Here is a 72,089-nt window from a genome sequence, read left to right as displayed (position 1 = left end):
TGGTGGGCTGCCATCTATGGGGTCGTGCAGAGTCAGACACGACTGAAGTGACTTAGCAGTAGCAGTAGCAGGAACATAGCAAAGGTACAGGTAGAAGGCAAGGAGACCAAACCAGTCAATCCTAAAGGAAATCAACCCAAATATTCACTGGAAGGACTGATGCTGAAGCTGAAGCTTCAGTTCTTTGGCCACCTGATGCAAAGAGACAACTCACTGAAAAAGACCCTCATGCTGAGAAAGACTGAAGGCAAAGAAGAAGAGGGCAGCAGAAGATTGTTAGGTAGCATCCCAACATAATGGACATGAATTTGCAAACTCTAAGAGACAGTAGAGGACAGAGTCATCTGGCATTCTGCAGTCCATGGGGTCACAAAGAGTTAGACAAGACTTAGCTACTGAACAACAATAGGTGTGATCACTCACCTAGAGCCAGACATTTTGGAGTGCGAAGTCAAGTGGGCCTTAGGAAGCATCAATAGGTAGAAGGTGGATTAAGAGACTTTCAGGGACTTCTCTGGCAGTCCAGTGGTTAAGAATCTGCCTGCCATTGCAGGGAACATAGATTTGATCCTCGCTCAGGAAAGATTTCACAAGCTACAGAGCAACCAAGCCCACCTGTCACAACTACCAAATCCTGCGCACTTTAGAACCCACTCTGCAACAGAGAGGCCACCCTAATGGAAGCCCAAGCACCACAGCTAGAGAGTAGCTCTCACTCGCCGCAACCTGAGAAAACCCACGAGTAGAAACCAAGACCCAGTGCAGCCAAAAATAAATACACAGATTTTTTTTAATTTAAAAAAAAAAATGTCTTTCAGGCATCCTGCCTCACTTTAACTAGGGCATGCTTTTGCTTAGTTGCCCAGTCATGTCCGACTCTTTGTGACCCAGGGACTGTAGCCTGCCAGGCTCCTCTCTCTACGGAAATTACTTTCCAGGCAAGAATACTGGAGTGGGTTGCCATTTCCTCTGCCAGAGAATCTTCCTGACCCAGGTATTGAACCCAAGATCCTGAGGCTCTTGAATTGCCAGTGGGTTCTTTATTACTGAGCCACCTGGGAAGCCCTTTACCTAGGGCAGGTCCATTCTAACCCAGTGGCTGTTATGGTAGCTATTCCTATTTTCCTGGCTTATTCCCAGCCAAAAGTGAATGAAACAGATTTCTTGATGCTGCTCAGTGCCTTCCAATACACACGCAGCGTCAAACTCAGAGCTCTGTCACAATTGTCTTCATACCCTCCTTCACGCTCTCCCACCTTCAGTCTCTCAAACTGCCCTAAGAGTCCCCGATGTACCATGCACGATAGATAGGCAACTTTATAAAAATCACCTTCCTCTACAGCAGCTCAGTTCTTATACTTTTAAATTACTGTACTTTAATAAGGAGAAAGGAAGTTTGTACCCTCAGCAATATTAGAAGATTTTTTAAAAGGCAGGAAGCAACTGACTTTTATTAATAACTTTGCTGAAAAGCAGCAAGGCGACATCTGGAATACTTATTACCTATTTGGCATGCTGTTCATCTCCAGGGATAAGATTCAACATGACAAGCTCTGTCAAAAGGAAATAAGCTCTATCTAGTTAAATTAGAATGATTAGGGTCATTTAGACAGAGGAAGTTTAATTTGTATGGGTCCAGAAATTTTATACAAACTGAAATAAATACCTAAGTATTTAATCTTCCCTGAAGCTCAATTTAAATTGAAAGAGGAGATTCCATAGGTCTATAATGAGATGAGACATATTAGAAATTAATCTATTACTGTGCTGTGACCATGCAACCCAAGAAATCAAAGAATGTTTCACTAGCAGTTTGTACACAATAATAGAAGAAAATGTTCCACTACAATGCATTAAACATTGTATTCTTTTATGAAGTCCTTAAATGGAAATGTGAGCATCCAATGAACTCGAATTTTTTTCTGCTGCTTTTTAAAAATTCTTTTTCCAGATTTATGCTGCAAAGTAAATGTTGACAGAATTCAATCCTAACCTTACCTCCTACCTCAGAGGCCTTGACCTTTCTGATATCATGGATGCTCTTCACAGTCTGTTGAAGCCTGTGGATTCCTTCTCAGAATAGCATTTTAAATATATAAAATAAAATACATAGGTTTTTTAAACATATGTAAATAACATTTTAACATATAGGATTATAAAGGACATAGACTACACTGAAATACAGATAACAAAAGAGTTTTAAACGTGATGCAGTACATGTGCTTCTACATGAAGACATCTAATAACAAAATCTGGTGATACATCTAAAAACCATTGTAATATTGAAGCACTGATGAATAGAAATAACTGCTATCATATGCTATAAAAATATGGGTGATTTCAATCAATTATAAGACCTCAGGTAGTACAAAGACAATTGTGTCTGTTGTCTACATTAACAACTGAAGGAAATGCTTAATTTCAGTGAAAACTTGGTGAAAATTCATGCATGACTGTTTTCAATCCATGTTTGCAGATCAACAAATCTATTTAATGACCACCAAGGGCTGGTCAGTAAAAGTGTTAGTCACTCCATTGTTTCCGACTCTGTGACCCATGGACTGTAGCCCACCAGGCTTCTCTGTCCATGGGATTTCCTAGGGAAGATTACTGGAGTAGGCTGACATTTCCTTCTCCAGGGGTTCACAACCCAGGGATCAAACCTGTCTCCTGCATTTGTGGCTCAGATGGAAAAGAATCTGCCAGCAATGGAGGAGACCTGGATTCGAACCCTGGCTTGGGAAGATCCTTGAAGAAGGGAGTGGCTACCCACTCCAGTATTCTTGCCTGAAGAATTCCATGGACAGAGGAGCCTGGCAGGCTACAGTCCATGGGATCACAAAGAGTCAGACACAACTGAGCAACTAACACTTTTAAGGGTTGGTCAAGAACTCCGATTCTATAGTAAAATGGGTATGAGGCAGTTAAGAGGACTAAGGGGTGCTTGCTGGCACATGTTGACAGCAAAATTAGGATGCAAATATGGACTGGCAATTTCTTAGTTAGCTAATTAACAACCTGGACAGATATGAGGGTTAAATTACCCATCTTGATCACAGAATTACCAAATCTCTATTTCACTTTGTGTCATGTAGTCCAACCCAGACTGATGCTAATTACCTGTTTTAAAGAACTGATAAGAATCCCTAAGTCATTTAGCTATTTCTATATCTTAGGGTAGTCTCTTATTTAAAATATCCTTTTCATCTGTAATGAAGCAGTAATAAATCTGGAAGTGTTCCTGTAAACTCTTTATTACCTTCTTTAGTGTAAGCAGCATAATACCATCCTAGAAAAGGTGGTATTTCATTCATCAACATTTATTCAGTCCCTATTCTATGCTAATGCTGTGAGGGCTGAGTGCTAAGGAGTGACAGCTGACTTTGGTACTACCCTGCCTTTAGAGAACTCATAAATTACTGGAAGAATCAAATGGGTAAGCAAACAAATCCAACACTAATTTGTAATTCTCATAGTAAATATTATTAAACATGATCGTACTATTTTACTATTAGTACTATTGTACGAATAATATTAACTATAAGAGAGACAGTCCTTCTGAGGCTGGATGACTGCAGAAATGAAAGCCAGGATAGTTATCACAAATGTAGAGAAATGTGGAAGACAGAAGGGATGGACAGACCAGTCAAGGGGGTTAGGACATTTAGGGGCCATGCAAAGATGTGAAAAAAGGATTTCCCTGGTGATCCAGGAGTTAAGAATCTGCCTGCCAATGTAGAGGACAGTGGTTCCATCCCTGGTCAGGGAACAAGATCCCACATGCCATGGGGTAACTAAGCCTGTGTGTCATGACTACTCAGCCACCACTTTAGAGCTCGTGCTTGCTCTGAAGAGAGAGAAGCCTGTGCACCACACCAAGAGTAGCCCCATTCACTGCAACTGGGGAAAGCCTGTGTGCAGCAATGAAGACCCAGTACCGCCATAAATCAATAAATAAAAGATGTGAAAAAAGATGGCATGTTTGAGGAAAGGGGCCAGGTGGGAGGTGAGCCCAAGGACGTAATTGTAAAAGGGTCTTAGGTTTATTCTTAAGGAATCTGGATATTGTCTTGTCTGCCAGTGGTTATCTGAACCAGCATCATCAGTATCACCTGGGAATTTGTTGGAAGTACATGCTCTAGGACCCCATCACAGACCTGCACTGTGCTGGACTTAGTCATTCAGTCATATCCAATTCTTTGTGACCCCATGGACTATAGCCCCCCAGGTTCCTCTGTCCATGGAGATTCTCCAGGCAAGAATACTGGAGTGGGTTGCCATGTCCTCCTCCAGGGGATCTTCCCAACACAGGTCTCCTGAATTGCAAGCAGATTCTTTACTGTCTGAGCCACCAGGAAAGCCCAAGAATACTGGAGTGGGTAGCCTATCCTTTCTCCAGGGAATCTTCCCAACCCAGGAGTCGAACCAGGGTCTCCTGCATTGCAGGTGGATTTTTTACCAGCTGAGCTACCAAGGAAGCCCCCATCACAGACCTACTAACTCCAAAATCTAGTGGGGAGTTGGGGAGAACCTATCAATCTGTGGTTTAATAGGCCCTTCATCTGATTCCAATTTATCGTAATTTGAGAACTGTTGTGATCTATATTAGGGGGCCATAATATCAATCATAGGTTTTCAGAAAAACCATCAAAATATAGAAAAACCATCCTCTTTTTTTTCTTCAGCAGAGTGAAAGATAAGGCTAGATTTGCAAATGGAAGACTTATGCATCCACATGGAAGATGAGTGAAGGAAATGAATTTGTGAGGATGGATGGCAGCCAGTCAGACATGGGAAAGGAAGCAAGGAAAATGTCAAGGAGGATCTATTTCTTTAACTTCCTTGAGAATCTTGTGTGGAGGCTAGCACACTTGGTTTTTAATAGTGTGGCCAGAACTCACATCCCAGTTTCTTTTATTTTGCAATTACAATTTAGAAAAGGATTACACAAGCCCAGTCTTAGTGATCAATAATGCATATATTTGTGCTACTTTAGGAAACAGCCTATCCAAGACCCAAAGAACAACATACTAATCAAAAAGACCTGATATTGGGCTTCTTGTGGAAGTGATCAATTCCAGGGCAAGGGAAAAGAAATACAAGAGGATCCTGGAACATCCTTTGGTGCCACAAAGCAAAGAAATGCTTGAAAAAAGGTTGTGGGAACACTGACATGACACAGAAGTCACAACTCCTAAGAGCCATATGCTGAAACAATTTAGCAAGAAAATAATAGTACAAGTGTAACTCAGAGATAATTTGGGTTTGGTTCCAGGCCACTGCAATAAGGTGAGTGTCACAAAGCAAACCACACTTTTTCCAGTTTTTCAGTGCATATAAAAGTTATGTTTACACCATACTCTCTTAAGTGTGTACTCTTAAGTGTGCATAGTCTTAAGTGCATACTCTGTTAAGTGTACAATAACATTTTGTCTAGAAAAAATGTACATACCTTAATTAAAACATACTTTATTAGAAGTTGTGGCACATATATACAATGATACATTCGGTTCGGTTCAGTTCAGTCACTCAGTCATGTCCGACTCTGCAACCCCATGAATTGCAGCACACCAGGCCTCACTGTCCATCACCAACTCCCAGAGTTCACTCAGACTCACATCCATCGAGTCTGTGATGCCATCCAGCCATCTCATCCTAGGTCGTCCCCTTCTCCTCCTGCCTCCAGTCTCTCCCAGCATCAGAGTCTTTTCCAATGAGTCAACTCTTGGCATGAGGTGGCCAAAGTACTGGAGCTTCAGCTTTAGCATCATTCCTTCCAAAGAAATCCCAGGGTTGATCTCCTTCAGAATGGACTGGTTGGATCTCCTTGCAGTCCAAGGGACCCTCAAGAGTCTTCTCCAACACCACAGTTCAAATGCATCAATTCTTCGGCGCTCAGCCTTCTTCACAGTCCAACTCTCACATCCATACATGACCACAGGAAAAATGGTACATTACTCAGCCACAGAAAGGAGAGGATTGGAGTCAGTTCTAATGGTATGGATGAACCTAGAGCCTGTTATCAGAGAAGGCAATGGCCAGTGTTCTTGCCTTGAGAATCCCAGGGACGGGGGTGGGGCGGGGGGGGGGGGGGTGGGTGCTGGTGGGCTGCCTTCTATGGGGTCACACAGAGTCGGACATGACTGAAGTGACTTAGCAGCAGCAGAGCCTGTTATACTGATTGAAGGAAGTCAGAAACCGAAAAACAAATATCATATATTAACGCATATATATGGAATCTAGAAAGATGGTACTGATGGACTTAGTTGCAGGACAGCAGTAGAGATGCAGACAGAGAACAGGCTTGTGGACACAGTGGGGGAGGAGAGGGTGGGACAGACTGTGAGAGTAGCATTGAAATATATACAACCACCACTGTAAAACAGATAGCCATGGGAATTGGCTGTGTGACACAGGGAGCTCAAACCCAGAGCTCCGTGACAGCCTAGAGCGGTGGGATGGGGTAGGACATGGCAGGGAGATTCGAGAGGGAGGGAACATATATATCCCTATGGCCGATTCATGTTGATGTATGACAGACACCAACACGACATTGTTAAGCAATTATCCTCCAATTAAAAATAAATTTTCAAAAAGAAAAAATATTTTATTGCTGAAAAATTCTAATCAGCATCTGAGCCTTCCATAAGTTATGGTAGTAACATCAAAGTTCACTGACCACAGATCACCACAAAACAATAAAACATTTAAAAGTTTGAAATATTGTGAGACTGACCAATAGAAGTCAGCAAATGCTGTGGGAAAAGTGGTACCAATAGATGTACTTGATGCAGGGTTGCCACAAACCTTCAATTTGTAAAAGAAAACGTGATATCCTTAAATTACAATAAAGCAAAAGTTCAATAAAATGAGGTATGCTTGTACTGGATGATGATCCAGGAGCACATCACTTTTGTTGTATTCTTGCCAGAAATACACACACACACACACACACACATATAAATATATATACACACATATATATACATAAAACCTCAATCTGTATATATATATATATATATATATACACACACACATATATATACATAAAACCTCAATCTAATTATGAGAAAACATTGTACAACACATACTGAGAGCCTTCTACAATATACTGAGCAGTACTTTCATAAGTATCAAGGTCATGAAAGTAAAAAAGAGACTGAGGGCCTATCACACAAATAGGAAGAGACTAAAGCAACATGCCCACCAAATGTGTGGGATCCTGAACTACATCCTAAAGTAGAAATAAACTACTGGTGAAAATTTGGTGAAAAACAGGTGAAATGTTAAGAAAGTCTGTACTTCAGTAAATAGTATTGTAAGAGTGTTAACTCTCTGGTGTCAGTAATTGTACATTGTAAGTTTCCATGTTAGGGGAAGGTGGACAAAGACTACACAGGTGCTCTGCCTACTATTTTTACAATCTTCCTTTTAAGTCTAAATTTATTTCAAAATTAAAATTTTAAATGAAATAAATAACTTTCATCATTTGAATCCTCTTGCTGACATGCAGTTAGATGAATAACACCAGTAGTTCTTTTCTTGGGAGGTCTAATGGCTACAGCCTACTATAATTATTTGGAAGCTGCGAAGTGGAAGTGGGAAGTGTTAGTTGTTCAGTCGTGTCTGACTCTTTGTGACCCTGTGGACGTAGCCCACCAGACTCCTCTGGCCACGGAATTCTCCAGGTAAGAATACTGGAATAGGTTGCCATGCCCTTCTTCTGGGGATCTTCCTGACCCATAGATCAAACCAATGTCTCCTGCATTGTAGGCAGATTCCTTACCATCTGAGCCACAAAGGAAGACCATGAGGCTGGGAACCCTACCCAATGTTTCTTGATTTCCTAAAACCCTAGAGGCAGATTTACTTTGCAGCTTCATGAAGCTTAAACTTCAGAGCTGCTCACTTAAACAGGTCCCACTAAGTGCTAGGAGTAGCTGGGAACTGTACAATGTTCTGTCTAAGTGAGGAGAAAGCCAGGTTTCATTCACAAGCATTTCTATGTAAGCAATTTTGGTAAATTGCCTAAAGAGAGCTCAGAAGAAAGTTAAATCTCAAAGCTTCAGTAACTTGTTATGATTTCTCACTCTGAATATTCACTTGTTCACCTAAGCTTGTGTTTCTAATTGCATTTTTATAAATTGAGTTCCCAAATTATAGAAGATTCAGTTCCAACAAACCTGAATAAACTTTTGTACCTAGCACAGGTGCTCAATAAATATTTCAATTAAATTATTAGAAAAATAACCTCCACTTCTAAAATGGAGTTGATTAGTCAACTAACAGCAGACTTGGAAAGGATTAATTTGAGGAAGATTTTTGTACAATAACAATTGGCCACACAAATCCTTTAATCTTTAAAGGTACTTTTACATTTATACTCATAGCATGTTAGCACTTTCAAGATCCTTAGAGATCTTTGAACGCTTCCTTTTACAAATGTGTGAAGTCAGTCCCAAGGAGGGTAAACAATTCAAGGACACACAGCTAGTGGCAGATTGCTTGGGGGTGGAGGGGTACAAAGTACTGATTTCAGAGAAGGTCAGAGGAGGGTTGTCAGAATTTGTAATCACTCCCTGGAACAAAGTCTACTATTTTTTATTCCTCTTACTGATAACTACTATCCCAGAATAGCACAGGGTAGCTCTGTCCCTCTTTTTATGCTTTACACAATATAATGCAAGTTTGAGGGAAACAAATATTAAGCTAGCCTAGTACACCAAACTAGCTTAGCCACCAAGGTCTTTGCAAAACTCTAAAGTTTAAGCAATCAGTACAGCTGTATTCAGAGAATGAAGCAGACTAATATAGGGTAGGATTTGGAGTTGCCTCGAGATTAGAGTTAGAGGAACGTTCCTTAGAGGCTGTGCAACCTCCTCCAGGGCGGTATGTGCTCTGGAGAACACTTGATGCCCCTAGACTTTTGCAGTGACTGCAGTCTGTCACCATCTCCCAGTGACTCCAGGCTGAAACCAAATCCGCCGTGACTTCCTCCCCCCTCAGTCTGGAGCCAAGCCTAGAAATAGTTCCACTGCTGCTTGATGGCGTTTGGGAAGGGAGCAAATGTTCTACACAGTGGCGCCTGTTGGCTCTAATCAGATAAATTAAGGGGTCGAGCATGTTTCCACCATTTGGTTTAGTTTTATTTTAGTCCCAAGTCCCCTCGCTCCCATTTTAAGGCCTGGCACTTTCTCACTGGCGAAGCCCACGCTGCCTTGTCACTGAGAGAAGCTTCCTCAAGTAGAAGTACCACATACCATAGCCACCGTGAGGGACACCAAGGTCCTGCAAACCAATTGTGCAGCTGTTCTGTAACATCACAGAAGACACTTCTTTGTCTTCACATGCTTACAATCATCACCCTTCAAAAATAAACTAATGAGGTCTTCTTGGGAGAGAGAGAGCACGCTGGGTGACTTTTTAGAGTAAAAGGGCATTTCTTAAGAACGGGAGGTCAAATGGGAAGTTTGGGCAAACAGACTCTGGCTCTGTTTGTAGAGAGGATATAAGGTTAGAATTTAAGAAGAATATCTAATTTCATCTTTGAAGATAGTTGCAACTCAAATCACAATTTTTCATCCATTGCAGTAACACTCAGTTGAACCACATTCTGCTGCTATTCTGATGCTAAGTCGCTTCAGTCGTGTCCGACTCTGTGCGACCCCATAGATGGCAGCCCACCAGGCTCCTCCATTCCTGGGACTCTCCAGGCAAGAACACTGGAGTGGGTTGCCATTTCCTTCTCCAATGCATGAAAGTGAAAAGTGAAAGTGAAGTCACTCAGTCGTGTCCAACTCTTAGCAACCCCATGGACTGCAGCCCACCAGGCTCCTTTGCCCATGGGATTTGCCAGGCAAGAGTACTGGAGTGGGGTGCCATTGCCTTCTCCATGAATCACATTACCGTGATGATATTCTACTGTTTCTGACCTACAAAACTATAATTTTATATAGTTCACATAAACATGTATTTGTGTCTTCAGATAATTGGTTCAGCTCTCTCCTTTTCCTTCCCTATGTACATACGTCTTGGAATTCCTAACTGCAGGAAAAATCCCCCAAACCACAAAAAACTGCAAATGACATTGTTCTGAGGTTACTAGATTACTAAGAACCTTCCTTCTGTCATTGTAGTTGATTCAGTGCTGACATGAAACAGCTTCCCTCTGTAAATTCATATACTGCCCTCAAATATATAGAGAGAAAATACCAGCAGGTAAACATGGAATAAAAGAAAGCAATACTAATTGCCATTAGTTTTGTTTTCTCTCTCTTCCTATCTGCCTAGTTAGCTATAAACCGTGAACCGGTGATACTGACTAGAGAAAATCTTATGCCAATAAACTCATTTCATCAGTGATAAATCCACCTTTTATTTTAGAGATGAAACATTGGCATTGGAACAGCACTTAAATTTCTAGCAGAAGATTGGTTACAATGGCAGAAAAGATTGCAATTCTTGTTCCAATACATACAAGTTGTGTGTTTTAGGACAAACTGCTTAACATTTCTGGGACTTTTCAGATTCCCCAGGTGCAAAATGGAGACAATGACTGTTCTCCACTTTATAAGGCAGTTGTAAGGGTTTGATAAGATAATATACAAGTCTAACGTGATGTCTGGCCCCAGGCTCCTGGTGACCATCATTTTTTCTTCCTCTTTTTTTCTTTATTTTTGCCTGCCTTCTTTCTTTCCTTTGTTTCTTTTATAGAGTACTATGTAAAACACAAACAGCTGGCTGTTTACCCTTTCTGAAAAGAGTGAGGAGAAAGAAAAGCTGGATGGTACTTATTCCTCTATGTGTATCCCACTATCTCTCTGCTTGTATTTTCCCCATTCTGCTTCTTTGCTACCTTCCTTGGAGTTATGGAAAGAGATTATCGATCCCTGCTGCTATAGCAATTTCATGATCCTTTGAATTCAAAGGATTTGAAACCAGATAGAAAACTTGACAGTGAATCTTGATAATCAACTTTGTCTGAAAATCATTCAAAACAGCTTTCCAGAGAGGCATAAAAGACCCTCTGAGGTGTCAAGAGTATTCTATAACTTGATCTAGATGATAATAAAAATTCATTGCGCACTTTAAGTAAGTCATACCTCAATTTAAAAAAAAAAAAAAGAAAATTAGGGGAAAAAAAGCCAATTTAAGCTTCACAATTTGTTGGTTCTTTGGATAGATATCAGTAGCCTCTGACAGTGAAAGAGACAGGTAAGAGCCAAATCTTCTGGTAACCTGGCTAACTAGGTTGGAATATTATCTAAGAAGCAAATCTCAGACAGAATTCTGTCATTCATATAGACATCGATTAATCAGCAATCACAAAAGCATCCATACAGTCATACAGCCGGTTCAGGGAAGCTCTGTGAAGTCCAATACCCTGTCCTTTAGGCACAAATGAGCACATAGTGCAAATGGTGTCCCAAGTCAGATACAATGATGCTCTAGAGGCAGGATCAGCAACTTTCTGGTCAGGGCAGTCAACTCAATTCCAGGTTAATTTGTAGGGACTGGCAAAAAATCAGTCCTTGAAATAGAGCACCTTCCAAAGGGTGTGAATTATTGATTTTACCATATTTATAAACTTTTCAGAAGCCCCTGTTCTATATTTCCAGCTAAACCACATATGTTTAGGGCTTCCCTGGTGACTCAGATGGTAAAGAATCTGCTTGCAATGCAGGAGACCTGGGTTTGATCCCTGGGTCAGGAAGATCCCCACATATCTTTAACACCACTCAATAATCATTGAAAAAGTATCTCTAACTCTCCTTACAAAAAAAAGTCTTAATGACCTGAATAACTGTGATGGTGTGGTCACTCACCTAGAGGCAGACATCCTGGAGTGTGAAGTCAAGTGGGCCTTAAGAAACATTACTACAAACAAACCTAATGGATGTGATGGAATTCCAACTCAGCTATTTCAATTGCTAAAAGATGATGCTGTTAAAGTGCTGCACTCAATATGCCAGCAAATTTGGAAAACTCTGCAGTGGCAACAGGACTGGAAAAGGTCAGTTTTCATTCCAATCCCATACAAGGGCAATGCCAAAGAATGTCCAAACTACCACACAATTGCACTCATTTCACATGGTAGCAAGATAACGTCCAAAATCTTTCAAGCTAGGCTTCAACAGTATGTGAACCGAGAACTTCCAGATGTTCAAACTGGATTTAGAAAAGGTGGACAAACCAGAGATCAAACTGCCAACATCTGTTGGATCATAGAAAAGCAAGGGAATTCTAGAAGAAACATCTACTCCTGCTTCATTGACTACACTAAAGCCTTTGATGTGTGGATCACAACAAACCGGAAAATTCTTAAAGAGATGGGAATACCAGACCTCCTTACCTGCCTCCCAGAAACCTATATTCAGATCAAGATGCAACAGTTAAAACCAGACATGGAACAATGGACTGGTTCCAAAGTGAGAAAGGAGTACCTCAAGGTTGTATATTGTTACCTTCATATCACAAGTTTATAAAGGAGTTTATAAATATGGTAAAAATCAATAATTCACATCCTTTAGAAGGTACTCTATTTCAAGGACCGATTTTTCGCTAGTCCCTACAAATGAACCTGGTATTCAGTTGACTGCCCTGACCAGAAAGTTGCTGATCTTGCCTCTAGAGCATCGTTGTATCTGTCTTGGGACACCGTTTGCACTACGTGCTCATTCGTACCTAAAGGACAGGGAATTGGACTTCACAGAGCTTCCCTGAACCGGCTGTATGACTGTATGGATGCTTTTGTGATTGCTGATTAATCGATGTCCTTTTAACTTATATGCAGAGTACATCATGTGAAATGCCGGGCTGGATGAAGTACAAGTTGGAATCAAGACTCTAGGGAGAAATATCAACAACCTCAGGGACGTAGATGACACCACCCTAAAGGCAGACAGTTTAGAGGAACTAAAGAGCCTCTTGATGAAGGTGAAAGAAGAAAGTGAAAAAGATGGCCTAAAACTCAACATATAGAAAACTAAGATCATGGCATCTGGTCCCATCACTTCATGGCAAATTGATGAGGAAAAACTGGAAATAGTCACAGAGTTTATTTTCCTGGACTCCAAAATCACTGCAGACAGTGACTGCAGCCACAAAATTAAAAGATGCTTCCTCCTTGGAAGAAAAGCTATAACATAGACAGTGTATTAAAAAGCAGAGACATCACTTTGCTGACAAAGGTCCATCTGTTCAAAGCAATGGTTTTCCCAGTAATTATGTAAAGGTATAAGAGTTGGGTTATACAGAAGGCTGAGCACCAAAGAACTGATGCTTTCGAACTGGTGCTGGGGAAGACTCCCGAGAGTCCCTTGAACTTCAAGGAGATCAAACCAGCCAATCCTAAAGGAAATCAACCCTGATATTCATTGGAAGGACTGATGTTGAAGGTGAAGCTCCAATATTATGGGCCACCTGATGAGAGGAGCCAACTCATTGGAAAAGACCTTGATGGGGGCAGGAGGAGAAGCGGACAGGAGAGGACGAGATCATTGAATGGTATCATTGACTCAAGGGACATGAGTTTGAACAAACTCTGGCAGATAGTGAAGGACAATGAAGCTTTATGTGCTGCAGTCCATGGGGTCGCAAAGAGTCAGACACAACTGAGTGACCGAACAACTCCCCTTACACAAGTTAATGAACTCTCTAATGTGAATTCAAAGAGCCACATTTGCAGGCTTTATTGTCCCTGGAATCCACACTCATTGAAGTTTCAAATGCTAAGGAACAATTTCTTAGCATTCCTGCTCCTAAGAAATACATTAAAAGAAACTATGTGCAAGTGTATCATACTCCCTGTTGTAAAGTATTTAAGTATTTAAAATTAAACATGAACAATACATTTGGTATGTGTTATATATCTATAAAGTCTGCATTTCATACTCAAGTACACACCTTGGACTGTTGAAACAGCAATAAAAATGACTCTCCAAGCATCAACATTGACTCCCATTCTCCCCTCCTCTACCCTGCTCTCCAGGAACAGAAGTTTAGATCTAAACCTTGGGCAAAATGGAGTCATAAGACACATATACCTGAACCCATAAATTATAAAGATTTAGTAAAAAAAAAAAAAAAAAGCACTAGAACAAACACTTTCTCGTAGTACTTTGTGTTCCTCCTAGAATTCTCCTCTATAAGTGCTTTTTCTCTCTCCTCTTTCTCCCCTGCAGCTGGCTGGTATGGTAAATGGGACTTGGAAGCATCTCCCGTCCTATTTTGGATGTCAGATGAGACCTGAAAGTGAAAGTCACTCAGTCCTGTCTGACTCTTTGCAACCCCAAGGACTATACAGTCCATGGAATCTCCAGGCCAGACTACTGGAGTGGGTAGCCGTTCCCTTCTCCAGGGGATTGTCCCAACCCAGGGATTGAACCCAGGTCTTCCGCATTACAGGCAAATTATTTATCAGCTGAGTCGCCAGGGAACCCAAGAATACTGTAGTGGGTAGCCTATCCCTTCTCCAGCAGATCTTTCTGACCCAGGAGTCAAACCAGTGACTTGGAATCATTGTAGGCAGATTCTTTACCAGCTGAGCTACCAGGGAAGCCTGAGACCTAGTAGAACCAAACAAAGGTCAACTAAGGTTCAGGCCAGTTCTGATTGGGGAATTAAGGATACAGTCTCCATTTTCTGTATGTTTCCTTACCTCCTTCTCTATTAATTAAATGTAAGCTGCAAAGCCTCATTAAGACCTCAGCAAAAGGAAAACAGAAGCAGGTTCTTTTCACCTGCATCAAATCTTAAGGTAAAAAATTAAAAGCAAATCTAAGGTAAAAGAGTCATCAAACTCATATTGATTGGACAAAGTAAGATAAAAGATCACAGGGATTCAGAGGGATTCAAAATCAAATCCCTAAAGACAAAGAAGTTGTATGCAAACTTGGAGCATTTCTCAGGATTCTAGCAAGAGTGGCTATGCAGTGTCATCAAGACCCAAGTTTGCACCCACACACCTAGACACTTATCCTATCAACTATTTATAGTTTTTGCCATTTATCATCTGTCTGAACAAGAATTATAACAAAGAAGAGAGAGAAAACAAACTGGTATATCCACTAGTAAAATTCATACTCAAACTTGGCAGGGCAAGTACAAAATTTTACAAATTCTACCATAACATTAACATTGCCTTTGTTGAAACAATGAATAAATGGGTGACATCAGTTCCAAAAGATATTTCACTGAGATCAGGCACTTAAAAACCTCTACACTGAAGTCTGCTTCAAATAAAGCACTATATTTTTGAGCAATCTAGATTTCTAGTTGGAAAGTCTTCCTGGTTGCAGATGTCCCATTTCCCAGCACCGTTTTCCTGGAATTTTTCCTCATTCATTTTATTCTGAACTGCTCAGGAGAAAAGAATATTGTTCACATAATCTCTGAGAATGGAGAACAAACAGATTCAGAAATGAGAGTTTGGAAATATTCTGCTGGTGTTCAGCTTAATACCAGAGTTGAAGCTTTGTCCCTTTCCCTTTTAATCCTTCACACAATCAACAAGATGTGTTTCAGGACTAATTACACAAATACCAGCCTAAAAGCCTCATTATACTTTACAATAACCTTCAATTAAATGCAATGGTATTGAATTTGAAAGAGAGCTTTGCACTGACTCAAAAGCTCCAGTTGGAAACAAAATGTGCTTGTCCAGAGAGGTCCATGCGAAATGTTAGGTCTTAATAATTTCAAAGAGACCCTCAGATCTTTACAAACATTTGTCATTAAATTTAGTTATTAAAAGCACTAAATTTTTAAAATATTTAAATCATTCTGGGTGCATGTTAATTCTTATTATGAGTTACTTATTTGATTTGCAGCATTTACTAAATAAACTGATATTTACACTTTAAAGAAAAACCCTGCAACTGTTGGATAATAAAATCATTATGAAATTAATTAAGATTAAAATCAGAAACCCATCAATAAGGAAAGTAGCAAAACTGAGTTGAGGCATTTCTCATGAGCTGGTGTTTCCTCAGTGTAGGAAACACTAGAATGTGGCTTAGTCCTCTACCCCTACTCTAATTGGAACTCATCTACTATTTATGCAATAAATGTTTACTAAACACTTCTGCCAGGTGTATCCGAGTTCTGACACCCACAATCCAGTGTGACAGTAGCTTTACCAATAACTGGAAACCCCTGAGACATTCCCCTACTATATGAATGACGCTTACTACCTTTGAAGGAAATTAGAACCCCACCAAGAACAGGACATTTGGAGTAAATTCCATGGGAAATATAGGAACTATGGGGAAGCAACACTAGTCACTATTTATCACAATCATGGAAGAAGTCAACCAGAAGGGGAAAAAAAATTTCTCCTGTCCCTGACCCATTCACTAAAATCCCCTCAATCAGAAGATAAGATGGAAATGACAAAAGGATGGAGCAGTAACTGTGGGAATAACTCCAATCTTGCCTGAATCTCCAGGTTAGTACAGGAGTCTACACTGAATGGGGATCCATGAACTTTCTACAACCCACATGTAAAGGCTGGATGGTTAGGTAAAATTGCTAGAAATCTTGTTTTGAAATTTTCATTCAAGGACATGAACCATAAATCCAAATAAAGATTTAAAGGGGCATAAGAAACCTTAGGTGTAACGGATATACTTATTATATTGACTGAGGTGGTTTCACAGATACAGATGTGGATAGATATATACATTGATAACACACTGTACATTTAAACATATTCAGTCTATTACTTACCAATTAAGCCTATTAAAGCAGCTTTAAAAAGTAATTTGATGTAGATTAATAACATGGAAAAGTAATTTGAGGAAGAAGACAAAATTTTCAATGGATTTTAGAGTTATGTGAATAATTATTAATATAAAAATGTTTTTTGAAGAAGATTCATAATAAAAGATAATGCTCTGAATCTTCAATTCCAGATTGCATCAACAAATTCTAGGAAATGAGAAGGTAAATGTGTACTTAAATGTTTAGACATCAGGGGGAAGCCAGTAAAACTGCTTAATTGTTAAAGTTCACAATGAAATATATTTGTAAGTATCTTTAATGTAAAGTTATCCAATGAGGAGTATAAAACTCCTAACTAGCAAAAAAAGACAAAAAAAATTTTTTAAATGATCAACTTTCAAAGACAGAAGGGTTTATGTACACTAGATTCATTTTTAATAAAATTATAGTGAAAAGATAAAATATATATAGTTGATACTAGCGACACTAATCTCCCTTCTTTAATGTGATTTTATTGGGAACACTTAATACTACCAGAAAGCACTACAACATTGGCTTCCAGAATATTTTACAATCATGTCACTTAGCATAGGCATGTTCTGTGAATATTAATAGCCTGATTCCAAGCTGTTCATCAGCAGTGACCTTCAAGCATGCTAAGTACCCTTTGCAAAGCTTGAATTTAGAGAAAGAGATCTTATAGCTGAGAATTTAATTTTTTCTTTACAATATAAAAATGAGAGAACTGGAAGGAATAAGGAGGTACCTGGCTTCTTCTTTTTATCATAAAATTAGCACTAAATGTATTTTAATTTAAATATAACCATCAACACATTTGAAAAGATACTTCTCCAAAATGGAATCATTGGAAAAAACATCCTTCTGCATAGCATGGTTACTGTACAACTACAGAGGCTGTCCCTTGAGATTTTAGCATAGGCATAGAGAAATAGATCAAAAGGAAACAGTAAAAACTCCAGAAACATTACAAAGTATATGGAAACTTGTTTATAGTGGGAAAAACAGACTGTTCAATACGTAGACTCGACATTTTATTTCTATGTAAAGAAAAATCACTATTTTACACCCAAAAACACAGAAATATAGAAGACAATATAGGAAATATTAATACCTTAAAGAATTTGGATTAGGAAATAATTTCTTTCGAATGATTTCTTAACCAAAAACCACACCCTTTAAAAGAAATGGTTAGTAAAACTGACAACTTCGAAATTAGAAACCTGTATACAACAACATATGAATAAAAAGGTCTATCACAAGGAGAGCATATTTACAAGCCATATAATAATTATTTGTATTCAGAATAAAGAGCTCATTCAAATGGATAAGAAAAAGGCAAAAAAACCTAACCATAAAATGGGCAAAGGTTATATACATACAATTCACAAAAGATAACTCTAAATGGCCAATAAGCATATCAATAGTAATGTTCAACCTCATTAATAATTAAAATGCTAAGTAAAGTAAGAATATTAATTTATCCTATTCAGATTGAAATATATTTTTAAAATCTAATTATTTCCCAAGTTTTAGTGAGAACTTGGAACTCTCAAATATGACAGGACAATGAAGTCTGTCTTAGGAGATCAATCCAACAATATGTAGTAAAGTTAATACCTGTATCCTATGAACTAGCAAGTCCATTCTATATATCTTAAAGAAACTCTTGCAGGTATACAAAGACATATATATAAGAATGCTCAAACAGCTTCAACAGGAGAACAGATAAATAAATTATGTGATATTTGACCAGTGAAATATTATAGTCATGAAAATGACTGATTTGAGCATCATGTATCAATATGGATAAATCTCAAACAATGCTAAATGTATGAAGCAAGATACAGAAGTGTATGCATAATTTATTATAGGTCCCTATATTTTTATATGCATTCAGTTCAGTTCAATCACTCAGTCGTGTCTGACTATTTGCAACCCCATGGACTGCAGCACACCCTGTCCATCACCAACTCCCGGAGTCCACCCAAACCCATGTCCATTGAGTCGGTGATGCCATCCAGCCATCTCATTCTCTATCATCCCCTTCTCCTCCTGCCCTCAATCTTTCCCAGCATCAGGGTCTTTTCAAATGAGTCAGCCCTTCGCATCAGGTGGCCAAAGTATTGGAGTTTCAGCTTCAACATCAGTCCTTCCAATGAACACCCAGGACTGATCTCCTTTAGGACGGATTGGTTGGATCTCCTCACAGTCCAAGGAACTCTCAAGAGTCTTCTTCAACACCACAGTTCAAAAGCATCAATTCTTCAGCGTTCAGCTTTCTTTATAGTCCAACTCTCACATCCTTACATGACTCCTGGAAAAACCATAGCTTTGACTAGATGGACCTTTGTTGGCAAAGTAACGTCTCTGCTTTTTAATATGCTGCCTAGGTTGGTCATAAATTTTTTGGCTGCAATCACTGCAGTGATTTTGGAGCCCCCCCAAAAAATTAAGTCTCTCACTGTTTCCACTGTTTCCCCATCTATTTGCCATGAAGTGTTTGGACTGTATGCCATGATTCTAGTTTTCTGAATGTTGAGCTTTAAGCCAACTTTTTCACTCTCCTCTTTCACTTTCATCAAGAGGCTCTTTACTTTTTCTTCGCTTTCTGCCACAGGGTGGTGTCATTTGCATATCTGTGGTTGTTGATATTTCTCCCGGCAATCTTGCTTCCAGCTTGTGCTTCATCCAGCCCAGCTGGATATGCATTAAATACTTTACAATTTTATAGGCAAGGAAACAGAATAAAGACCTTTATTATGAATACAGAAAGTAAACAACCAGTATTCTTTTTCACTGTGTCCTATGACAGCTATAATAGGCACGGAGTTAACTCAAAGTCCAGAATGGGTTTTATGTTAACCAAAATTTCTTGAGAGAGAATTTATATTTACATAAGAGTTGACTCATTGGAAAAGACTCTGATGCTGGGAGGGATTGGGGGCAGGAGGAGAAGGGCAAGACAGGGAATGAGATGGCTGGATGGCATCACTGACACGATGGGCGTGAGTCTGAGTGAACTCCGGCAGTTGGTGATGGACAGGGAGGCCTGGCGTGCTGCGATTCATGGGGTCGCAAAGAGTCGGACACGACTGAGTGACTGAACTAAACTGAAGTGATGGTTATCTGTTTTAAACCACACACAAACAATCTCCTTTCCCAAAGAGGTAGGAGTCTGACAACATTAAAAGCAAGCAAGTAATGCAGAGGCCTCGAGAATATCCCTTTAAAGTTGCTCAGTGAATCACAGTGTTTTGTGGCACATCTGTTAGAGGCTGCATTTGAAAGTGTTAAAAAAAAAAATCGAAAGAAAGGGAAAAAAGATATCAACTGGACGAACTAGGGAAGGCTAACTCTATGTAAGTAGGGTTGCAAGATTTAGCAGGTGCTTCGTTAAGATTGAATTTCAGATAAAATAATTTTCTAGTATAAGTATATCCTAATATAAAGCCTCCCTCATAACTCAGAAATTCATTCTAAACATGGGAATTTCTGCTAGGAAGTAATGTGGAGTTCAGTTCAGTTCAGTTCAGTCGCTCAGTCATGTCTGACCATTTGCAACCCCATGAACCGCAGACAGGCCTCCCTGTCCATCATCAACTCCTGGAGTCCACGCAAACCCATGTCCACTGAGTCGGTGATGCCATCCAGCCATCTCATCTTCTGTCATCCCCTTCTCCCACCCTCAATCTTTCCCAGTATCAGGGTCTTTTCAAATGAGTCAGCTCTTCACATCAGGTGGCCACAGTATTGGAGTTTTCAGCTTCAACATCAGTCCTTCCAGTGAACACCCAGGACTGATCTCCTTTAGGATGGACTGGTTGGATCTCCTTGCAGTCCAGGGGACTCTCAAGAGTCTTCTCCAACACCACAGTTCAAAAGTGTCAGTTCTTCACCTCTCAGCTTTCTTCACAGTCCAACTCTCACATCCATACATGACCACTAGAAAAACCATAGCCTTGACTAGACAGACCTTTGTTGGCAAAGTAATGTCTCTGCTTTTGAATATGCTCTCTAGGTTGGTCATAACTTTCCTTCCAATGTGGAGTAGAAAAGAAAAATATAAAGTAGACAGGAAAAACAGAGCTTGACTACTTATAAGAGTGACTAAGACAGGATGTGTTAAGAACCTGACTCACAGCAGTTACTCACTGAATAGCTTTTAAAAACCAATTTAACATTATGAATACGCAATACGACAGCTGCTTTACCAATATTGGGGCTATAAAGATGAATTGTTTAAAATGATCTCTTGTTCCAAAAGAGCTCACTTTTTGTGTGCGGAAGATATTTACAAATCACATAAGTAAACAATCACAGCACAGCTTGCAACGTTCTGTAACAGAGTTGTGTGTGAAATATGTAGTCAACCACCCAATCAGAGATCATCAACAGACTTTCCATTTCTTTTACGTCAAATGCCTAAGCCTTCCATTTAAGGGCCTCCAGGATCTAGCCTGGAGATATCTCTGTGGCTTCATATTCTACCGCTTGCTCTGTACACGTTCTTCAACTCTCACATTTCCTTGAACATATCATGTCTTTTAGGGTCACGTGCTTTAGGTCACACTGTTCGCACCAGACCTTTTTCTTACTCTCTAATCAAAATCCAACACAACCTTTGAGGTCTAATGCAAACCACACTTCCTTCCCAAAATTTCACCCATTCCCCTCAGTCAGAATTAGTCTCTCCCTCCCCTATTCTACTCAGAAAGTTCACTTAGACCACTGTTGGGGAACTTAAAACTCAATGGCTTTAAGAATATTTAACCCTCTCTGTTACCTGCACTAGACCATGAGCAGGCACACAATTTATTCATCTTTGTACCACCCTACACACAGCAGATGTGCGTGTTCAGTAAATGCTTGTGGTGCCTTTCCAGATGGATCTAGGCTATTATTTCTGTGCATGCAAATAAACAGTCATGATGACAAAAATCCTTTCTCAGGTGCCGAAGGATAAAGTTTTTTAATCCAGTTGAAACATGAAAATTTGACATACATTTTTATATGAAGTAATTTAAAACTGACAATATAATATATCCCCATATAGATGGAAAGATAACTAGTATATATTGTGAAACAAAACCAAAAAATATCACATAATATGTAAAATATAATCTTGTTTTTATAAAAAATACCATTTTTAAATTATTACTAATATTAGGCTATATATAGAAAATATGAAAAATATATGCTAAAATATTATTACTGGGAATGGAATTATGGGAAATATATTTTTTCTAAATTATAGACTTCTACAGTATTTAAATGTACAGGTGTTAGTTACACGAAAGAAAAACAACAAAAATTTTAATAAAATACATTAACCCAAAGACTCACATCGTGGAGTCTTATGCCCACTATTGCTTTTTTTCTTTTTTTTTTAATTGCAAGATAATTTGCTTACAATGTTGTGTTAGCCTCTGCCATACATCAACAAGAATCAGCCACAGGTCCACTATTGTTTTCATGTTAAAATTTTTACTTTTGTCTGGCATTAAAAATAAGACTTTTCTGAAGGTAAATGAGTGGCAATAATTTTACTGTTTAAAAAACCCAAACACTTCCTCTTCCTTTCTTCTCTTCCCTGTTGGAGTCCCCAAGGAAACGACCACCTGGTATCAGGACCTTAGGACTCATACAAAACACAAAAATAGTCAACTAAAATTTACTTCCTGGGTTTTTTTTTTTTTCCCTGTGCTTATTAGTCTGACCTTATTAGGTACCTGTATTTTGGTCCAATCCTCCTTAACGTTAGTTGAAAGAAATTTTTCTCTAATACTCACATAATGAGTCAAGGGCAGTATTGATTTAGCAGAAGGATGAGGAAAGCACTTCAATATCTCCCTACCTCCCCTGGGCAGGTTAAGGAGAACTTAATTTCAACCTGAAGTGGTGAACTATCCTGAGATGAAGCCCCTTTAACTGAATTGATGGAAGCAAGCTAACTGCGGTCTCAAAGAGAAAGTACATCTTCTGTGAACCAGTTCACAAGAGTTTGGCACAGAGGGCAGGGGCGCCAATGTAGGGGAGTGAAAAGCAGAACAGCTTCCTGAGCTGATAAGGAAATTAAAAATCATCCCAGAACTATCACCTATCAAATGCTCTTTTCAATACTTAAGGTATTGCTGAGAAAGTAAAAAAAGAAGTATATCTCATCTTGAAATGTTCTTGAATGTTCAGTGTTTAATTTGGGGAACCTCTTGATTTTGGGACAGGCTTCCCTGATGGCTCAGACAGTAAGGAATCTGTCTGCAATGAAAGAGACACCAGTTCGATCCCTGGGTTGGGAAGATTCCCTGGAGAAGGAAATAGTAACCCACTCCAGTATTCTTGCCTGGAGAATCCCATAGACAGAGGAGCCTGGTGGGCTACAGTCCATAGGGTCACAAAGAGTCAGAAACGACTGAATGACAAACACTTTACTTTTGATCTTGGACAGCTGTGAAGAGTTTCCCTCTCCCAGTGTCCTGCGAGGGAACTGAATGACAGGTGAATTCCAACTGGAACTGAGATGATCAGCAATCTCTCTCCCACTTAAGATTAGGAAGAATCAACATTACAAAAATATAGCTCCTTTCAACAAATGCCATGGGAATAAATAGAATAGAGATGTGGGACATTCAACTTTTTTTCAGAAGTGTTATAGAATCGCTAGATGATTTTGGTTCTCACCAACATGATACTTTCACTGAGTATTCCTTGTATTCAAAGCTCCCTTCATTTATTAATGTATTCATCCCTTTATTCGGTGAATATATATTCAGTGCTCACTATGTCCAAAGCACTGCTAAGTACTCATGATACCATTTCACAGATGCTTTTAACCCACAGACACCAATTATAAGTTTTTGCTTCTACTCAATTGTTACTATTTAGTCACTAAGTCATTTCTGACTCTTCTTCAAGGAGAGGGAAAAATGGATATTATTCCTTCTCCTTTGCATCCTGGCTGCCAGCTCTCATTTCGGTGTGCATGGGTCTGGCTAGCAATAGCACTGATTTAATTAGTTACCTTTAATCTGTATAAACTGATTCAATGGTGGGTAGGAATATTTGTGAATTGAGAGTCAATAAGTTTTCAATTGCACTTTCAGGCCCTCTCATACAGGAAAAATATTCTTTAATTTAATGCAGTAAGTAGTTCATAAACTTTACATTAGAATCACCTGGAAGATTCTTTAAAATTCTGATGTCCAGAAGCAATGGAGAGCAGACAGAGAGAACAAATTTATGGACACGGGGCTGGAGGGTATGGAGAGGGTAGTGAGTAGCATGGAAACATATACAACTGCCCATGGTAATTTGCTGTATGACTCAGAGAAATGAATTGGGATTCTGTAACAATCTAGAGGGGTAGGAACAGGTGGGAGGAAGGTTCAAGAGGGAGGTAACATATGTATACCTATGGCTGACTCAAGTTGATATATGGCAGAAACCAATACAACATTGTAAAGCAATTATCCTTTGATTAAAAGTAAATAATTAAAAAAAGATTCTGATGCCCAGGCTGTAATCAGAATTTCTGGGAATGAGACCAAGCATCAGTGTTTTTTAACAACTCCCCAAGTAATTCCAATGTGCAGTCAAGGTTGAGAACCAATGGTTCAATGAAACTTGGGACAACTATATTTTTGCATCTGGGATTTATTTTTCCTTTTTTTCATTTGCAGGGTTTGGTTTTTGTTTTGTCTGTTTGTTTACCATATTGCTGACAGCTAGAATGCTAGAAATTTCACCCCATAATATTGAGATGTCATTTTCTTAAAATCATAGAGATTTAAATATAGTCATTAGAATAGGATAGCCACTCCAGCATAGCCAATACCCAGTGTCAAAACCTGTATTTCTGCAACTAAGGGTAGTATCCTCACAGACTATATGAGGGAACTTTCAAAGTACTTGCAGAAAATTAATCTGTAGATCTCTGAGCACCTGCCTGGTGATAAAAGTGCAGTAACTCTACCACATACAGGAAAAAAACTAGCCACTATTGGAACGTCCCTTCCTTTATCTTTTCTTTCTTTCTTTTGCTGAACTATTCTGTAACACTAGAAAGGCAAACAGAGCAGAAGAGCAAATAACTGTTAAATGTTTGTGCTTCAAAGATTATTTAGAATATGTGAGGAAGCAGTTTAGAAATTTTTAATTCTCCCTTTTGTGAACCTAGATTTCTTCTTCAAGGTCTTTATTTTTAATACTCATGTTTTTATACTTCAACCAAGCATTATAGCCATACAAAACATTAGACCAAAAATGACTTGATGCAACCAATGCAGTTTTACAGATCAAAGAGAGAAAGGGGCACATTTGATTTCAGTCAAAATGATCACTTGGATAAAAGGAGAAATCAATGTTGTCAGCAGCAGAGGCATATATAAAAACATGGAAACTCCGATTTTAAAAATCACATAAAATGTTGTTTGCACTCATGTTGACTGTTGTTATATTAATATCTCAGTTCTCACCATCAAGTAGCCAAACTATGATTCTCAAAAGATCTCACCATTTCACTCAAATTTTTAAAATTATGAATTGTTTTGCAAAGTACAAATAGTAAAACAAAAATCTATATAAGTACCATATAGCTCAAGATATAAAACATTACAACTACAACTAAATCCATCTATCTACCCCCCATATCTTATTCACCGCCACTCCTTCTTAGAAGGAACATTACTATATTAAATTTGAGGTTTGTAATTTTCATGTATATTGTGTTTTCATTCTGTCTGTTTAGACCATAGACAATATAATACTGGTTGGACGTTTTAGGCTATAAATGGAGTCAGACACTGTGTATGCTTGTATAAACTGCTTTTTATCTTTCAGCATAATGCTTGTGAGATTCACCTAAGTTGATGTATGTACTATTTTATTGATTTTTGCTTCTGTAGAATATTCTGTTATATGAATTATATCAATATTTTATGTTGGTAATGGTTTATGTTGTCATCCATTTGTGCTTTTGCTTTTATGCTTTCCGAATTTTTCACTCCAACAACGTTGCAGTACACATTTTTGCATATGAGGTAATATATAAATACCCAGGACTGGAATTACTGGTCCATAGAAAGTACACAATTTCAACTCCAATCCACAAAGTAGTTATACCATAAATGTACACTCCCACAAGCACTGGATCAGAGTTCTTGGTTTTAATTTTCTGGTAGTGCTCTAAAATTATCTTTAGCAAAGCCTAGCCACCAAATCATGTAAATGAGAATCACAATAAATGGTATTTTTAAGATATAAACTGTCACTTGATACTCCATTGTTAAAGAAGGATCTTATGTGTTTTGAACCTTTTAAGGAAAAATAACTTGTGTAGGCATTACTGGAGTGTGGATATTTTTTAAATTCCAAAATTTTACAGATAAGTAAGATATAAATTTAACAACAGTAGTTAGGTCCATAGGGACAACATTTATAGAATAGTTCTGGAAATGGATTCTAACTAATGTAAGTAGGTAAAGGATTAAAATGCCTATTCTGTGTATTAGGCATTAAACTTAATGGCCAGAATAAATTTCAACAAATGCAAATTCTTAAAAAAAGAGAGAGAAGAAGAAAGGGATAAAACTGCCCATTTGTGAAAGTGAAAGAATTGTCTGGTTTGTGTTGAATGGGTTTCAAGTCTGATAGGCATCTACCCAGACTATGAAAGTTAAAAATTAACAGCATGTTTTTTTTTATTATTAAAATTGATGTGTATTTCTGAAGGCTGAAAATTGTGTAAGTCACAGCACAAAACCAGACCTCAGGTTCATGAGGGGAAAAAACAGATTCCTTTATTTTTTTCATTCTTTCACTCAAAAAAAAAAAATGTTACTGGAGAACTTCCTGTGTTTTTCCATTGTGTAGGTACAGTGGGCCCAAGGGGAGCTCTGTGCATGCAGAAATTGATTTTAGTAAGCACAAACAATGTTTTTTTCTCACATGCAGATGTCTATTACATTGTCTCTGGGTCCTGAGATATTTTCTTATGAGAGAGCTGATGTTGCTATTAGCTGACTGAGGGAGAGAAACAGAAACAAGAGGGAAAAACCCAGAAACTAAAAAACACAACCACATTGGGATTTGAAGAAGCTGGCCTCCAAAATGGCCTCCAATGATTCTTACCTCCTGGTTTTCACACCTTATGTAGTCCCCTCCCGCATCAAATAGGACTGACATAAATAACTATGTTGAGGATAAAAGTGTGTGACACCTGAGGCTAAGCTATGAAAGACTTTGCAGCTTCAGCTTCCTGTCTTGAATCACTTGCTGTGTGGGAAGCCAGCAGTCATTTTGTGAAAACACTCATCCAGCCACACAGAAAACCCACATGGCAGGGAACTGAGAGCTCCTGTCAACATCCCTACTAGCTAGCCATAGGCGTGGACCACCGGCGCCTTTGCAGATGACTGCAGCCCCAGACGCCATCTTAGTTAAAACTTTATGAGAGTCTCTGAGCCAGAAATACTCATTTAAGCTGGTTGTGAGTTCCCAATTCATGGAAACTATGTGAGATGAATGTTTATTGTTGCTTCAAGCTGTTACACATGTTGGGGTAGTTTGCGATACAGCAACAGATGACTAATACAAGGTTGGAAAGATAAATAAGACCAACTCTCTTTCTTCCTGTCTCCAAAACTGTAATATATGTTTCTCTTGGCTTCCCTGGTGGCCCAGACAGTAAAGAGTCTGCCTGCAATGCAGGAGACCTGGGTTCAGTCTCTGGGTCAGGAAGATCCCCTGGAGAGGAAATGGCAACCCACTCCAGTATTCTTGCCTGGAAAATCCCATGGATAGAGGAGCCTGGAGGGCTACAGTCCATGGTGTCTCTAACAGTTGGACACGACTGAACAACTATCATTTACTTTTTCTATTTAAAGGATTATAGGACTTCCCTAGTGGCCCAGTGATTAAGAATCTGCTTGCCAATGCAAGAAACACAGGTTCAACCCCTGGTCTGGGAAGATCCACATGCCACAGGGTAAATAAACTCGTGTGCCATAACGACTGAAGCCTACCCTAGAGCCCGTGTTCACCAAGAGAAGCCATTGTAATGAGATATCCATGCACCACAAGAGAGTATCCCTGCTCAACACAACTAGAGAAAGCCTGCACAGCAACAGACCCAGCACAGTCAAATATTAGTTAGTTAATATTTGAAAAAGGATTATAAGTCTCTAAGAGAGAAAAATATCTAAGACATTAGCCTCAGGAAAAAACCTTGCACAGTACAAAGAAAAATGTATCACCCAAAATAAGCCTATTCATTTATTTACTCAACAAATATTTATTGAGCATAATACAAGAAGACTCTACACATGGACATCACCAGATGGTCAACAATGAAATCAGATTGATTATATTCTTTGCAGCCAAAGACAGAGAAGCTCTATACACTCAGCAAAAACAAGACCAGGAGCTGACTGTGGCTCAGATCATGAACTCCTTATTACCAAATGCAGACTTAAATTGAAGAAAGTAGGGAAAACTGCTAGACCATTCAGGTATGACCTATATCAAATCCCTTATGATTATACAGTGGAAGTGAGAAATAGATTTAAGGGCCTAGATCTGATAGATAGAGTGCCTGATGAATTTTGGAATGAGGTTCGTGACATTGTACAAGAGACAGGGATCAAGACCATCCCCATGGAAAAGAAATGCAAAAAAGCAAAATGGCTGTCTGGGGAGGCCTTACAAATAGCTGTGAAAAGAAGAGAGGTGAAAAGCAAAGGAGAAAAGGAAAGATATAAGCATCTGAATGCAGAGTTCCAAAGAATAGCAAGAAGAGATAAGAAAGCCTTCCTCAGTGATCAATGCAAAGAAATAGAGGAAAACAACAGAATGGGAAAGACTAGAGATCTCTTCAAGAAAATTAGAGATACCAAGGGAACATTTCATGCAAAGATGGGCTCGATAAAGGACAGAAATGGTATGGACCTAACAGAAGCAGAAGATATTAAGAAGAGGTGGCAAGAATACATGGAAGAACTGTACAAAAAAGATCTTCACAACCCAGATAATCACGATGGTGTAATCACTCATCTAGAGCCAGACATCTTGGAAAGTGAAGTCAAGTGGGGCCTTAGAAAGCATCACTATGAACAAAGCTAGTGGAGGTGATGGCATTCCAGTTGAGCTGTTTCAAATCCTGAAAAATGATGCTATGAAAGTGCTGCACTCAATATGCCAGCAAATGTGGAAAACTCAGCAGTGGCCACAGGACTGGAAAAGGTCAGTTTTCACTCCAATTTCAAAGAGAGGAAATGCAAAAGAATGCTCAAACTACCGCACAGTTGTACTCATCTCACATGCTAGTAAAGTAACGCTCAAAATTCTCCAAGCCAGGCTTCAGCAATACGTGAACCATGAACTTCCTGATATTCAAGCTGGTTTTAGAAAAGGCAGAGGAACCAGAGATCAAATTGCCAACATCCGCTGGATCATGGAAAAAGCAAGAGAGTTCCAGAAAAACATCTATTTCTGCTTTATTGACTATGCCAAAGCCTTTGACTGTGTGGATCACAATAAACTGTGGAAAATTCTGAAAGAGATGGGAATACCAGACCACCTGACCTGCCTCTTGAGAAATCTGTATGTAGGTCATGAAGCAACAGTTAGAACTGGACATGGAACAACAGACTGGTTCCAAATAGGAAAAGGAGTATGTCAAGGCTGTATATTGTCACCCTGCTTATTTAACTTATATGCAGAGTACATCATGAGAAACGCTGGACTGGAAGAAACACAAGCTGGAATTAAGATTGCCGGGAGAAATATCAATAACCTCAGATATGCAGATGACACCACCCTTATGGCAGGAAGTGAAGAGGAACTAAAAAGCCTCTTGACGAAAGTGAAAGAGGAGAGTGAAAAAGTTGGCTTAAAGCTCAACATTCAGAAAACGAAGATCATGGCATCCAGTCCCATCACTTCATGGCAAATAGATGGGGAAACAGTGGAAACAGTGTCAGACTTTATTTTTTTGGGCTCCAAAATCACTGCAGATGGTGACTGCAGCCATGAAATTAAAAGACGCTTACTCCTTAGAAGAAAAGTTATGACCAACCTAGATATTATGTTCAAAAGCAGAGACATTACTTTGCCGACTAAGGTCCGTCTAGTCAAGGCTATGGTTTTTCCTGTAGTCATGTATGGATGTGAGAGTTGGACTGTGAAGAAAGCTGAGCCTCAAAGAACTGACGCTTTTGAACTGTGGTATTGGAGAAGACACTTGAGAGTCCCTTGGACTGCAAGGAGATCCAACCAGTCCATTCTGAAGGAGATCAACCCTGGGATTTCTTTGGAAGGAATGATGCTAAAGCTGAAACTCCAGTACTTTGGCCACCTCATGCAAAATGTTGACTCATTGGAAAAGACTGATGCTGGGAGGGATTGAGGGCAGGAGGAGAAGGGGACGACAGAGGATGAGATGGCTGGATGGCATCATGGACTCGATGGATGTGAGTCTGAGTGAACTCCGGGAGTTGGTGATGGACAGGGAGGCCTGGCATGCTGCGATTCATCGGGTTGCAAAGAGTCGGACACAACTGAGCGACTGAACTGATCTGATAATACTATATATTAGATACTATTCCACGTTAGAGAAGTACAACAGTAAACAAGATAGCCATGAATGCTGCCTCACAGAATTTACATAATAATAGGTAAAATTGCACAATAATCAGGTAATTAAATACTCAAATTCTTATAAATACCATGAATCCATCAAATGAAGTGTTGCAATAAGGAATAGGGGAAGTAAAACCTACTTTGGATAGTGTGATAGATAAGGTTTCTCTGAGGAGATGACATCTAAGCTAATACTTGCTGGACGGGAAAATACAGTCACTGAAAGAAAGGTGGAAAGGTCAGTGCAGGGAGAGACAATAGCATTTTCAAAGGTCCTGAGGCACAGAAACATAATGAGTAACCTGAAGAGTCAAATGACAAGAGTCCATGAATGAGGAGGAGGTTAGCAGGGATAAGGTGGGAGTTCATCCATTTTTTTTCAATATTCTAGGAAAAATAGGTTCACTGTGAGAAGGCAAACTATAAAAATAATTCCACTCACACACAAGGCCTGCTTTAGATACTCCCCTTCCTTCACACCTAAAGAAATATAAACTGAGAAAGAAATGGGACAGAAAGATTAAACCAGTCAATCCTAAAGGAAATCAACCCTGAATATTCACTGAAAGGACTGATGCTGAAGCTCCAATACTTTGGCCACCTGATGCGAAGAGCCAATTCATTGCAAAAGACCCTGATGCTGGGAAAGATTGAGGGCAAGAGGAGAAGGGGGAGAAAGAGGATGAGACGGTTGGATGGCATCACTGACGCAATGGTCATGAGTCTGAGCAAACTCAGGGAGATAGTGAAGGACAGGGAAGCCTGGCATGCAGCAGTCCATGGGGTCACAAAGAGTCGGACACACCTTAGCGACTGAACAACAATGAAGAAATGGGACCAAACCACACATCAAACTTGAGCACTCAGATTTCCCACTCCTCCAAGCCCCAGCCAAAGGTCTTTCTCCCTCTACCAGGATATCTTGGATTTCTAGACTTGTAGTATCAATGCACAGCCCTATAGAGGGTTTTCATATGCCTCCGATGGTGGAGTCCAGTCTTAAAGTTGGAGAAATGTACAGGAATATATATGTAGCTCAAAGACTGAATTTGAGGGGAAACCTAAGGCATATTGGATTTAACAATTACTGAAGACATAAAAAGTTTAGTTGGAAAGTTTCTGACATCTCTCAGGGGATTATACGACAGCTTTGGAGTTCGAAGACCAAGTTTTCCTGAGTGTTCAGACTTAAAATTCTGCCTCTGTGTAAGACCTTTCAGACTCTGTTTGCTGAAGAAAGAGACTGTGAAATGTAAAGGCTGGAAGTCACATTGTAGCTCTGCTTGCTGGCTAGGTGCCGAGGGGCCTCATGCTATTTATTTAGCCTCGTTGTAATGCCCTTTCCAATCCAAAATTCATTCTCGCCTCCAGAAGATTATTGAAATGGGACTTGTGAGATATACAGTCTATTTCAACAAACAGCAATCTAATTCTTCCTTTACACATTCCTGGGAAGGAAAAAAAAAATCACCTTGCCAGCTGGTACACAGTCTGCAGTGCACTGAAGCTACAAGCATCTTAACTGCCAAAAGGACACCGCGGGGATTTTCATATATACAGTGTGGATGTGTCAGAAGAAGCATCTTATGAGGAGTTTAATCTGTTTGTTTGAAAGAGTGCAGCAGGAACAGTCCCATGGGGCTCACCTCAGGGCAGGCGAGGCTTTCACTCTGCAAAGAAATCTCACTTGATGAGAATCAATAAGCGTGCTTGGTCTTGACTGCAAATAGTTCATTACAAGCTGAGGAAGAGGCCACTGCAGTTCCATTTTGCCTTCTTCCCAGCTTTCATGGTCCTAACTTCCTCCATGTCAGAAAAGCCCACAGTTGTGTGATATACAAGAATGTATGGGGCAATTTAAAAGCAAGAAATCTCACATTGAAGTTTATTATTATGGGGAACAGGCGTCTGGCATCTTTTAGATCCCGGTGCCGTTTTGGAGTGGGCCCAGCATGCTCTTTGTGCTATCCTCTCTTCTAGAACTCCTCCAAACACACAGGCTAAGGCTGCCAGTCCCTAGAGAATGTTTAACGTGCCACAGTGTGGCCTCCTGGAGTCACAGATACTCTCCTGGCCTGAATTAGAAAACCTTGACCGGGAGAAGTAGCAAATGCACTGTCAGCCATGGCTATTCCTGTCCCTGCAGTTGCTGCCCATCCTCCAAATGGAGACAGCGACACTCACGCCCCCTGAAGCCCCTAAAACACACTTGAAAACAGCAGCCCTCAGTTCCTTCGACTTCATCTGTGGTTCAATTGCTAAGTCATGGCCGACTCTGTAACCCCATGGACTGCAACACACCAGGCTTCCCTGTCCTTCACTATCTCTTGGAATTCACTCAAATTCATGTCCACTGAGTCAGTCTACTCTCACTCATTTTACTTTGAAGGGCAGTATTACTTCTTTTCATTACTGAGCTTGTTATTAAGTTATATATTTGGGACGGTGGCAAAATAAGTGTACAGCTTGATGAATAATCACAAAGTGAATATATTCATGCAGCTACCAATCTCTCCACTCACCACCACTACCCGACCCTCCTCTCCGAGTTAACCACCACCCTATCTTCTTATGCAATCAGTCCATTTCACTTGGTCTTGAACTTCTTATAAATAGAATCATATTATATATACTGTTTTTTCTAATCAGCATTCTTGAAGTCAACACTACATGAGACTGATCGCGTTATTATATATACCTGTAGTTCGTTCCTTCTTACTGCTGTGTAACGCATCATTATATGAATACACTGTGCTTTACATGTCCTCTCTACTGTTGATGGATATCTGAATTGTTTTCACCTTTGTGCTACTATGAATAATGTTGCTAAGAAGGTTTATGCCCACATGTAGACATTGTGGTAAGGTATGTTTATAGCAGCAGAATTACTGGTTTTTAAGGTAGGCACATAATTAGTATTTCTTCTTAACGTTTTTGCCCTGGGAGTTACTTTGTACTTTATTTCCCAGAAAAACAGCAAATGCTTATTTTGCCAGTTTGTTCTTGGAACGATGGTTTAAGTATTATAGAATGACAGTGAGCTAACAGACAGTCGCTGTCCTTGGGCATTTGTGCTCTCGGCTGTCCTTCTCCGGAGATGACCAGCAGGCATTTCTGACCCGGAGTCTGACCAATCGGCTCCTGTGCGTCTGCTGCCGCAGACCCTTTACTTGAGGTAGCGCCTACTCCATGTGCCCTTCTATGTCACCGTCTGGGATTTTCTGTCCCTTTCATACTCCCCTCTTGCCAAAATCACATACTACAGTATCAGGATTACACAATGAAGCAAGCTCTGAGCAATTTTAATCACTATAAATGTCCTTCCTTAAGAAACCTTACACCCCGCCCCCAAGGGAAGCAGCATGCTAACCATGCAAGGAATCGCGCTGACTCCTTTTCCACATGGCTCACCATCTCCCTCTGAAGGAAGGATTCCTAAGCACTGATCCCGGCTTGCCCTGGATGTGGCATGACCTCTGGCAAGGTAACTCTAAGAGCAGTAGAAGAAAAAAACACCAGCTCCTATTTACACAAGGATGGGATTTACTGAGAGTTAAATAAATAACACTGATTAAAAACTTAGTGATGAAAGGAGTGTAAATATCAAAAAGAAAAACACATTATCTTTATTATCCACTCCTAGTCCCTTAAAAAGCCTGCAGTTAAATACCTATCTGCTCTTAAAACGAAACTGTTTACAACATTTCAGAACACTTTTAAGAGTATCTCTTAATCCTCAGTTGGTGAATTATTTATTTTTTTCAGAAAGTCTCTTCACTCATCCTACTTAGTTTCATATTAAGAAGCACTAATGAATGTTCTCTGGTTACATTTTACATAATTAAAATTGTTTTTTAGTCACTGTTGTCCCTTCCTTCCACTAAATAATGCCAAAGTCTTTATCATCTCAGAATGGGTTCTGATAGTCAATTTTCTATTCATTGCCTTTCTAATCTAGCTATCCAAGTTCTTCCAAGCTCTCAAACATTAGAGCTCCAAACTGCCTGAGTCATTTAATTATCATTAGCCAATGTCAAAACCCATACCACTCACTTATTTATTCATTCATTCATTCAATAAATACTTGTTTTGAGCTTACTATGAGTTGAGAGCTTGAGGTTTGCTGTAGAACCAGACAGATGAGTCCCTGATCTCATGGAGTAGCACACTTCCTAAAATACATTAGAAGACAAATTATAAAATATGAAATTTATAAAGGCTATGCGGAAAATCAAATACTGGCCTAGATAATGACTGAAATGGGGACTCCTTATGATAACATGACTGGGGAAGGTCTTTCTAAAGAGGCAACACTAAAGACTGAAATCTCAGTGATCCCAGGAGACTGGCATGAAAAGCTGTGTGGAAAAGTATTGCACGCAAAGATATAGCAACAACAGCCTACATACAACAAAATGCACCCCTAAGGTGGAATGGTCAGTATGACTACAGTGTTACATGCAAAGATAAAAGTAGTGAAGGGAGGCAGGTGGGAATTAGGTCAAATCCACCTTGTTGAACAATGTTAGGAGTTCATCTTGCAAGTTCCATAGGTCATAATTCCATTATTAAAAGATCCCATAAATGTTTTTCTCTGGATAATAAATGCCAGGAGAATGACTTTCCTAGTGGTCCAGTGATTAAGACTCTGCACTCCCAATGCAGAGGGCACAGGTTTGATCCCTGGTTGGGGAACTCAGATCCCATGTGCCTCATGGTGAGTCAATAAGTAAATAAATATAAATAAAATGCACACTCCCATTCATTAAAGCATTAAAAAATATGCCAGGAGGATGATCCTATCACTACTTTATACTCTGTTCCACTTTGTGTTTCCCAGTACTCCCAAGATTTCTCAGACATTGGAGTCTCTAGCCTTTGGGTAGTTATTTTCCCTCTTTGAGTCTCTCTTCTCAAACATAGCATTCAAATGGATCAACAAGATTTAATTCTAACATAACTGGACAGCTGATGTGTAATCCACATAGTTTTTCACACATAACTTCTCTTCTCTCAGTCAGTAGGAAGCAATAGTTAAGAGCTTAGGCTTTTAATTATCAAAACCAGATTCTATTTCTGTTTTTGACGCTTTTACTGTGTGTAACTAATACATTATTTTACCTTGCTGAGTCTTTCGGTCTGTAAAATGGAGAGTAGGATATATCTCTACCTCAAAACCGTTGCAAGTTTTGATGAAGATAATACACAATAACCATCCATGGATTGCCACTATAATAATGCTGTTCACAAGCAAAATTCATAGAACTTTGTAGTAAAAAGAGATGATGGATTGTACCTTATCAATTTCTCTTATTTTGTATTTAAGCCTCTCTAAAACTAAAACAACTGTCAATGGTAACTTCCTTCCTTCCTCTATTCCTTCCTTTCTTTCTTCCTTCCTTGGAAGTAAACCAGACTTCCCTAGTTAATATTCTCAAGGAGAAATAATTCAACAATTCATTGCTTGCTTTAGCTTTGAGGTTGGACTATATGAACTACACAATCATTACCTAAATAAGTCACAGGTACAGTCTTATTCCTGTTGGGGCAAATTGTGATTGGAGAAGTGGATGATTTAATGCATGCTACTTATGAAGGCTTGAGAGACTCCGAAACATGAACTCTACTTTCTATTCAATTCGTTAAGTGGGAAAAGCCAATAAGAAGATATGATTTCCATACATTTCTCACCCACCAAATGTGGATTGTAATTTATAGACAAAGCTCAAGCAAGGAAGTAAATTGTAGGTGATGGAAGAGCTATAATAGGCAAATATTGGGGTCTTGCGGATATGTCAATTAAAATCTAGATAAGTAGCCGTTGGGGCATGGAATTAGGTGAAGCCCCCTTATTCCACATGCCTGTCATTGACAAGTTTTCATATAGTCATCACACGGACATGAGCTTAGCTCTATACGCATAAAGGGAAAAAATTCCTGAATCTTAATTGAAAGTTTAACAAGTGGGCTTTTATGTGAATTCTTTGTATTGTACCCATATAAAATCCTTATTTTTGGCTTTTTGAATTATGTTATCATTTATGTATTACATAAACAAACTGCAACCACAGAAGAAAAATAGAAAATATACGTTACCAAAAGGAAACTCATTCATACTGTTCTCACTCAGAAATAACTATTATTAACACTGTGCTCTTTATCCACACACATACACACAGTAATTCTTCACACATCCAAGCTAATTCTTATTTTACCTAAAGAGGCATAACAAAGGAAATTGAGACAAACTTCTAAACCTAATATAGTACTTTGTTACACGAAAAAATAATTATCACAAATGAAAAGGACGTTTCATATGGAGAAATTAAAATTTTCACAATTTTTGTTTACTACATACAGTCATCTTTCAGTCTCCAAGGGAGAATGATTCGGGAACCCCTCCTTCTCCAAAGATACCAAACTCTGTAGATGCTCCAGTCTCCTATAAAATGGTGTGTTATTTGCATATGCTACAGCCTGGTGTGCTGCAGTCCATAGGGTCACAAAGAGTCAGACACAGCTTAATGACTGAACAACAACAATCTGCATATAACCTATGTGCATCCTCCCATATATTTTATATCACCTCTAGATTACTTATAATACCTAATTCAATGGAAATGCTATGTAAATTGTTCCTGCGTTGTTTAGTGGCTAAGTCATGTCAGACTCTTTTGTGACCTCATTGACTGTAGCCCACCAGGCTCCTCTGCCCATGGAATTTACCAAGCAAGAATACTGGGGAGGGTTGCCATTTCCTTCTCCAAAAATGTTGCTGTCATGCAGCAAGTTGGAAATTTCTGGAATTTTTTTCAAATATTTTTGATCCACAGTTGGTTGAATCCAAGGATTCAGAACCCATGGATATGAAGAGCCAATTGTACTCAATTAATTAACAAATTTTCTTCAGGATTGTATAAGGGAGTTATGACAACAAATTCCATTCTACTTCAACAAGACTTTACTAAAAACTTTTAATGGTCCCTATATGTGGGGAAATATAAAATAATTGTCTATGCTTCTGAGGAATTATATCTTCAGGGAACACACACACACACAAACTTTCTGATTACTTGGGCAAAATAATTGGTAGGAGGCAAGAAAACACATTGAGTTTTGGGAGCTGATGAGGTCAATGTGTCTTTTTCAAAGTCCTTGCTATGAAGCTGGAGTAATATTACCTGTCTCCTCCTTTCCACAGGGCCTCCCTGGTGGCTTAGGTGGTAAATAATCCACCTGCAATGCAGAAGACCCAGGTTCGATCCCTGGGTTGGGAAAATCCCCTGGAGAAGGGAACAGCTACCCACTCCAGCATTCTGGCCTGGAGAATTCCATAGACTGTGTAGTCCATGAGGTCGCAAAGAGTAGGACACAACTGAGCAACTTTCACTTTCACGTCATTTCCATAAAAATAAAGATAGGCAAAATCCATCATATACTTTGCATTCTCAAGATTTCTCTGAGTTTTCTGTCACCTACTTTTATTCTAGTTGGCTGGACAGATGGGATTTCTAAGTTACTTTGCAGATACAGACTCAGCCAAGAAGGCAAATCTTTGAAACTCGAATGTCTTTTTGATTTGTTATGAAGGACAATTGATGGGGCCACTTTCCATTTCTTTTTAATTGTGATCCTCATTTAATTTTTTTCATTTGCTTTAATATTTATTTATACAGATATTTTGTTGTTGTGTATGGCAACTCTTGTTAAGGTGGCTTGTGCACTGCCATTTCTGTTGGCTAGAATCTTCATCCCTGCTCCCTTCATGTATTACTGCCTTTCTTCCTGTTCTCAATCCAATTATCCTTTCCTTAGGGAAGACTTCACTGATACCTTCAAGTTTTTCCAACTCCATATTCTCCTAACCCTGCTTATATACTCTTTCAAATACCCATCTCAGTATAATTTTAGATTTATGTGGGTGATGCACCAGTGCTTTTCTCCCTCAACAGACTATAACCTCAAGTTTTTGCTCACAATTGTACTCAGAGTGCCTAACGTGGTACACAAGACATGGTAAATATTTAGTGTTTGTGGAATAAAATTTCCTGAGAATATATTTTTTACCTAATTTGATTGCAACTCCTAGAGATAGTGAAGGACAGGGGAGCCTGGCATAATGTAGCCCATGGGGTTGCAGAGTCAGACATGACTTAGTAACTGAACACACACACAGTTTTTCAAGACTCATAAATAATACCATTTTTACCCATTCTATGTCCAAAGTGAGTAATTCCTCTTTAATAACAGCTTGCTATAAACCCAGTTCATAGTAATATATATATAACAGGCTCTGTATACTGTATTATCATCAAAACAGGAATATAAAGTAAATCTTTACTCTCTGTCCATGGCTTAAGGAAAGATTTGACTCTGAATTCAGCAACAATATAGCCTATACCTAAGAAATAGGTGTACCAAATTAGATCCCAGCCCTAATACAAAACAGAAATCCAAAAATTCTGCTGAAGGTTGTTGCATTTACTCACTTGCTAGTTGACACATTTTTAATTAAACTGACTTTATAGAAGTCAATTTGTGTTTCCTTGTGGTTTCAAACAAGATTCATTTAATTATTACATGCTATTACCCCAAATTATCTATTCATTATAAATTTTGAGCATCTAATATAAATCAGCCACAACACTGAGCGTTGGGGCTGCTGCTGCTAAGTCGCATTAGTCATGTCCAACTCTGTGCGACCCCATAGATGGCAGCCCACCAGGCTCCTCTCTCCCCAGGATTCTCCAGGTAAGAATACTGGAGTGAGTTGCTATTTCCTTCTCAATGCATGCATGCAAAGTCGCTTCAGTCATGTCAGTTAAAGAAATCCAGTCAAACAATCATTTCTACATTTTATCATTTCTCTTTCTCTAAAACATCAAAAAATAAAACTCCAAGAGCTAAGTCCATTACAACTCTTATTACAATTTTTTGTCATTTCATTCTCTAGTACTTCAAAACTCCCAAGTCTCTTCCTCTCTCACTCCTAGAGAATATTATAAGCATTCAAAACTCATCTCCTTTGATAAGTAGTAAGAAGCTCTTAGCATGATCTAATTCTTCAGGGCTATGTTTGGTTGCTGAAGAAAGGTGTGTATGAGTATGTGTGTCCTTGTAGCTGTGTGTGTGTGTGAGAGAGAGACAGAGAGAGAGAGAGTGTGTGTGTCCTTGTAAGGGTGTGTGTGTGAGTGTGTGTGTGTGTGTGTGTGTGTGTGTGTGTGTGTGTGGAGAGTATGTATCCCCGAGATCCACAGTTCAGGCACAAATGAGAAAGAGTAGAGAGGAAGGAACAGTGCCATCAAAGAGAGCATCACAACAAATGAGATTGCAAAAGTGAGTCTCTGTAGCTTCTCTTCACGGATCTCAAGCCCCCCTATACTATTACCTTTCTTCTGCAACATACACAGTCATGAGCATTTTGAGAAGCACAGGAAAGTCATCTTTCAAGTCGTATCCTAAATCAGGATAACAGCTTCAGTGTTCAGAAGAGGAGTAATGGGAAGTAGTCTTCCTAATCTTTCTCTACAATCCCTCCATCAGCACTCAGTTTGAGCTTTCTGTGTATGCTCAGTCATTTCAATCCCGTCTGACTCTTTGCAACCCCATGGATTGTAGCCAGCAAGGTTCCTCTGTCAGGGGATTTTCCCAGCAAGAATACTAGAGTAGGTTGCCATGCCCTTCTCCAAGGGGTCTTCCCAACCCAGGAATCAAGCCTGCATGCCTTGTGTCTCCTGCATTGCTGGCAGATTCTTTACCCGCTAGACCTTTGGGGAAGTCCCTTGAAATTTTTGCAGTCCTCTTAACTCATTTCTCACCTGTCTCAACAGGAATCAACCTAGACATGTATTTATACATACAAAGGTAATTATGTAGATTTTTGTGGATATATTTACATATATGGTATCAAATTCTGTAACTTGCTATTTTCATTTCTTACAGATCTTTCCTTATCCCATGGAACCGTATAGAAAAACACCACATGGACCATGTCAATTTAATCAATATTCATTGATAGGCATTTTTGTTGTGATCTTTTTCCTGTTAGAAACAATGCTGTACAGGATCTTGGTTCATAGGCATGAGTGTTTCACTGTGGCTAGTGTTTCTCAAAACGAGCTTTACATAAGAATCATCCACGGAGCTTTTAAAAAAATACTGCTGCCCATGCTCTGCTGCCCCTTCCCCACACCAGACCCATTAGATCAGAATTTCTGGAAGAAATTCTGAAAGAAACAATTTCTTGAACCCAGGCATGGGAATTTAATAAAATCTTCACAAGCAATTTTAATATCCAACCAGTCATCCAATTAGTCATTACTAATTGTGAAGAATTAGCATTGCAGAGTTGAAGGATATATACATTTTACACTTTGGACTCATTTTGTAAATGGTTAAATTCCATATAATTGCAAATTTTATAATATCATTACTTCTTCTGTTCTAAGTTTCAGAAAATCTAAAAGTATAAATCAAGTACAAGGAAAGGGTCTCCTTTTAAGCTAAAATGGCATCTCCTCAAATATACAAGTGAGTGTCCACTCCACTTAAGATAATTATTTTCACAGCACTTGGTTTTCTTTATCCCTTGTGACAATTTGCCATCCTTTCATTTACTTGATTACTGTTTTTCACAGCCCCCATCTCCAGCAAAACTCCAAGAGAACAGGAACCAAATCCATCTTGTTCACCCGCTAAGCCTAATGAATGCTATTATAAAAGCACCTAGCATATTATAAGTGATCAGTATGTGTGATAAATAAGTCCCTGTGGTTGCCTGGTCGGTGGATGGGATTGTTAGGCTATTATAAGGACCAGGGCAGAGAAGGGGAAATACTGCTTCCTCTCATTTTCCAGGCTCTACATTTCCAAATAGAAAACAAATACTTTATCTTAGTCCAAAAGAACCTAAAAACCTACACCATTACATAAGAAAAAGATTGGTGTGTATCAAATCTTGACCGTGTAGTTAAAAAAAAAAAAATACAAAGGGTTTAGAAGGTAGGATATGACAGTCCACCTTTAGTAGTGAATTTATCCCTTCTCTACTATTCCCCTGCACTTTGGTAAGCCTCAAAAAAACTTATACAGCAAATGGTACAGTTAAGCATGAAGAACACTTGGAGATCTGCTCACTGGCAAATCAGCTGTCACTGAGAACATGACTCCTCAGCTGTTGCCCTTCTTTCTCCTTACAAGTAAACCTTGTCACATGGCCTATAAAAAGGAAGAGTCAAGAGAGAAATTTCACTTTGATTTTAATTACTGTATTAAATTACTCAAGATCATAGTTACAGAAAGGCTCTAAATTCTTCTTTCTCCACAGATAATTTCTCTGTCTGGTTAGTAACATCTATCAAAGTAACGTATACATCATGTCCAATAGACTAACCATTTCAGAAAAGGCCTCAGGGCTGTAAATGGTGTGCGTGTTTAGGCTTCCCTTCTATAATATGCCTGACCAAAACACAATGATTGTTGACTAAGTATGAATGAGATCTTACAATTCCTTTCTTTGAAGTTTCAGGGTGAATTAGTTTTAGGGTTTTTCATTCTTGGGATTTTTAAATAAAGTATTTATTTTAGGGTAGTTGTAGATTTATAGAAAAGTTGAGGGGAGATCCCATGTACTCCACACCCAGTTTCTTCTATTGTTAGCATCTTGGTTTAATATGGTACATTTGTTATGAACCAGTTCTGATATACTAGCATTAACTAAAGTCTATGCTTTATTCAGATTTCCTTGGTTTCTACCCAATGTCCCTGTTTTATTCTAGGTTTCCATCTTGGATACCACATTCATTTACTCATCATGTGTCCTTAGTCTCCTCTAGGTTCTGAAAGTTTCTCAGACTTTCCTTGATTTTAATAATCTTGACTGTTTTTTAAAGTGCTCTTCAAAAATTTTGTACAGTATCCCTCAATTGGGGCTTAGATTTTTCACATGATTAGACTAGGTTATGGGTTTTGAGGAACAGCCTGTCAAACACCATCTCACCCTCTTGGTCAACATTAATATCATGAGTAATGTCATGTTTTGACAGCATATACCCTTGATAAGATATGAATGACATTATACCTTTGTGATTTCCACTTCTCAAGCAGAAAATTCTACACCAATATATTTTTCCTCTGTGAATTCATAAACCATGATATTTATTTGATAACAAGAAAGGATTTAGACATATAGTGAGATCAAGCCATTTCCCCCTTATCATGAAATAAAGTATTCCAATTTCAAATTGATTTGCTCAGAGCCCATAAAGTTCTTTTACTTGTAAGCTTGTCACAGATTTTAAGGGGTTTCTGCACATGAAGCAAAGTATTAATACAGGCTATGAGTTAAAGGAAGAACATTTCCATTATTCAGTGCTTTCTCTGATAATCTGAAGGAAAAGAAAGTGGTAGACAAAATTTCTGCTATTTACAAAAATAGTTTCTATTACAAATATAGCATTATTTTTTGAATTCTAATTATTTTAATTTGAGACAAGCAATATGCTTAGGTAAAATATGTTCAGATTCTCATGACTCTCTTGTCTATAAGAAATGAGTAACATAATTTAGGTAATGATTGAGTTGTTGATGTGGGACAGCAAGGAGGAGGGAGTAACAAAAAAGCTTCCCTTGAACCTATGTGGATAATATAATCCAGTGGGTCAGGCCACGATGTGAAATCAGACTAACTGTGGATCAGCTATGACTTAATGAATTATTGCTAATATGAGTCTCAATCCTTCTTAGCAATAGAGAGGAACAGTGACCAAGTTGGGGAATGCTTTTAATCAGACCAAAAGAAAATGGCTAAAATCTATAAGCAAGCACAATTATATTCAACAATTAGAATATATATCATCTGTTTACATGTTTTATATATATATATAATATGTATACATATAAATATATATATAATCTTATACATCTAATGTGTAAATATATATAACATGTAAAAAACTCCAATACTTCGGCCATCTGATGCAAAGAGCCGACTCATTGGAAAAGACCCTGATGCTGGGAACGATGGAGGGCAGGAAGAGAAGGGGTGACAGAGGATAAGATGGTTGGATGGCATCACCGACTCAATGGACCTGAGCTTGAGCAAACTCTGTGAGACAGTGAAGGACAGGGAAGCCTGGCGTGCTGCAGTTGGAGCTTGACGTGACTGAGCAACTGAACAACAACAATGCGTAAATATGCTCTTTTAAAATCTCAGACTTGCTATTGGGTTTTTTTCTGACTAATTAATAACCACTCAGTAATTAGATATCTCACAAATTAACAGGAGTGAGGATGGTACATTGGCTAATCATGCTTCTTAATATGAGTCTAGTCTTGTTAACTGAGAAAGTCAAGGACAGAAAAGGAAAAACTTACAAGTTACTCACCAAAATTTCCACCTAATGATAAAGTCTTTTTCTCTCTTTATCTCTCTGGTCATTTAAGTAAATTTAAAATTTCATCTTATGTTCCTAGTATGGATGAAAAAATTAGACGATAAATAATTAGACTTGGTTCCATTTAGGAAGTAAAATGGATTAAGTATCTACTGTGATTGAAAGTTACTTTACTCTTAGAAAAAGTGTTTGGCAAGAGGGTAAATCTTCCTATTATTTCCTCCCCATTTGATATTTTTCATTATAGAAAAAAGTTAAGTGATAGGAAGCAGCTGCGAATTATTCGTTTTAGCATACTGTTCACCACAGTTTAAGAGAGAGGGAGTCAGAGTTTGTGCTCCCTAGAAGGGAAGCCACTTTAAGACTTAATGGGCTTTCCTTATACGTCTGCTTTTTATTTTTAAACACCACTACCTTTCTGCTGACAAACACTTTCTTACAAATTATGGCAAGAGAGGAGGAGCATGCACAAAGAAGCTGGGTGAAAGTTGGTGATACTCTGCCAAAATTCTAAGCTGAAACCAAATCCTTCACTAAAGTTTCTTAGGCATAGGAAAAAAAAAAAAATGATTTACAACTTCAGCAGAACTGTAATTCTATGAAGAGAAAGTATCAATCAATCTACTTTACTGTCATCAAAGGATCTAAAGCTGGCTGGCTTTGTCATACTTCTTTCTCCTTTATATATGAAGGTGGTGGGGGCAGGGGGGGTGGGGTGGAAAGCAAGAGGAGTTAAAAAAATTGATGAAGCCTTGACCCTTTTGATTCCATTTATAGTCTGAGCCGGAATGCCATCCCCCTGGACTAGGGAACTGTCCAATCCAGCCCCAAGTGTCAAGATTCTGTTAGGCACTAAGTGAAATATATATGCATGCCCTTATACCGTTTAACACTCTGGGTCCACCTGCAAGACACTGGGCTGTGGATCAACCGAACCACCACTCCTCTTCCAAGAATCACTTTGACAGGTTCTTTTGGAGGTGCTCCTTCTCTCTCATTTTTTTTAACCCATCCTTTTAAACAAAATGGCACCAAAGAAGGACGTAAAGAAACCTGCTGCTGCTGCTGCCCCCGCCCCGGCCCCTGCCCCAGCACCTGCACCTGCCCCACCCAAAGAAGAAAAGATTGACCTCTCTGCCATTAAGGTAACAAAAAGGGTGAATTGTTTGGTCACTGAAACATCTCTTAACAGTGGGGAACACTAGGGACTTGCAGAGGGGGCATGTTTTTCATTGAGAGGAATGGAATTACTAAGCAAACTGATAGATCTGGGTAGAGGAGACTCCTGATTTTAAAAAACTTAAAACTGCAGCATACAATTTCAGTAAATTATTACAAGTATGGCATTATATTTGAAACCTGTGTTTGCTGTACTCTTTGTTTTCTGTTTCTTTTTTTCCCTCAATTGTCAAAGTCTATGTTTTACAAACATTTAAACCAATGGTTTCTTTTTTTTTAATAAAATCTCTGGAAACTGAAACTCTTCCTTAAAGCTACATTAAAAAGAGAGTTTTAGTCCCTACTTGTTTCCAAAAGTTTAAAAACAGCTGATGACCCAGTTGTCCTAGATGTATATGACAGCTGCTGTATTTCATCTGAAAAAGAGATTTTTGCAACTCAAGTTAATTCCCCCTTCAGCTTTGCTTAATAAAATTTGATACAACACTAAATGAGATCTCAGTGCAGATAACTACGCACTCAAGTGTTTCAGTGACTATAACTGTCATCTTGCTTATTTATATACAGCATTTAATTCAAAATGTGAGTTGCTTCTAAATGAAACTAACCTCCCCCACCACCAATATTGTAAAACTTGTTAGTTATATGGCTTTGAGCTTCTGTCTTTGAGCTCTTCCTTGCATACTGATCTTGAACTAAGGAGAATGTGATTGATTTTTGTGTCAACGTTTTGCTGTGATCAAAGTTCTCGACTGCTGAAAGGTTATCGGGTTTTGGAAAAATGATGCTATGGATGTGCCTGTTACTTCTCAGTAATATGACCTATCAAATGTGCACTGTCTCTTCATTCACTGGGCTCTGATTGGTCCAAATGACAGTTTGAAAATCTTCATCAAAGGAACCCTGCCTTATATGGAAAACTAGTAGCTGAAGTGCCTAGGAGGTGATCATTTCACTGAAGCCAACAGTTCTATGCTTAATAAATCTGAATTTTGCTAACTTAATCCTTGTTAGTATTTAATATGTTGTTTAGTTATAACAATCAAGCTAACCTATTAAAAAATAATTCATTGACTATTTTAGTATAATTGTAGATATTTAAAATATTTTGACAAAAATATTGAATTAGATTACCCTTAGATGTATGTGATAACATTAAGTAAATATATTTAAAATTTTTACAATAGTACAGTTAAACATGAAATTTTATATTTCAAAGTAGAAGTAGATCATCATAGATATTTTATCTTGAGTTTGTAAGTCACTGAAGTCATATTTGAAAAAAGTTCATCATAGAATCTAATATTGGTTAGGAACTATTCTTAATGAATATCCACTTAGGAGAAGAAATGAATGTTATATCTTCCAATAAATGTTTTTCTATCTTGAGAACTGTATGCATACAGTTCATTAGGAGAAAATCAAATTTTTCATCTCTAGCAATACTGGTTAATGTATCTTATACATGCACACTGATTACATTGTACAATAAGCAAGATTACAGACACTACAATAATTTCGACTGCCTCTATTCTTTGACTCTCCATTTTATATTAACACTAAAGATATGAATCACTGTCAAAGTGATTCCTCTTTATATTTATCGTGATTTATAAGACAATATCACCCTTTTGTATCTGGGACTCCAAGCATTTGGAAAGGAAAAAAATGTGCCTTCTTAAGGAGAAAATGAAGTATCCCACTAATGAAAACAGGCATTAATTTTCTTCCCCAAGGAACTGTGTAAGAATAAGTAAGTAAATAAAATTTTAGTTTGGCAGGTAAAAGTCTCCAAGACAAGACAAGTAAGGAATCATTTTTTAAATCCAAAAATTAAACTGATTGCTTCTTTGTAGCAGAGAAGTGATGCTTTTCTGTATCTTGAAAACTGGTTTATCCTTTCATCTGTATCTTGAATTAATGCTACTGTGAGCTAGCACACACACACAAAAAGAAGGAATTTCTCCTAGAGAGTCTCTGTAAGGATAGGATATACTCCATCTTCACTATTTCATTGTAGAATGAGAGAGGTGATGGATTTTAATAAGGGACACAAACTGAAAAGGGACGTTAAATGAATCTAGAAGAAACATTATCTTTTATTCAGAGAGCTCATTCTTAACAGAAAGAGAAAAAAGAATAAAACAGAATTGAAATATATTTTTGTAAAAGAATTTAAATGGCTTTAATGATATGTATTCAACACTATGAAATCAGAACATATTTATACATATGATCACATAGCCAAAGAATGTGATGCAACTTGAGAAATTTATAAAATCTAATTTCATCCCAATAGGTAAGAAGGCTAATTAAGATGTGCATTAAAACATTTCATATTATGATTTTTTAATCACTCAATGATATTTCTAAATATAGTACCTCATATAAGTTATAAACTTTTTTTCAAGCAGAGAAAATGGACTTTAAAGAAATTAATAGAGCTATTATATGCGTTCATTAACTTCCTGAAAACTCGATAAAGGGAAAAAGAGTTAATTGGATTTTACACTGTCTTTCATAAATCATATAAGATTAGAAATCTAGCTGTTCCTTATACTTTGATTAGGGCTGAAGTTTAAGTGGAACTATCTTTGTGTAGTGTAATCATAGCAGTCATAATATTTAATCCCTCAGTACTATCCCAGTTATGTTACTAGCCATATATTTGACTCTCCATAAACTATGAACAATATGAACTGGTTTTATCCATTTCTTAAATGTGTTTTCCAACCTATTTCCCACATTATTGGTTATTTGTTTAGGACATTTCTTTTGTTGTTCTGACATTAAACCTTTGATATTTTCTGAGGGATGGCTTACCTGATATGCTCTTGCCCCATGGATTTTTTATGAGTATCCTTTTCAAGCATCAGCTATGCCGATATCTGAGCATTAAAGCTATTGTCCTGGGTGGTTCTAAGCACTCTTTGCTTTCAGAGAGTGATACTGTAGAACATTGCCTGGCAGAATTGCAAATGTAGGAAGTAAAACCCACCATGAGTTTAACTGCAAATACAAACAAGATTTAACACCTGTCACCCAAAACTACAACCAAATGAAATAACAGAAGTAGATGAGCAATGAGATGATCATTTGCCTAGATTTTAGAAGATCTTCACTTTAAGCAAATTTTTTGCATGATGCATGCCTTGGCTGGTATGTTGGGATTGCTCTGAAGTGATGAGATTTTGAATATGTCTGTCATTGTGCTGTTTAAATTTTAATTCTTGTTGTAGTCATCACTCAGTCAGGTCATCCCTGACAATATACTGTGGGCAACGTTTAAAAAAAGTTGTAAAGGTACAGAATGCATTGACAGAAACTCGTCAATAACAAGTCTCACAGCAACAATTGACCATGTGTTTGGGAAGCCTTAAACTTTCAATTTAATGGATAAGGTGGAAATATAACATTCCCAATAAATGTATCTCTTTACTGGTGAGTATTCGGTGGAGGCAAATATTATGTATTCATTGCAACATCTGACATGTTCTGGTCCAGGTATAGGATTGTTGGTGTTAATCTATAAGTTATTTTTTCTCATCCCTAACAAAGCTAGGACTTCCCTTGTGGCTCAGCTGGTAAAGAATCCACCTGCAATGCGGGAGACCTGGGTTAAATCCCTGGGTTAGGAAGATCCCCTGGAGAAGGGAAAGGCTACCCACTCCAGTATTCTGGCCTGAAGAATTCCATGGACTGTATAGTCCGTGCAACGGTATAGTCCATGGGGTCGCAAAGAGTCGGACATGACTGAGCGACTTTCACTAACAACCACAAACCCAGTCCCACTTAGAAGAATTGTTGGAAAAATAAATGAGCTCATAGCTTATGAAAAGGTTTGAATATTATAAAGCTCTTTTAATAATCAATATTTATTATGAATTTATTCTGTACCTAATTATAATATTTAATAGTCAAAACATTGCACTTAGGTGGTTTTTAGCTACATTTTGCAAGAAACCAAGCCTAAATGAGGTCCAGTGTCAAGTCCATGTTCAAATAACAAGTATGTAATAGACCTAGGATAACCTACCAAGATAAATCCAGAGTCAACTGTATTAACCATTTCCTAAACTACCTCCTGTTATAAAGGGTAAGTTGCTGTTTCTAAGAATGTGAAAAGAAGACTTTTTCGCTCTTAAAGATGAGGGTAAGAGTGATCAGTGTAAGAGTGACTCTCATGTTGCCCTGCACAGCCCTCTACAGCCAGGGGAGGGGGTTACTGGCACCCATCAGAGCTAGTTCATTGAGACCTTTCATCTTGGCAATTCATTACTGCTCTGTTTTCCTCAGCTTTCCCTTATCTTAGCACATGTTGCTGACAGGTTGGGTGTTCTCATTTACAGATGGAAGGTGAGATATTAGAATCCCAGAAAGACACCCTAATCACTTTGGTCCAGCTTCCTGTAAAAAGTTGTAAATGGAACATGGATATCAAAAATGCTGTTAGGAGAGTAGACTGGTAATTGCCAGGGTAGGGTGGGGATGGGAGAAAAGAGTGAATATTATCAGAGGGTACAAACGTGCAGTTAAAAGATTACTGAGTTCTAAGGATCTAAAATACAATGTAATGACTATAGTTAACAGTGCCATGTTGTATACTTGAAAATTGCTAAGAGAGCAAATTATGTGGTTTTCACCACAAAAAAGATAACTATGCAATATGATGGTTATATTAACCAACTAAACTTATTGTGGTAATCATCAAAATCATCATGTGTTAAATCATCATGTTATACACGTTAAACTTATACAATATTATATGTCAATCATATTTCAATAAAGCTGGAAAAAATTATACCAAAGTATATTTAAATGTTGTTAAAAGTAGTGAAACTTATTGAATTTTAGAATAATTTTGCTTTTGTTTAATTAAACATGAACTTATGTCAAATCTGACATGCAAATTTTGCCATTAGACTAATATTCTAAGAATAGTATGGGTTTATATTTTGTTTACAAACAACTGGAAATCTCAACCAAATATTCTTTGGGGTGATATAAAGGAACATAATGCCACATGTATGATTAAATCGTAACTAGTCTGAGGAAAAGAAAGAGAGAAAGGAGACATATAGTCAATTTCTAATTAGAAGGAATATGTGAAGATGTAAGTTGTTTCTAAGTTTTCTTCATATAATTTTAAGAATCTGTCTTATTTTACCCTGGCCTTTTAATACAACTAGAATGTCAACCAGTTGCAATATTCATCCATTTGTGGCATGATTATAACTTCAGGAGCAAATCAAAAATTATTTGAGACTATCACTAAGTATTGGTATCAAGTTTCCACTTTGAAACATCTACCCTGCAAAAGAAGAGAACAGGTGGAGTGGAGTGAGAAAATATTAAAGGGCATTCTGTAACTCTGTCTAAAATTATATTTTAAATAATATTTAACTAGATAATGTCTTTGCAAAGTAAAGGCAGTTTGGAAAGGAATAGGAATGTTTACCAATAATTAGTGAATAGCACTTTTAATTTTAAAGATAATGAAATTTTTGCAAGACAAGGAGACCACAAAGTGACAGTGCCAAATTTAGCCTCTTGACATTTTAGTGCTGCGAATGAACCCCCTGGCAAGTTGTCTTTAGAAGCCTTTCCATAATTACCTAGCATTAAACACCATCTGACTCATGGAAATTGTGGCAAGGATTATATTTAGTCTGCTGATACTACACTTTTTTCTTCTTCTCTTTATACTAGAATACTTTTAGTATGAAAAGGAGATCTTCTATAATTTGTTCCTGTATCAAGTTCTACAGTTTGTTTCTCCTCCCAAATCAGAATCTGGAAGACAAAAATTGCAATATATATAAGTAGTAATGGCTTCAAGTATACTGGTGAAAATGTCAATTATATAGATGATAAACCCTTGTCATCTTGATCATAAATCAATAATAGTGGATTGAAGCCAGAGCAGAAAATTTTTTCCTTAAGATAAAACTACATCTTATTCAACTTGACTTTCTTCCTTTCACTGTGGCAAGTGAGGTTCTTTTTCCTAGTTAGGTACCCAATGATATACCATCTTCTGATATAAGTAAGATATAAAACACTCATTAGAACAGTGTTACAAAATTTTGTTTTGCTCAACTTCTCTTTATCTAAACTGGTTCAAAGTAATATATCAAATTTTTAGGCAATTTTTTTTCCATGGAAAAAAGCGACTTGCTGTAGATACTACTGAGAAAAGGATCAAAAACTCAAAACATTATAAAACCACAAGCAATCCTAGAAACCATGCAGAATAATATTTCTTATTTGAGGAAGCGATAACTCAGAGATATTACTTTACCAACAAAGGTCTGTCTAGTCAAAGCGATGGTTTTTCCAGTAGTCACATATGGATGTGAGAGTTGGACTATAAAGAAAGCTGAGCGCAGAAGAGTTGATGCTTTTGAACTGTGGTGTTGGAGAAGACTCTTGAGAGTCCCTTGGACTGCAAGGAGATCCAACCAGTCAATCCTAAAGGAGATCAGTTCTGAATATTTATTGGAAGGACTGATGTTGAAGCTGAAGTCCCAATACTTTGGCCACCTGAGGCAAAGAATTGACTCATTGGAAAAGACCCTGATGCTGGGAAAGATTGAAGGCAGGAGGAGAAGGGGATGACAGAGGATGAAATGGCTGGATGGCATCACCAACACGATGGACATGAGTTTGAGTAGGCTCAGGGAGTTGGTGATGGACAGGGAAGCCTGGCGTGCCGCAGTCCATGGGGTAGCAAAGAGCAGACACGACTGAGTAACTGAACTGAACTGATAACCCAGATAAGAGAAGTTATTTAATCAAAAGACATGATTCATTACAGAAGCACCAGAGCAAAATTTTGAATACCTCAAACCCCTCTAGGACTTTTTCCACCGTATCGAAAGACCTGAAATCACCATAATAATAATGTCAATATTCACATATCCATGTTGTTACAAAAGGAAGTTCTACTCCAGAAAAGTAGGAAAAAGAAGATACTTATAATTCCTTAAAATACATACACAAAGACTTTTATTCTAATGCTCTTATTTTAAAAATAAAAAAAGGAACGAAAGAACATAAACACAACTTGGATTTTTAATTAAATTACGCACAAATGCACAAAGTAGAACAGGAGCAACTCAAGAAATCTTAGATTTGTTTATCAACTATTAACAATGGGAAAGCTGATGAGAAATCCAAAGAAGTACAGACTTAGGTCACATTTTAAAATTTTTATTAAAATTCACTTAAACTTCTCTGTTAATTCCTGTAGGTCTAAAATGCATTGTTTTAATAATCCAGCCTTTGCTCTAATGTGAGTGAATTCAGGTGACTAGTTTAGGCATCCTAAGCACAGAATTACTCATTTCTTCTTCTGTTCGGATCAATTTATCCAATACAGCCATCTCTTCGATCTTATATAGACAACTCAGGCTGGTACTATATTCTCGTTGCTCTTAATTTCTCCTTTTTACACCATATTAGAGTCACCAAGCTAAATATATCCTTTGTTGAAATAAAAAGTGCGATAAAATAAATTAAATTAAGTGAACTGTTCTGAAGCACAAAACTCTCAGAGTTCCAAAATGGTACTTCTGCCTGCCTTTTACAATAATTCCTCACAACTCTAAGGTTAGAGTAAAAATAATTAAGTTTTTGTTAGGGTTTGCTTACATCCAGGTCTTTGTTTTCCCCACCAGGCATGCAACAACTTTTTCTAGATTGAAAAGCAGTTAGAGTAAGGTCTTTAGTTAACTTCACCAGTCGTTCTCCTTTGTATCTAGCAGTGATGATTAAGCTCTTTAAAAACTACAGTCTATCTTCCTTCTTAGGGCATTAGCCCTCAGCACTCAACATCACGTATCTCCCAGATCATCTTTAATTATAGCTCTTCGTATTATACTTATATCAGTCCAACAGTCTGTTTGAGTAAATGCATGTTAATATTTTTCCTATAAATCAACTCTTTCTATATACCAGCAGCTTTGTCTTGTCTTTAATCAGTTAACTAAACCTCATGATTACTATTAGAAAAATATTTCTCGAAGTAAGAAACAATCTGCAAACATTGCAATAAAAATCTTTTTTAGTACCAGTATCTTGTCTACTACATATCTAAATTCAATACTGTTTACTATATGAATCATAAAAATGTGGAATGTAGTTATTTTACCAACAGTCATTTTAGTATGTAGACTAAAATGAAAAAAAAAAAAAGCTTTAAAAAAATAAGGGATGGTCACTTAGAAGTCCTGATCATAACATTTATATAAAATCTAAGATATGTTCTGGAAAGATAAAGGCATATACATCAATAAGGGCTTCCCTTTGGCTCCGCGGGAAAGAATCTGCCTGCAGTGCAGGATACGCAGGAGATGCGGGTTAATTCCCTGGGTCAGGAAGATCCCCTGGAGAAGGGCATGGCAACCCACTCCAATATTCTTGCCTGGAGAATCCATGGACAGAGGAGCCTGGCCAGCTGACAGTCCATAGAGTCGCAAAGAGTCAAACACGATTAAAGTGATTTAACGTGCACACATGCGCATAATATCAATAATTTTAAATGAGCATGCCTACTATGTGCCTGGCAGTTCTAGGTGCTGGAGATGCAGTACCAGAGGAGAATGAGTGCATGAGTGCCCCTTCCTCTAGAATATAAGCTCTTTAAAGGAACTGACACAGTCTCTCCCCTCCAGGAAGATAATATTCTAGAGGAGGAAACATGTTTGAAGGAGGAGCTTACTGTACACCTGTTCTGTGCTGTGCTACATGCTAAGTCGCTTCAGTCGTGTCTGACTCTGCGACCCCATGGACTGTAGCCGGCCAGTCTCCTCTGTCCATAGGATTCTCCAGGCAAGAATACTGGAGTGGGCTGCTGTTTCCTTCTCCAGGGGATCTTCCTGACCCAGGAATCGAACCTAGGTCTCCTGCATTGGCAGGCAGATTCTTTACCACTAGTGCCGCCTGGGAAGTCCCTGTTCTAAAGATTTTAATTTAACGAAAATTCTGTTGAGTATCTAATGTTGACAAGGTATTGTGTAGGATCATGGGGGACATGATCTAAGAATAAGGCAGGGGCAGCACTCCAGGAGGGAATGGTTGGCTCACACTCAGGTTCACATCATGGGCCAAGGGAACTGGTCTCCAGCAGCAGCCTGTGCTCCCCAGAAGTTTACAATCAGGAAGGTTAAACATACTGATGTGGGAGAAAGGAGTTAGACAAATAGAAAAGGTTCTTTCAAGGGTTTTGAAGGATAATTAATTTCCAAGAAACAGAGATGAAAGGAGAACATTCCAGATAGAAGAGACTTAAATCTAATTTTCAAAATAAAATGATGCCATAGCAAACCGAGTCCAAAATCAACTGACATTTCGTATCCATATCATGCCTTTGTGCAAAGGGTTGATTACTCCATCATTATAACACCCAGGAAGAGATACAAGTGAAAGTTTTTACCATTTGTCAAAGTGTAAAAGTGTACCAGAGAATAAATATCACCTTCCATTTATTCTATGAGGCCAGTGTCTAGGTCTTTTGACTTCTAAACTATAATTTATTCTCTAGACTAGACTAGACTGTAGCCTTCTCTAGCATTATCAATAACTTTTAAAAATGTTTTCTTTCCTCAATAAGCATTAAAAAAAATCAAACTCTCATTCTTCATGTGATAAATATATGAATTAAAAACTAAAGTGAAGTAGTGTAATAACTGCCTCCATTGTATTTTAATAAATAATAAACTTTTACATAGTATGCAAGTGGCTATGAATAACTTGTTTATAACATAAATACAGCTATTAAACTGACTTTCCAGTTTATACGACAGATTTTACACACATTGTATTTTATATGTATTCAAGGACTCATTTTTCTATCTGAGAAAAAGAAAATGAGCATTATGTAGGGTATATGATGAGTATTATATAGGGTAACTTTGACGATTTAATAAAGAATACGACAGTTCTCAATGCTGATCATAGGGCGATTCAAATGCAATGACTCAATACCTAAAACTAAAACAGAGAAAGATGGTATGCTGTAATGGCTTTGATTTGTGCATCAAAAGTCACGAGACTCCAATTATAGTTATCGAAGGTGACAAATTCCCACCTTGGTCCCTCTCTTTCATTTTCCCCTAATGATTCAAAGGATTTAAATTTTTTTATTAACTTCTATTTCCCAACAACCTTTCAAAATGTCAATCTATTCATGAAAATGTGTTTATATGGCTTCTAATACTCTTTAAGTTATACTTTCAAGCCTCATTTTGGGATTCAGATTCTATCAGATTTTCTTCACTACTTGCAGACTTTGGACAAAAAAAAAAAAAAAAAAGAATGACATACATTTAAATGTTGATTTCTTTCCAAATGGCTTGGGGAAAGTTGCAAAGTATACCTCTGTCTAGCAGAGGGAGACTATGCTTTTTGTGATCATTTTCATAAAAATAGTTGCTAAAACAGCACTCAGATTAGATTTATCTCTAACATTTGTTATGCCTTTGAGCTGCTTTTAAGTATATAGAAAACTGACAAACACGTCTGAGTTTCAGTGGGCATCTAGACTGATCTTTTCCCAATATCATTCTAGGAAGTGTAGGAAATAGGAAATTACCTATTTTCACATAAGCTGCCATGAAAATTTAATACCAATCCCATGGACACCTTCAGAATTCTAAATTACAACTTGCATTTCACAGGCTTCACTTTGGATTCTTTTGGTTCTCAGTCTGGTGACTGAGTCACAAAATGTTTGACATGACAGAAAGGGAAACCACATGTTCTAGTAAGAAAGCAAGCAACGTTTATAAATTTTAAAAGAATATGTATAGAATGAGAGGAAAAAGAATACAAAATGGCCCATCAGCTTTCCCTCCTAGAAGAATTTCATAAATTCAAAAAATATGACTAGTCAGCCACCATAAAGGGAACAGTGCATGCTCAGTTATTCAGCTGAGTCCAACTCTCTGCGACCCCATGGACTGTGGCCTGCCAGGCTCCTCTGTCCATGGAATTTTCCAGGCAAGAATACTGGAGTGGGTTGCCATTTCCTTCTCCTAAAGAGAACAAGGAAGGAATCTAATACCTACCCCTAAGGTAAGAATGCTAAGGAAGAATACTAAAAATGGAGATTAAAACCATACCTGGCTTAAATGAATTCTATACTTCTGAGAGTACAATGTGCAAAAGAATGGTCTTTAGTTGGAGATTTCACAAACAGACCAGATTTTCACTTGGTAGGACCTTAAGAAGCACATGGAATGTGTGCGTCCCTTTCAAGTCCTCTGAAATTTACCACAGAGGACAGAGCTCCAGAGGCTCTTCCTTCTATAGCAGTTGCCATTTGAAACCCCAAACCAGTCCCATCCAGTAAGTTCCATTTATACACAAACTGCTGACTTAAAGCTTGCAAAGTCCATAATTCACTAAGAGAAGAGGTCAGGTGGAGACTTTCGAGAAATTCTAAGCCCCTCTGCCACTGAACAAATAAGAATCTTCTTCAAGGAAGACACTCCAAGAGACTGTCTCAGGAATAAAGACCATAAAAGTACTGATAGGCATTGGTCCCACCATGGCCATCCACTCTTAGGTTCTGATTTCCTAAAAATAGACCTCAGGGTACAGATCTCTCCTTCCCTTTGCCCTAAGAAAGTTAAAAAACCCTCCAAGAGGAGTGGCTACTTCTCTCTGGAACCTGATGCTAGCTGTGAGGTCACAGCTTGTCCAGAAATAAAAGGCAGCCTCAGCAAGGGAGGACCCACTCAGGGACTGGAGCGGCCCTCAACTCACTCTTCAGCTTCGCCACTGTCTGCAGCCCAGCAGCTCCATCATGGTGGGTCTTATGAGGAAACTATTTGTAATTTATAGGCAGATGTGATAGTATATAGGAATGAAATTGAGGAGAGAACATACTCAGTGTGAATCTGTAGAATCTACTTTTGGTTTTTATCCAGGTGTGTTGAGGATAGACAAGATTAATTCAAGCTATTATGCCAGCTAGAGAAATACATCTTACTTGCAAAAGAAGTACTTTATGCTTCACCAACTTTCTATATCTCATAAGGTTTATTATATCTAAATTTAGGGGGAAAACCTGCAATTATAGCAAAATATTGCACCTTAAAAAAACAATCCAATGATGCTGATAACTAAAATTAAATAAACTACTTTTGATGCATTGAGTAAAACATACTGGTTAAATACAAGAAAGACTTAAAGTGATCTTTTTAATGCACTGTGTCTGTAGTTCTTAATATAGTATATCTATACTAGACATATCTTAAATGCACCTCAGACTATGATATTGTTCCAGGAAGAATTTGATTTAATATTTGTTAAATTATTGACTCATGGGTTAAGATACAGAGAGATATTCCCTAACTATGTTTTGCAATAGCTTTTTAATTTTTCCTAGATTCAAAAGTATCCTAAGGCAAACTTCATGTTCTCTGACCCCTACACGGCTTCCTAAAAACCTCAGAGCAGAGAGCACTCCCTTCTGTCAATGCATTTGAAAGAGTACTAGTTGTTTCTTTCTTTCTTCCTCTCTCTTGCCATTGCAGTCCTTCAGTGCTGAGCAGATTGCTGGTAAGTGAATTGAGCTTCTCTACTTCAGAGGTAGGCAAAGCACTGCTCAGTTTCTGAAATAATACTCATCTCCAAGGCATGTTACTGTGTGGCTCAAACTGTGAGTATCCAAGCTATGCCTGAACTCTGAAAAGTAGGCATACCTTTTGAGCTTACTTTGACGATTACTCAGGGAATGAGCTTGGATACATTTCTAAAATCAGGACATTTTTGTTTGGTTAAAATATTCTTTGTGGTTAATTTCTTTCTAACAGATCGAGTTCTCTAAGCAACAGCAGGATGGTAAGTTTAAATGATATAGTTGTTAATATGTGCACACTCATAAAGATGGCATGTGAGAAAACCAACTCCCCTGAGATGAGATTAGCTCTTTCTAATTATCCCCACTAGTGCTGTCACTCTAAATATAAATACTCTCAATCCCTCTAAATATAAATTCTCTCAGCATGAACCCTTCATTTATAATCAGTAATCAAAGGTTTAAGCAAACAAAAGCTAAACAGTACAAAAGAATTCCTTGTGTTCACTGATTTCTAAACAGAACTAATTTGATATAGTAGGTAATACTATACATATAGCCCCCAAAAGGCTGTGGATCTTGGAAGGCTGATTTGTTAATCAAATACCTAAACAGAAATTTAGCAGATCTAAATTGTTCACTTTAGAAAATAAAATTGATTATAATACTACCCAGTTACCAAATACACATGATTTCAATAGGCACCACAGTGAGTTGAGAGAAATAGAGGGTGAAGTGGGTTTACGGGGAAAAGTACACTCAGAGATAGAGGGGGAAATGATCTATTTAAAAACAAAAAAAAACTGTGGAAGGAAACTTAGACATTTCCTAGTCCATCTTTAGGGATGCAGGACAGACTCCCAGAGGGATGTTGAGACTGACTTAAAGATCAAAAAAATTAATGATAGCATCAAAATCAAAACTAGCTGAATTAATTAGGAATTTGTTTCATAGAAACAATTTCTAACTGCAAGACTTTAAGCTCAAAGAGATTCAAAAGAATCTGAATAGTTTCACTAACACTTTCATTGTTTCTTCTTCAGGTCTTTAGATCTAAGAAATCCCATGGCCTATGAATCTTGTTTTTTTACTGGAAAGTGTCGGACAAAATGTTTAATGGAAAAAAGTCACATACTTAGATAAATTGAGACAACAATACATCTATAGAAAGAATGGAATAAAATAATAAAATTTTAGTTATATAATATTGTACAAAATTGGTCATAAAAATAAGTATGTGTATATTATATATTTATGCTATATAATATAAAAATAATTGTGAAGATATTCATAAGAATATAATTATAATTATACTCCATTCTATACCTAAAGGAGTCAACATTTTTCGGCTTTTTCTTGAGTGTCAAGAATACCTCACATTTGGACATCAGTTAAAATATTTCAAAAAAGGAAAGAAAATAAAAGGATATTTGCCATAGCAGACTCATTTATATCTACTTCATGGTCAATGCCTTCATGTAGACAAATTAGATGATTTGATGACTCAGCTCAAGATCATTTGACATTGTACTAAAAGGACTAGTTTTTCTTTGAAAGCAGTTGGTAATTCTGCTATGGTTTGCTTGACTTTTAATCTATTTTGACTAATGATGCTTCTACAATATCTGGTACTGTATCCCAGTCCTCTCAAATATCTAACTTACAGTGTCATTATGACTGCCAAACTATGGTAGAACCAAGAAACAGAAGCCTTAAAAACCCTTTGAGAGACCTTTAAATTAAAAGGAAAACTTGTATTTTAGGAATTAAATAAAGGCATACTTTGTTTGTTTCCTTCTTCAACGATTAGCTTTTCTCACGGCTGCTCTATTTGAATGTATCACAAGTTTGGAGTAAAGACAGGAACACCAGAAAATTACAGCATTCTAAAGGTGTTAAGGCCTGTGCCATCCAGAAAAGTTGCCACTAGCCGCATGAGGCTTTTTAAATTTAACATGTAATTAAGTAAAAATAAATGCATTTAAAAGTCTACTTTCTGCTTTGCACTAGTCGTATTTTAATGCTCAAAAGCCATGGGCAGCTCGTTACTACTATCTTTTTGGGAAGCCTAGATACAGAACATTTCAATCATCACAAAAAATCCTAGAACAGTGTTGTTCTAGACTAGGGGCTGGCAAATTTTTCCTAGAGGGCTAAATAGTAAATAGCTAAGCCTTTGTTGGCACTACAGTCTCTGTGGAGACAACTCAGTTCTGTCCCTGAGGTATGAAAACAGTCATAGACAATACATCAGTGCATGGGCATGACTATATTCCAATCAAACTTTATTTACAAAAAGAGGTGGCCAGCCTGTAGATAGTCATTGGCTAACCCATGTTTTAGACTCTTCAAGGGAATAACTAAGCTTTAAAAATCTGGAGTAAGAAGAGCAATATCTTTCTGTTCTTGGCCTTTAAATCAACAAAAGAGTTACTGTCAAAGAGATTCCATTACAGCCCATAAAACTCTATTTCTATATCAGCATCTGACCAGTGTAATAGGGAGCCCTCTGAGCAATCTGCTTGAAATCCTGGAGCCAGTAATAAGAGCAGTTCAGTTTCATAATTCCCTTAGAAAGATGAAAAATTGTATTTGACTAATGACCCCACAGGACCTAGAGCATGCCTTTTAGGTAAGGGAAATTATCTGTGATGTCAATTCGAATAGAATTTGAGGGGGACGTTTCAGCAAAGAGTGGTAACATGATCTATAGCTGATTGTGAATTCAGTGTCTACTAGTCTTGGATTAGAGGATAAAAGGATAGTTAAGATATTTTTCTGAGTCATCTAGCTAGACTGTATCTCTTGATCTGAGGCCACTAATGGCCTAAAAAGAATGCTTTCACTTCTACCAGCTCACTCACAAATGAGTTTTTAAGTGTTGGTATTAAACTCCAACAGATCACCACCAGTACTTTTAGGTTTGCCAGGAAAAGTGATTCAATTTAGCTTTGTAGTTTCAATTAAAATGTCTTTATTTGCTCCTAAATCCATAGTAGCACCTCTTTCTGTCTTTTTGGTGTACACTTCTTAATTTTGGGTTAATGTAATCCTGAAAGGCAAAACCAATTCTATCAAAGGAAAGTTACCAAATTTAGGGCGAGTAAGCCATAGAATGGGGCTTCCCAGGTGGCACTAGCGGTAACAAAAAAAAAAGAAAAGAACTTGCCTGTTAGTGCAGGAGACATAAAGGATGTGGGTTCAATCCCTGTGTGGGGAAGATTCCCTGGAGGACAGCAAGGCAACCCACTCCAGTATTCTTGCTTAGAGAATCCCTCTGACAGAGGAGCCTGGTGGGTTACAGTCCATAGGGTCACAAAGAGTTGGACAAGACTGAAGTGACTTAGCACACATGCACACAATCAACAGAGTGACTGTTATAAAAACAGACACTTTTAAAATGTGTACTTACATACACCCATGAATACAAGTACAACTAGGGAAATCTGAGTAAAATATGCGGACTCTATCAATGTGAGTATTCTGGTTATGTGAATATTCTGGTTATGATCATATACATATATATATAGTGTATATATATCATATACTATAATTTTGAAAAATGCTACTATTGAGGGAAACGCTATTTCCCCCAGACAGAGTATTTAAGAGATCTCTTTGTATTTCATAAAATTGCATGTAAATCTACAATTATCTCCACAAAATTTTAAATTAAAATATGTATCTGTATAATAAAACTAATATAGCAACATGTTATCATATGTCATACCTGAAAAATATAAAGTTTAAAGCAATCACTATAACAATAGATTCAAATAAATATGCTTCCTTCTGACTCTGTTACACTGCTGCTGCTGCTGCTGCTGCTATGTCGCTTCCATCGTGTCCAACTCTAGGAGCCTCTTAAAGTCATGCATCGATGGTTAAAGGACACCAGAGAACTTAGAGATTTGTGTCATCTTTCTAAAATTTTCCTGAAAAATGAAGTTACTCCTGAAGAAAATTAGTTAAGAAGAGAGTCTAGGAAGTTTGTACCTCAAGAGAAGTTTTTCTATATAACTTGAGAAGTTTGGGTTAACCTAACGTGACACAACCCAAATTGAATGTTTGTTTTCTTGAAATTTTATTAACTTTGTTAATTATATGAGGGATTTTATGAGGAATTCTTAAGATTTCTCCAGGCATCAGAATTTCTTAACCCAGTCCTGTTTCCAAGGCAGATGAAGGAGATATGAACAAATATGGTGAGGATTCTCAATTTCCATATCTAATAATTGGACTGCAAGGAGATCCAACCAGTCCATTCTAAAGGAGATCAGTCCTGGGTGTTCTTTGGAAGGAATGATGCTAAAGCTGAAACTCCAGTACTTTGGCCATCTCACGCGAAGAGTTGACTCATTGGAAAAGACTCTGATGCTGGGAGGGATTGGTGGCAGGAGGAGAAGGGGACAACCGAGGATGAGATGGCTGGATGGCATCACCGACTCGAAGGACATGAGTTTGAGTGAACTCCGGGAGTTGGTGATGGACAGGGAGGCCTGGCGTCCTGTAATTCATGGGTTCACAAAGAGTCGGACATGACTGAGCAACTGAACTGAACTGAACTGAAAATATGACTTGAAATTAGAAATGCTGCTTTAAAATACGGAGAAGGCACTGGCAACCCACTCCAGTATTCTTGCCTGGAAAATCCAGTAGACAGAGGAGCCTGGTAGGCTGCAGTCCATGGGGTCGTGAAGAGTCGGACATGACTGAGCGACTTCACTTTCACTTTTCGCTTCCATGCATTGGAGAAGGAAATGGCAACCCACTCCAGTGTTCTTGCCTGGAGAATACCAGGGATGGTGGAGCCTGGTGGGCTGCCATCAATGGGGTCGCACAGAGTCAGACACGACTGAAGTGACTTAGCAACAGCAGCTTTAAAACAGTCCCAAAAAGAAATGTCAAAAGAGGGTTGACATTGAACTCAGAAAAAGGAAATTCCAAAGATAGCAACTTAAGAGACTGGCAAAAGTTATAAAATAGAGGAGAGTTTGAACTGGATCCTTGATGAAGTTTGGGTTCCTTTTTAAGTTTGAGGCAGAAAAAAAGCAACCAAATGTTTCTTGCTTCGTGCAGAATTCAAGGAGGCGTTTCTCCTGTATGACAGAACAGGTGATTGCAAGATCACCTTAAACCAGGTTGGTGATGTCCTTCGGGCTCTGGGCACAAATCCCACCAATGCAGAGGTCAAGAAGGTGCTGGGAAACCCCAGCAATGAAGGTAACCACATGTTTTTCCAAGAAGCTGGGAGTGTGTGTGCATGTGTGGGAGTGTGTGTATGTGTAAGAGAGAGAGGGTTATTGAGAAACAAGTTCCATAGAATAGGATTTAATTTACTCCTGATGGTAACTGTGTTTCTTGGCTATCTAGTCTCAGTTTTTTCCTCCATAAGATATATTAACCTTCCTTTGAGAATTCATAACCATAATTTCATGTTAATGAAAGGAAACAATACCTAATGCTAATATCATCATCATCATGCTATCTAAATATACCCTGCTTCTGTGACCATCTTAAAAGAAACTTGGCTATCTTAATTAAGAATAGACAGATGACACCTTAATAAAAATTCTAGAAAGAATTAAAAATCTTAAGCCAAAACCTGCATTTGGTTGCCCAAGGAAAATCCTAAGGCAAAAGCTAGTGAAATATGTAAGTGGCAAAACTGCAGAGGTGATTGCTGGGTAGGGTAATCTAGTCATTAGTCAACAACAAGGAAATTTTTTCTAATCCCATGGTTCATGGCAAAGTATAATGGTCTGTTGGGAAATACCACTCTGAACAAAACAGAAGAGACAAAACTGAAGTTTTTTTCAAGTAGATATCTCAGTTTATCTTTACTGTATGGAAAATAACACTGGGAAGGCAATCTCTTTTTTCTAGAAAAGACTATGTTCCTTTGTTACAAAAGGAAAATATTTGATTAAGAAAAAAAACTACCTCTAAATCAGTCTGCCGGAATTTTCCTCAAATTATAGTTCCTTTGGACAAAAATGTCCACATAACTTATTCAAAAAGTAGCTGAGAATATCACATAAAGTGAGAGCTCAGTTAGCCAAATTCATTCTTAACTGCCATTTTCTAACTTATCAAACTTCTGTCTTTAATGGAATTATTACATAAATGTTCATTTATTTAGCATTCAAATTTAATTTTCTCAATGTACTAGATTTCTACACTATAAGGAAAGACTGGTAAATGCAATTTTGATTTATGGGTACATAACTTTATCTATTTGTGTACATCTGATTAGTCTGTTTTATACTTTTGCTATGAATACCATTTACCTTGTCAGAAGGTTACTAAAGAAATTCTTATCATCTCCAGACTTCTAAAACCACAAAGTCAGGAGATCACAAAGTATTTAACATGCACATTCTTCTCATAGGCTTCTTTTTTATAAATTAAAATTTAAAGAAATTGAAAGCTCAAACAATGGTGGAATACATATTAAAGTTCAGCTAGTTTGCTATATTTATATGCCAATAGGTTTGTTATCAGTATATTTCTATATTGCTTCCCTAGTATTTATAGTATTTATTAATTGACAATACTAATAAAATAGTAGTTGACTCTGATCAAGCACTCAGTTTGTCCCAGGTCCTGTAATAGACTGTGCATTATTACCTCATTTAATGTTCACATAGCACTACAAAATATTTCTTTAGAAAGATTAAAAAGGTGAGGCACAAAGAGGTTAAGAAACGCCCATGACCACGTATTTGTAAATGGTGAATTAAGGATAAAAGCTCAAGCACTAGAACTCCAGAGGTCATGCTATTCTCTGTTACAAAATTTCTGTCAGCAGCCATTTGCCAACTGAAATTTAAGCTGTATGAAGATCTTTCTGATGATTCAGAATGAACATTCAAGCTTAATTTGTAACTCAGTGGTAGCATTTTATGATAGCTGATAACTCTCCAAATTGCAATTTCTTTCAGAGATGAATGCCAAGAAAATTGAGTTTGAACAATTTCTGCCCATGTTGCAAGCTATTTCCAACAACAAGGACCAGGGCACTTATGAAGACTTTGTTGAGGGTCTGCGTGTCTTCGACAAGGAAGGCAATGGCACTGTCATGGGTGCTGAACTTCGTCATGTTCTAGCCACACTAGGTAAGAAAAATTCATTTCAGTGGACTTAATAGGATAGAGTATGTAGGAAGGAGCATGACTTAGGGGAATCATGTTATAACCAAAATAAGTAGGGGGAAAGACTAAAAAGGGAAAATGAAAAGGAATAGTCAAAAGTTAATGATCATTTCAATTAGCCTCAATGTCAGTGAGTTTATTTGGGGGAAATAGTCTTAATAACTTGAATTATTGGTTATGAATAAGTACCATATGGCATTGTAGTTCTTACCAGATAGAGTGTGGATGATCAGGTATAATGTGCATTTAATTCATTTATTCAAAAACAATTTATTGGCAAACTTCCTGCCAAAGGAACAGGAGTCTTGGTGTCTATCCTATAAGAGGTCTCCAGGAGTCCAAATCTCATCACTTACGGTGTAATTTTGAGAATATTCTCTGGCTTTCTTCTTGAACAAAGAGTTTTGTTTCATCAGGTGAAAAGATGAAAGAAGAAGAAGTGGAAGCCCTGATGGCAGGTCAGGAAGACTCCAACGGCTGCATCAACTATGAAGGTATAATTTCGTGTGCTCTGGTGGTTACAGCAACTCTGAACTGATTGGGTTGATGGCGGATGCCTTTTGAGTTTAAAACAACTTATTTTTCTCTACTCTCTTATTGAGCATACACATGTTATTTATTATCAACCAATTACACAATAACCCTAAAAAGATATCTTGTAAGGATCTGACTTTATACATAAACTTTATTTCAGTGGGTTTTAACATTTTTGTGCACTGTTATACAGATTAAAATGTGTTTTTGCTTTTTTATTAGATCTTTTTAAAATTTAAAAAAAATTTTTTTTTAATTTTAATTGGAGGAAAATTGCTTTACAAGATTGTATTGGTTTCTGCCATATATCAACATGAATCAGCCATCTTACTAGATCTTCACAACACCTCTGTAAAAACAGCATCAGAATAAATTTTAACATTAAATGTAATATTAATTCTTTAATATTACAACTGAAGATATCACAAAATCCTTTGCAGCAAGCAGTGATGAAAATGAAGAATCTGAGTGCTGAAGATGTTTAGCTACTTAGTGAAGGTCACATAATTAATAGCAAGGCTGGTGCTAAAATTTAGTTCTCCTTATCTGGTGTTCTTGCTTAAACGAAATTTATCTCATAGTATCCAATTATCTATTTCCTGCCACCAGTTTACAGCAGCTTCACCCAGAGGGTCTGAAAAGCAATGCACTACCCAAAATAAAGATACAAGATAGAACTGCATGATATAACTTGTAAATTTGAAATGCTGCAATAAAACTGAGAAACTTATCCACCCTCCCAAAAAGACTAATCTCACCACATCTCAATAAAGTATGTTGATAGCTTTAATGTCAATATGGACTTACGAAGTCTAATAACTTGGATAAAGTAAGAAAAGAAACACAGAGGGGAGAAGAAGGGAGGGAAAAGAAATGGAAAAGAGAGAAGAGAAGAGGACAGGAAAGGATAGGAGAAAAAGAAAATACTCAGCTAAGCATATCTACACTGACAATCTTGGTTAAACTTTACTTTTTTCTATAAACAACATTTTACATTCAGTTACTGCCATAAGTGGGAAGGTCACCTGGAGAAGGAAATAGTAACCCAGTTTTCTTGCCTGGAGAATTCCATGAACAAAGGAGCCTGGCAGGCAACTGTCCATAGGGTCACAAAGAGTCAGACACAATTAGCAACTAAACAACAACAACAAAGAACAATGTCCAACAATATAGAATGCATCAAATAGATTTTGGTACATCTACACAATGACATTCCCCACAGCTCTAAAAAACAACAAGGACACCCTTATTTATGGTTATGGTAATATTTCTAAGACAGTGCATTATGCAGTGAGAAAAATAAGAGCAAAAGGGTTTGTAGAACTGCCACCATTTGTGTAAAAATAATTATATAACATATATTTGTATCTGGGCGGGGGGCGGGGGGGGGGGGCTTCCCTTGTGGTTTAGATGGTAAAAAATCTGCCTGCAATGTGGGAGACCTGGGTTCGATCCCTGGGTTGTGAAGACCCCCTGAAGAAAGGAAAAGGCTTACCCACTCCTGTATGCTTGCTAAGCAAGCATAATAACTCCACCAGCTTAGCTATAAAAAGGAACTAGATAGCTAGGAGACAGTGGTGAGGAACATTTTTTGTTATAAACTCTTTCATACTTTCAAGAAAAACATTTAACCATGCGAATGGAACACTTAAAAAGCTAAATTTACAAAATCAGGGGGAAAGCCATAAATCTAGTATTAATAGTGGGCTATACAGAGTTTAAATAAACTCTAGAGTTACAGCTAAGAATAATTAGAATTAAGTTAACTTACCATACTATTCTTTTATTAAATTTGACTCTTTTCTAACTCTAAACTGTATTATCCCTACAGCTTTTGTCAAGCACATCATGTCTAACTAAATGGAGCTCTCAAGGTATCTATCTGTTCCCTCTTTAATATATAAGGCTTTCTCAACATTGTATTTAATGTAAAGAGTTATTCATATTAGTTATTAATAGAATAAATAATTATTCATATTAACCAGAACACATTAATATGATTAATATTATATTAATATTAATGAGTTATATTATTATAACTCCTTGAGATGGGTTATTTAAAAATAGATTACTTTTGTATAAGTGTATAAGCAAAAACTTTTGAGGTTTTTGCTTCCATTTATAGACCATATCAAGGCTTCCCTGGTGGCTCAGCAGTAAAGAACCCATCTGCCAATGCAGGAGATATGTGTTCAATCCCTGAGTCAGGAAGATTCTGTAGAAAATGAAATGGCAACATGCTCCAGAATTCTTACCTGGGAAATCCCATGGGCACAGGAGCCAGGCAGGTTATAGTCCATGAAGTCACAAAGGAGTCTGAAGCGACTTAGAAGCTAAACAACAACAAATAGACCATATCTTAATCTGTACTATAATTATGCAGTGGAGAGTCAAGAAACCAGAGTGTAATTAATTGATTTAACTGGAACATAAGAACAGTAAAAGCTAGGTTTTATCCTAGGTTCTTTGAATAACTCTAAACTGTATTAAAGTAGTTTTTAATAATTATTGCTCTAGAAAAGCATATTATCACAGTCTAAAGTATAGCACTTGAAACCAGGTTTGTGCAGCAAGGAAATGCCATTGCTTGGAACTGATGGTTCATTTTGTGCTTTTTTCTTCTTTTTCACTTTACATTATTTCCTTCCCCATTTTCTTTCTGAAAAGATGCAATCAACATCTAACTCTTTTTCCCTTTTCCTTTATAGATCAAGCATTGTTTATGAAGACTGGCTGAACCTTATTTTAAGAACACCCATGACTAACTGTCCAAATCTGTTTACCATCATTTAGAAAAACAAAACAATTTGTACTATTCTAAACTGAAGGACTCCCTGAATTTTTATACCTTTTATGTTTCTCTCTGAATTATATTCATACCACACAAAGTAAGTGTCTGCTGATCTAGACAAGAATGGTGAAATACTGACAATCTCAGATCCAAGCCCTGCTCTTTATTTTCTACCATGGGTCAAAGAACATCTTTAAAATAATAAATCAATAAATAATTTTGGTCAGTCTGGAATGTTCATTTTGCATTGCATTGTTATCTTCCTGCTTAGAGAAACTAATTTTTCAAAATCCCAGTTCTTTTCTTAATGTTGATGAATTATAAAATTTTAAGAGAATAATTACAGTCTATAGAGCAATAACTAAATAATAATGATAATCATATATTATTGAAAAAGCAAAATAGAAAACCAAGGAAATTCAGATAGAGATAGTTTAATATAAATTATACACACGATTTGGCCTTCCCAGGTGGCACAGTGGTAAAGAATCCATGTGGCAAGCAGTAGATGTGGATTCAATCCCTGGGTTGGGAAGGTACCCTGGAGAAGGAAGTGGCAACCCACTCCAGTATTCTTGCCTGGGAAATCCCACGGACAGAGGAGCCTGGCGGGCTACAATCTATGGGGTCTCAAAAGAGTCAGACATGACTCGGCAACTAAACAATAACATCCAGGCAATTTAAGAGAAAGCACGTTTCTTCAGCTTTGTGTAAATCATCGTATACATAGCTTGAACTATTTCACTTCTAGTGACAATCTGGCCTATTGGAAAATTGTAATAAGCTCTTGATCTGTCTCACTGAATGTCTTCAAGGATAAAATTTAAAGTGACCTTTCAGCTGTTACTTAAAAAAAAAACCTCTCTGGGAATGACACTCTTACTCAAGACTCTTATCTACTAATATCCTCTCTCCTACTTTGTATGTCCATGTCCCAAAATCTTGATTTCATCTTTTAACACAGGCTCTGAATAGTAAGATCAGCTGATAGATAAATTCACAGTGTAAACTTACTTCATCCTATCACATCCTATCACTTTTTTTATTTTAAGAATAGAAGCAGAATTTGCAAGTTAGTAGCTGGATATTTAGAAGAGATGAAATGATAAATACTTCTCCCACTCTCTAAAGAGATATCTCTAAAATATATGGGATTTTAAAATCTCTGAAAAGTACCTGCCTGTCTATACATTTTTGGAAGCTAGAACAGCTTTGTCCTGATGTCAGGCACTTCAGGTCATCATGCTCCTTTATTTAGCAAAGGTCACTCAGATTTCAGTAGCCATCAGCTTTAAATTTGGCCTAAGTCTCTGTAGCCAAGATAAGGTTGGGACATTGCAATCATTTTTCGAAGGAGAATTTACTATGGCCTCAAGATCTTTAAGGTCAAGTTAGCCTAAGACCAGAAATTGGAAATTGAACACAGCACTATCCCATAGAAACTTCAGTAAAAATGGAAATCTGTATCTATATTGTCTCATATGGTAACCACTAGCCAGCCACATCTGGTGACTGAAAACTTGAAATATGGCAAGTGTGACTGCAGAACTGAATTTTTAATTGTATCTCATTTTAATTAATTAAAATAGCCCTATGTGACTCATGAATACATACTGAACGGATCAGCTCTCAGTACACATTCTTATTTGTGTTGTTACATCAGGAAATAAAATGTGTTTTTAAAAATTACAACACTCAGTATGTAGAGAAGTCAATTGGTACAAAAAACCCAATCCTAAAAGGCTCATTTTTGTTTTGGAACATGTGGCTAAATTTCTCATCTTGGACACTCCTTTAATAATTTTCAGAAAAAATGTGATGTCCACAAGGCACTGAATATTTAGTTCTCAAGCTTGATATTTAATATTTTACCCTCAAGACCTTATAAAACTGCTTTAACTCCCCATGGGATAATATTGAATACACTGTCATGGGACCTATTCTTATTAAATTACCATGTGTGAGATGCCCATGACTCAAGTTGTAGCAGGTGCAAAATAGAGTAGCAGGCAAGAGAGTGACAGCAATTTTTAACATTCACACCAGCTGGCAAAAGTGACAGGTGTTTAATTCCTCATTCGTTAAAAATAACTTGAAAAGCCTGCACAGCAAAGCAAATATTTTCAAGTTTGTTTTTTAACTATGTTCAAGTTACCTTCCTGACATATATTAATGTAATATAATATTCTGTGTTAATTTTTTGCCTTAAAGTATATTTAAAACAGCACACAGAACTTAATTTTTCTCCTTTATGAATGAAATAAACAATGTTTGTCAAATTAGAGAAATAAAATTTTATTTTTCTCAAGCAACATTGTATCCAAAATAACTCTTGAGATCTTTTTCTCTAACTGGATTTACATGTTTTTTTCCACAGTGGCAAATATACCTTGAAACTTAAAAGAGTAAAGGAAAAATATCTTCCTTTAAATCCTAAGTCAAGAGAAAAATTATGAATCCAAAGATTTAGTTAACAAACCAAATCCAAAAAACAAAGTGATTAAACAGCAAGTTTCTGGAATCCAAATTAAAGAGTTATATTCTCTTGAAACCAAGGAAGAGCAAAATGATGGAATAATTCAAACAATGATCTCAATTTTACAGTTTGGTAAGTGAGCCCCAGGCTAAGGAGAGACAGTGCAAAAGGAAGGATGACGGGGTTTAAAACATCTGCTGAGAATTTTTCCAGAAACTTCATATCAAGATACATTTTTTTTTCGATTATTCATTAATTTATGGTAGGAAAAAATACTACCTCTACCCTACTTTGTCCTTCATCTGCCAGCTCCTACACTGTGACTGGCCAGAGTCTGCTTTTACCGTGACCCTCAGAGGCGGAACCGCCCTAGCCAATGTTGCCACGTCCTGTACCTCACACTGTAGACCTCACAGTCTGGTCCTCCTCCAGAGTCAAGGAATCTACACAGAAATAGAGCATGCCACTCCTGGAAACAATGCCCCCACTTCTACACATTCTCTATACCCACGACCCCAGACTTCCTAGCTCAAATGGCCCCAAGCTTTCTTCCAGGAATAGGTGGGATTCTTCCTAGGTCTACCCTCCTAAAGGAAGACTGCAAAACAAACACCAAGAGATGGCTAAAGTCAGCTGTTTTTGTTTCGTTTTGCTTAAAGTGAGGATAGAATTAACGTTAAGGTCCCTGCAGTGCAGGATGGAACTGGAGGTGGGAACTGAAGGAGGGCAGGCCACCATATCACCAAGGAGTCCAAGAAGTATCACTTGGCCTTCCAAGCTATTATGAAGCTATATTTGTCAAGGGAGTACCACAGTATACATTATGTAAGTTTGTTAATTTGACTGATAACTTTTAATCAATTTAAATTTATTTAAATTTATGATAAGTGGACCTCAAATTGAACTCTTGTCCCAGGCCTGCAAAAATAGGGGTGGACCTGCTGAGAAAAAATAAATTCAGATTTTCTAGGGGCAGATCTTTAGGCTGTCCATAAATATTCCAAATAACACTAGAAATACTTCTAGTACAGTTGAACTTTTTAAAAAATAATAGAGGTTAGGGCAATCAAGATGGCAGAGTAGGACGATCCTGAATTCAACTCTTCACACACACCAAAATGACAACTACCTACAGAGCAACTATGAAAACAACCTGAAAACTAACAGAAAAGATTTTCCGCTGGTAAAGACATAAAGAAAGAATCACAGTGAGACGATAGGAGGGGCAGAGACATGACATAGTCAGGACTCTAATCAGCAACCCACAAATAGAAGGGATATCACGGACTCAGTGGTAAAGAATCCATCTGCCAATGCAGGAGACACGGGTTCGATCCCCAGGTCGGGAAGATCCCCTGGAGCAGGAAATGGCAACCCACTCCAGTATTCCTGCCAGGATAATCCCATGGACTGAGGAGGCTGGTGGACTACAGTCCATGGGGTCACAAAAGAGTTGGACATGACTGAGCACGCATGCATGCACAATTGTAAAGTCCTCCCTAAGGGGCAGGAACTCTAAGCTGCATATTGGGATTTCCAGCCTAAGTGTCCTTCACCATGAAAACAAGCCCCCAGTACATAGTGAGACTTATGTTCAGAA

The 72,089-nt window shown here is 37.7% G+C and overlaps 1 protein-coding gene across 2 annotated transcripts; it reads left to right on the top strand.

Moving 5' to 3' along the window:
• Positions 1-44,573: 44,573 nt before the first annotated feature.
• On the top strand, positions 44,574-68,247 carry MYL1 (myosin light chain 1). Of its 2 annotated transcripts, none has more exons than XM_052654221.1 (7): positions 44,574-44,914; positions 57,770-57,797; positions 62,614-62,757; positions 64,479-64,652; positions 65,105-65,182; positions 67,054-67,096; positions 67,931-68,247. In XM_052654221.1, the coding sequence occupies exons 1-6, from the start codon at positions 44,795-44,797 to the stop codon at positions 67,080-67,082; spliced, it is 573 nt and encodes a 190-aa protein (XP_052510181.1). In that variant the 5' UTR covers positions 44,574-44,794; the 3' UTR covers positions 67,083-67,096; positions 67,931-68,247. The 2 variants fall into 2 exon arrangements, with proteins under 2 accessions (XP_052510181.1, XP_052510189.1); XM_052654229.1 differs by lacking the exons at positions 44,574-44,914; positions 57,770-57,797 and adding exons at positions 56,671-56,760; positions 57,491-57,515.
• The last annotated feature ends 3,842 nt before the right edge of the window (positions 68,248-72,089 follow it).

The sequence above is a fragment of the Budorcas taxicolor genome, chromosome 2 (assembly GCF_023091745.1).
Source record: "Budorcas taxicolor isolate Tak-1 chromosome 2, Takin1.1, whole genome shotgun sequence".
Taxonomy (NCBI): Eukaryota; Metazoa; Chordata; class Mammalia; order Artiodactyla; family Bovidae; genus Budorcas; species Budorcas taxicolor.
This window is presented reverse-complemented; position numbering and strand designations above follow the sequence as displayed.

Bases quoted from the DNA above. Each gene is read 5' to 3' on its own strand.
- MYL1 (XM_052654221.1), top strand. From the start codon at position 44,795: ATGGCACCAAAGAAGGACGTAAAGAAACCTGCTGCTGCTGCTGCCCCC. The intron at 44,915-57,769 runs GTAACAAAAAGG...TCTTTCTAACAG, and splicing joins TTGACCTCTCTGCCATTAAG to ATCGAGTTCTCTAAGCAACA. The intron at 65,183-67,053 runs GTATAATTTCGT...TTATCCCTACAG, and splicing joins CGGCTGCATCAACTATGAAG to CTTTTGTCAAGCACATCATG.